The 70,972-nt window shown below is 48.6% G+C and overlaps 1 protein-coding gene across 3 annotated transcripts; it reads right to left on the minus strand.

The window, feature by feature from the left end:
- Positions 1–10,936: 10,936 nt before the first annotated feature.
- CXCL12 (C-X-C motif chemokine ligand 12) lies at positions 10,937–40,458 on the minus strand. 3 transcript variants are annotated; one of them, XM_036461242.2, is made up of 4 exons: positions 40,300–40,458; positions 36,218–36,335; positions 35,440–35,526; positions 10,937–10,958 (listed from the first exon to the last, which is right to left on the minus strand). In XM_036461242.2, the coding sequence occupies exons 1-4, from the start codon at positions 40,358–40,360 to the stop codon at positions 10,952–10,954; spliced, it is 273 nt and encodes a 90-aa protein (XP_036317135.1). In that variant the 5' UTR covers positions 40,361–40,458; the 3' UTR covers positions 10,937–10,951. The 3 variants fall into 3 exon arrangements, with proteins under 3 accessions (XP_036317135.1, XP_036317134.1, XP_036317132.1); XM_036461241.2 differs by lacking the exon at positions 10,937–10,958 and adding an exon at positions 27,763–30,689; XM_036461239.2 differs by lacking the exon at positions 10,937–10,958 and adding an exon at positions 32,123–32,881.
- Positions 40,459–70,972: the final 30,514 nt, after the last annotated feature.

Genomic DNA, 70,972 nt, shown 5'->3' on the forward strand with positions numbered 1-70,972 from the left:
AGCAGCCAAAAAGAAGGGGACATCAATCCAGAAACACTGCCACCCAGGGGCTGGAGTACAAACTGACTGTGTTTATTACTAGTTTTATTTGATCAAAAACCAAGAAACTAAGGAATCGCCACTGAGGTGCAGCAGAATGCAGGGAACTGCAATACTGTCTGCCCTGAGAAACAGGTGTGCCAAACAGAATAATAGAAGAAGTGAATGGCCTTCACAACTGCACACTTTTTTTGCTAAATTTTTTTATTTATTTTATTTTATTTTCATTTTTTGCATCTTTTACTTAAACATTTTTTTTCCTTTTTTCCTCACTTGATTTTAACTTTTTAATTATTACATTTTTAGGTTCAATAAGCATTATTACTACCGCTATTTTAATTTTTAAGTGCCATTTTATTTTCTCTTTATTTTACATTGAAATTAGTGTTCTTCATTTTATTTTCATTTCTCCTTTAACATTGTTTAACCCAATCTCAACACGACTTTTACACCATCACTCTCTTTCTAACCTTCCCCCATTTGCTATCCTATTTATCTTAACCCTTTCCTGCTTTAGATTTTCCTTACTCTTTCTTATCCCCCCTGCTAAAATTTCTACCCTACTTATATATCTAATTTTCAATCCCCTGTGCCAAGTGCATACACACACCTCTCTAAGCTGTATTAACTAGCAAAAAAAAAAAAAATTGTTTTCCTCACTGTCCTTTTGATGCTGTTTGGGGGAATGTTGATTATATTGTATTTTTATGCTTTTTAGTGAGAGTATTTTGCTTATTCTTTTTGTTGTTGCTGTTGCTTAGTATTTTCTTATTTGATTTTTTTCTTCTGTTTTCCCTTCCTTTGCTGGAAATTAGGGGATATTGTACATTGTATTATTCTCCAGGTACTGCTGCCAGCATTTGCTGGGGTTAGTGGTTGTTCTATTGAAATTCTCTCCCCATATATATAATTTATTCCCCATTTATCTCTAAGTCTCTTTCTTCTCTCTTCCTCTCTCTCTCTCTCTCTCTCTCTCTCTCTCTCTCTTTCTCTTTTTCTTCTCCCTGTTTCCCAATTTCATTTTGACACACACACACACACACACACACACATATATATATATTATATATATATATATATAACATATATATATATATATATATATATATATATATATATACTTTTTTCCCCCCATATCTTTTTCATTTGCTCTCTCCCTCTTCTCTTTTTACTCTTCCTCTTTCTCTCCTATCCCCTAATTTGCCTTTCCCTAGTGGTCACCTTTATTGGAGATTATTAATATCGCAAATACATTTCTGTTCAGTGCCTTGTGTGTTGTAACTGGTTGTGTTGTATTTTATGCCTTTAAATCAATGCAGGAGAGAGAGATCTACATAACCAGACATCCTGAAAAGAGAGACCATGGGGATACAAAGAAATAGCCCACAAATGAAAGAAAAGCAGGCATCACCAGAAAAGGAAGTAAAGGAGTTAGAGGCAAGCAACCTACCAGAGCAAGAATTCAGAGTAATGATCATAAGATGGCTAAAAAGAATGGAAGACAAATTTGACAATATGAGTAAGAACCAAGAGGAAATGAAGAAGAATCAAGAAGAAATGAAAAATGACATCGCTACTATGAAGAATTCAATAGAAAGCATCAGAGCAGACTAGAAGAAGCAGACGACTGCATCAGTGAGCTAGAAGACAAGATGGAAAAAAATACCCAATTAGAGTAGCTTCTGGAAAAAAAATTAAAAAGCAGGAGGAGAGCCTAAGGGAATTTTGGGACAATACAAAACAAAACAATATTAGAATAATAGGGGTTCCAGAAGGAAAGGAAACTGGGAAAGACATGGAAAACATATTTTAAGAAATAATGACAGAAAATTTTCCTGAGATAGAGAAGAAAAAACCCACACAAATCCAAGATGCTCACAGAGTCCCAAGCAAAATGAACCCCAGAAGACCGACCTCAAGGCACATTATAATTAAACTGCCAAACACCAACAACAAAATAAGAATCTTAAAAGAAGCCAGAGAGAGACAGAAAGTTACATATAAAGGAACCTCCATCAGACTAGCAACTGATTTATCCACAGAAACTCATCAGGCTAGAAGGTAATGGGATGAAATATACAAAGTCATGCAAAGGAAGGGTCTGAATCCAAGAATATTGTACCCAGCAAGGCTATCAATCAAAATTGAAGGTGAAATCAGGAGCTTTACAGACAAAAAAAAAAAAGACTGAAGGAATTTATCTCCACCAAACCAGCAATGAAAGAAATGCTAAAGAGTCTACTGTAAAAATAAATAGAAAGCAAAGAAGGAACACAGGGGTATAGAATAAAAATGGCGTCAAGTAAATACCTATCAATAATAACTGTAAATGTAAATGGATTAAATGCTCCAATCAAAAGACATAGGGTAACAGATTAGATAAGAAAACAAGACCCATATATCTGTTGTCTACAAGAAACCCACTTCAGAAAAAAAAGACTCACACAGACTGAGGGTGAAGGGATGAAAAAGAAAAAAAAAAAAAGATGGGGTAGCAATACTTACATCTGACAAATTAGAACTCAAAGTGAAGGACATAACAAGAGAAAATGAAGGCCACTTCATAATACTAAAGGAAGCAATCCAACAAGAAGAAATAACCCTGGTAAACATATATGCACCTAATACAGGAGCACCTAAATACATAAAAAAAACAAAAACAAAAACAAACAAACAAACAAAAAAAACTGCTGGAGGACATTAAGGGAGAGATTAATAGCAATACAATCATAGTAGGAGATTTTAATACCCCACGGTCACCTTTGGACAAATCATCTAAACAAAAAATCAGAAAAAAAATATCAATCCTAAATGATGCACTAGACCAGATGGAATTAATCAACATCTTCAGAACATTCCACCCCAAAGCCACAGAGTATACATTCTTCTCAAGTGCACATGGGACATTCTCAAAGATAGACCACATGTTGGGACATAGGCAAAGTCTCTTCAAATTCAAGAAGATAGAAGTCATATCAAGCATCTTCTAAGATCATAGTGGCATAAAACTGGAAATTAATTACAATAAAAATAATCCAAAGAAATCAAACACATGGAGATTAACAGCATGCTGTTAAACAAGGATTGGGTTACCAGAGAAATCAGGGAAGAAATTAAAAACATCCTGGCAACAAATGACAATAAAAACACAACAATCCAAAATCTATGGGACACGGCAAAAGCAGTTTTGAGACGGAAGTTCATATCTCCACAAGCCTATTGCAAAAAAACAAAAACAAACAAAAAAATGGTAACAAATTATCTAACTCTACAACTGAAAGAGTTAGAAAAAGATCAACAAGAAAAGCCCAGTGTAAGCAGAAGGAAGGAAATAATAAAAATTAGAGCAGAGATAAACGACATAGAGACCAAAGAAACAATACATAAGATCAACAAAACCAAGAGCTGGTTCTTTGAAAGAATAAACAAGGTTGATGAACCTGTAGCCAGGCTAACCAAGAAACAAAGAGAGAGGGCCCAAATAAACAAAATCAGAAATGAAAGAGGTGAAATAACAACAGATCCCTCCAAAATACAAAGGATTGTAACAAAATACTACGAACAACTCTGGACAACCTGGAGGAAATGGAAATTTTCCTAGAAAAATACAACCTTCCAAAACTCAATCAGGAAGAATCTAAAAACCTCAATAGAACAGTGACTTGGGAAGAAATTGAAACAGTCATCAAAAAGCTTCTAGCAAACAAAAGCCCAGGGCCAGATGGCTTCATAGGAGAGTTTTACCAAACATTCAAGGAAGAACTAAAACCTATCCTCCTCAGTCTATTCCAAAAAATTCAAGAGGAAGGAACACTTCCAAACTCCTTCTATAAAACCAGCATCAACCTAATACCAAAACCAGATAAAGACAACTCAATGAAAGAGAATTACAGATCAGTATCCCTCATGAACTTAGATGCCAAAATCTTCAACAAAATTCTAGCAAATTGGCTCCAGAAGAACATCACAAAGATCATAAACCACGACCAAGGAGGATTTATTCTGGGAATGCAAGGATGGTACAATATCTGCAAGTCAATAAACGTGATACATCACATAAACAAATTGAAAGATAAAAATCATATAGTCATATCAATTGATGCAGAAAAAGCATTTGATAAAATCCAACACCCTTTCCTGATAAAAACTCTCAACAAGGTGGGAGTACAAGGATCATGCCTCAATATAATAAAAGCTATATATGATAAACCCACAGCCAACATCATACTCAATGGGCAAAAACTAAAACTATTCCCTCTAAGAACAGGAACAACACAGGGATGCCCTCTCTCACCACTCCTGTTTGACATAGTACTGGAAGTACTAGCCATTGCAATTATACAAGAAGAGGAAATAAAAGGCATCCAAACTGGAAAAGAAGAAGTAAAGTTATCCTTATTTGCAGATGCCATGATATTGTACATAAAAAAAAAACAAAAGACTCCATCAAAAAACTAATAGACTTAATAAATGAATTTGGCAATGTAGCAGGATACAAAGTTAATGGCAAGAAATCTATTGCATTTCTATACACCAATAGTGAACTTGCAGAAACAGACTAAAAAGGCAATCCCATTTACCATTGCACCAAAAAAATTAAGATACCTAGGAGTAAACTTAACTAAGGAGGTAAAAGACTTATACGTGGAAAACTACAAGACACCGAAAAAAGAGAGAGAGGAAGATGTAAACAGGTGGAAGAACATACCATGTTCATGGACTGGTAGAATCAACATCATTAAAATGTCCATACTTCCCAAAGCAATTTATAGGTTCAATGCACTCCTCATTAAAATACCAACAGCATATTTCACTGATCTAGAAAGAACTCTCCAAAAGTTCATTTGGAACAATAAAAGACCCTGAATAGCCACAGCAATTCTGAGAAAGAAGAGTAAAGTAGGAGGGACCTTAATACCAGATTTCAAGCTGTATTACAAAGTCACTGTTCTCAAAACAGCCCGGTACTGGCACAAGAACAGACATATAGATCAATGGAATCGAATTGAGAACCCAGATATCAACCCAAATCACTATGCTCAATTAATATTTGACAAAGGAGGCACGAAAATACAATGGAGTCAAGACAGTCTCTTCAATAAATGGTGTTGGGAAAATTGGACAGACACATGCAAAAGAATGAAACTAAATCACCAACTTACACCATACACAAAAATAAACTCAAAATGTATATAGGACTTAAACATAAGATGGGAAACCATAAAAATACTAGAGGCATCCACAGGCAGCAAAATCTCAGACATATGCCAAAAGAACTTCTTCACTGATACTGCCCCTAGGGCAATGGAAGCTAAAGAGAAAATAAACAAATGGAACTACATCAAAATAAAAAGCTTTTTTACAGCAAAAGAAACCATCAACAAAACAACAAGAAAGCCCACTGTATGGGAGAACATATTTGCAAATGTTATCACTGATAAAGGTCTAATCTCCAACACCTACAGATAGCTTATTCAACTTAATAAAAGGAAGATAAATGACCCAATTAAAAAATGGGCAATGGACCTAAATAGAATATTTTCAAAAGAAGACAGAAGGAAGGCCAAAAGGCACATGAAAACATGCTCAAAGTCACTAATTGTCCGAGAGATGCAAATCAAAACAACAATGCGGTACCATCTCACACCTGTCAGAATGGCCAACATCAACAAATCAACAAATGACAAGAGTTGGCGAGGTTGTGGAGAAAAAGGAACACTCGTGCACTGCTGGTGGGAATGTAGACTGGTACAGCCACTGTGGAGAACAGTGTGGAGCTTCCTCAAAAAACTGAAAATGGAACTCCCATTTGACCCAGTAATCCCACTCCTAGGAATATATCCCAAGAAGCTAGAAACACCAATCAGAAAGGATATATGCACCCTTATGTTCATAGCAGCACAATTTACAATAGCTAGGATTTGGAAACAGCCTAGATGCCCATCAGCAGATGATTGGATCCACAAACAATTGTACATCTACATAATGGAATATTATGCTGTCATAAAAAAGAAGGAATTCTCATCATTTGCAGCAACCTGGATGGAATTGGAGAACATCATGCTGAGTGAAATAAGCCAGTCAATGAAAGAGAAACACCACATGACCTCACTCATTTATGGATGATAAAGAACATTATAAACTGAAGAACCAAAAGATAGATATAGAGACAGTAAAGCAACAAGCAGACTGTCAAATTACAGCAGGGAGGGTAGGGAGATCTGGGGGAGATAAGAGATCAACCGAAAGACTTGTATACATGCATATAAGTACAACCAATGGACACAAAACTCTGGGGAAGGAGGGCATGTATGGGAGCGGGGGGAGGCAATGGTATATGTACAAAGATAATAATTTAATAAAAAGTAAAAATAAAAAAATAAAGTTAATAAATTCAGTTATGTGTAGGCTATTAAATCTTTACTTTTAAACACTTAGCTGAGGCTACATTGAGAATTAATCTTTTAGCCAAAAAGCAAGAAATGCCACAATTGCAGAGTCAGTGAGTGATTCTTCCATCTGCAGGGCTCTTGCGAACCTTGGGGCCAGCCCTGAGCGCCCCACAGCCACCTGCAGGGAAGGACACAGGGGGCTTGCACAGATAGGGGTGCTGTGGAGACTGCATTCTTTAGGAAGGAAGAGTAAGGATAGGCTATTTGTGTCTGGTCTCCATGGGACTGGGGAGAAAGCCACGCCCACTTTGCTGAAGGCTCTGAGCTCCTCTGGGCCCTTCCCTTTTTTCTGGGAAAGAATGTTTGGAAAACTTTCTTTTGAACACACCTCTAATACTTGAAAACATGGATGGAATTAGAAAATGCAGCAGGCACAGTGCTGGTGCTTTTCACATTGGGCATGCATGAGCAACCCTCTAGCTGAGAGAAGCAGGGGCAGCTGTCCTGTGGATTGGATGAAGGGGAGCCCCAGCTCTGACTCTCCCTCTGGGGGCTCTCAGCCTGGTCTAAACTTAGCCCTGAGGGGTGGCGGACTGCTCTGTGGCCCACAGCCCAGCTCGCAGCTGGCTTTGCCTGGGACTGAGCGAGACCCATGGGAAGGGTTTCCTTTACCCCCAGTCTCAGGAGCCCTAAACCACCCACCCTGGCAGGACACACACACACTTCCTGGTTTGGCAGCCACCAAAGTCATTTTATTACTTCTTTTAATGAAATATTTTTTCTTAATTTTTAAACAAACATGCTTATATGTTAAGCAGCTATATTCCCAGGCCTATACACTGGTTGGCTTAGAAGTGTCTGTTAGCATTCACAGTAGAAGTCATACAGGAGTCAGGAACCAACCAGAGACGTGTGTCCTCCATTGCCACCCCCTCTCCCATGCAGGCCACGGGGACATTCACAGCGTGTGCGTTAGACTCCAGATGGAAAAAGCGGCGGAGAATTAAACTCAGAGCAAGAAAAGGCAGAACAAGGACCACAATTGCCTCAGGGGTCCATCCGGGAGTCCCTCCTGCCAGAAGGAATCATCCTGCCATGTTCTCTGTACTTGAGGTTATCCCTTCCATGGGGCAGCCCACATCCCAGCAGAGTTTTAAGCCCACCGTGTGGCCCCAGCGGTGATTCAACAAATGCCACAGCCCTGTTCACTTTCCATCCTCTTCTCATAGAACCTTCAGTCTCTGCAAACCTCTGAGTCTTTTGGTGGGATGTTGATTCAGCCAGAACAATGTAGCTTAGCTATCACTCCTGCCCTCCCCCAAGAGCTGGGGGCATTAGGAGTGCTGCTAGGATCTGGGACATCACTCAGGCACCTGCCGAGCCCCATGGCCTGGGAACAGGGCTCTGCTGAAGGGAGAGAAGGTCACAGACCCAGACACAGGGCCTCTGAGCCTGAGGGGAGGGGTTCTGTAAGCCTGGCTGTGTGGCCAATACCCCACCACCTGGACACTTCACCTGAGGGGTCTTCATTGCTGCCAGGTAAGTGCCAGCCCCAAACTCACCCAAGGAAGAAGGTCCTGGGCTATTTGCTTGATCCATGGCAAGTGTGACCAACATCCCTAATGGGACTTCTGAAAAGGGAAATTTTGGTTCATCAACATGCCTTTCAGAGTGAAGCAGGTATGATAACAGGTAAGAATTTACTCAGCAAATGAGTGGGAAAAGCATCCCTTTCCTTTATTGTTTACACATAATTCTGGTCTCACACTTCTTAACAGGGAAGACAAGACCCCCCAGAGTCAGTCAGCCTCAGGGCTCAGCCTGCAGAGGTCACAGGCCTAACCTCTGTCCCTTTGCTGCTGGGTCCTGTGAGAATGGGGCCACCCTCTCTGAGCGCCTCAGGACCCATGCAGTCCTCTCTGCTCCTCTCCAGCCAAGCGTTCTCTTGTCTTCATTCTCCCGGCCAAGAAGGCAAGACCCAGGAAACGAAGGCTCCACTGCTCTCAGAAACCAGCCAGGACCTTGAGTGAGAACTGAGCAAACACTCTCCTTTCTGGCTCCACGTGATGTGTGCCATTATTTTTCTTCACAGCACTTATCCCCTCCTGACATTATACTCTATGTCACTCTTCTCTGCCCTCACTACTTAAATGCAGGCTCCAGGATATTTGGTGACCTTCATTGGATTTGTTCCCTGCTGTATCCCAGTGCCCAGAACAGGCCTCAGGTACGGTTTGTGGAGCGAATGGTGTCAATCTGCTAGAGAAGCTATAACAGCATACATAGACTGGGGGCTCACACAACAGAAATCTATGTGCTTGCAGTCTGGAGGCTGGGAAATCCTAGAGCCAGACCTCGTTCATGTCTGGTGAGAGCTCTTCTCTTGGGTAGCAGACCACCACCTTCTCACCATGTTCTCAATGACATTGGTGCATCCTGCCCCTTCTCACTGTGTCCGCAATGACATGGTGCACACTGCCACCTTCTCACCGTGTCCTCAATGACATTGGTACATCCTGCCATGTTCTCACCATGACCTCAATGACATTGGCACACATTGCTACCTTCTCACTGTCTTCAATGACATTGGCACACACTGGCACCTTCTCACTGTCTTCAATGACACTGGCACACACTGCCACCTTCTCACTGTCTTCAATGACACTGGCACACACTGGCACCTTCTCACTGTCCTCAATGACATTGGCACACACTGCCACCTTCTCACTGTCCTCAATGACATTGGCACACACTGCCACCTTCTCACTGTCCTCAATGACATTGCCACCTAAGAGTGAGCTCTCTTAGGTGAGTAATCTGTTGGGTCAGAAACCTGTCCTTATGACCTCATTTAATCTTAATTGTTTTCTGGGCATCCTGTCTCCATAGTCACATTGGGAGCTAGAGTTTCAGCACATGTTGTTTTTTGGGGGGAGGGAGGGAAGAGAAGACACAAACCTTCAGTCCATATCAAATTGGTATGGAATATTATGTCCAAAGCAAGCTCATAATACAGGCAAGGGACAATGGCCACCTACATCCGGAATATAAAAATCAAACAACAAGCAACAAGAAAAGTACAAAATTAAATCCTGAAGGAAACAGAACATTCTGGAAAGAGACCATAAAAGAACAAAAATCTTCATTTAGTAGAGTCAAAGGTTTAAGAACATATCCATAAAAAAAAGTCCAAGTAATGCTAAAAAGAAACCTTTTTATAATAAGAAATAGCTTTTAAATATTAAAAATATAATCACTAAAATAGAAGAGTGGAAGAAAGATGAAGGCTGACAAAATAGGGTCAAGAAAATATCTTTAAATACAGATGTTTATGACAAAGAGAATAAAAAATATGAGAGAATATCTTAAACCATTATTGAACATCAAGTCAAAAAGTTTAATATCCAATTATCAGAAAGAGAAGAAAATTAAAAATAGAGGGGATAAAATTTGAACAAAGAAGAAATTTCCCCAAAACTGAAGTAGATCTTGAGTCTTTATGCTGCAAGAATACATCAAGTATCCAGCCAGTAAATAAAAACAGGTCATACCTAGATCCAACCTGGCTGCATATGCCAACTAATGATCATTGGTGCCAATTCAATGCCAACAGCGACCCTCGATTTGGACTGTAGTTTAGAAGAAAACCTTTTCATTGCCAATGGCTCAATTGTCCTTCAGCACAACTGTTATAGCAGCAGGGCTGTGGGACAGTTCAATTGTGCTACAGTCCAATCATGAAGCAACACAGCTTCTCGCACTGCCCTCCTCAGCATCAAATGGCCCCGCGTTGGGAGGTTGCTCCACAGCATGAGGGTTGTATAAGACACTGAACTCTTACAGATTCCCATGGCACTCATTGCACTCTTCTTGCTCATTTTCACATCTGTTTTCTTCCCACTCTCCAAGGTCCTCAAAGTCAAGGACGTATCTTATTATTATTGTGAGGCAACTTCATGTGGTGGTTATGAGCAAAAGCTTGGCAATCATAAGATGCTAGTGGAGTCCCCAGTAATGGCTGAATGGCTTTTGGACTCGACTCAACCTGGAAGAACCTCAGGTTCTCTGTCTGCAAAATGAGAAAACATCCATCACACAGGATAGTGGGAAGATTAAAGGAGATAGACATGAAAACCGAGTGGTTAGTCATCAGCTGCTATTGCTACTCATCTCAGAGCCCTGCACACAGCGCAGGCCCTGCATGTAGCAAAGACCTCATTTATGAAGTTCAACTGATTAGTCTTGAAAACCCAGGAGATTCCTCTTTGATATGGGCTGGGCACCTAGAAAGTCTGTCAGACTTTTCCCATATGCAGGAAGCACAGAGGTATTTTGGGGTCCACTAGGCATGTGATCATACCCACCTGCTTGCATGGATGCTTCACATAAGGCAGATGCATGTCACCTACAGGCAACTCTGCTGTCTGATCCCCTGTGGGCACAGCATGCTCTGCTTATGGATATTTGCCCTTGTCTTGTTCCTTCTGAGCTTTGACAATGACCTTGAGAGGTCGATATTCTCATTCTCTGTTTTTCAGATGAAGAAATCCAGGTTGAAAATGCTGAGGGACTTACTGAGGGTCACTCAGCTACCCACTAGCATGTGGTCTCAGCTCCCAAAGGTGCTTCTCTCCGCCCTCCACACGGCCTTCTGTGCTTGGAGAACAGGCTGCCGGACTGTATACATCCCAGTGTGACCAGCCCTGAGGTGGCCCTGGTGTGGCAGAGACTCCTCACCTGGTGTTGGTTCCCAGGAGTGAGATCTGGCCATGCCCCTGGGGAGGAGAGCACAGGCCAGAACACAGGATTTCTGGTGAGACCCATTTCTTGAAGGAAAGTATTTCTGTTTCACATGTTTTACAACCAGGGAGCTCACAGAGTTCCAGTCGAGAGACGTCCCACGTTGGTCCCTTCAGCTTCCCAATGCTCCACTTCATTTCGCTGGTTTACTTTAGAGAAATTACATAATCCCTCAGCTCTTTCCTTCCCTCTTCCATGTGTCTCACCCTCTCCCTCCCTTTCCCCTTGTTATTTCCTTTCCTTTCTCACCCCTTTTTCTGTCCTGTATTCAGATTCCCTCTCTCTCTTAATTCCTCTCTCCCTCTATCTCTCCTCTCCACTCCTTCCCCCAACATGGTGATGCAGTCAGGAAGGAGGAAGGAGAAAAGTGTGGAATTCGTTTTCCTACATCAGAGCTGTGGCTTTAAATCAATAGCGAAACTGTTTGGGAAAAGAAACCTACAAGGATTTAGCACTTATCAAAGGCACATCAGAGACTGGGCAGGGGACATCCTGTTTATATAACTCCTTCTCCAAGGAGGCTCAGCTGAGCCTGGCCAGCTGCAGCCTGGATAGCTGCTGAATGCCAAAGCCCAGGAGCCCACTAGCTGGTGTCACGCCCAGGCCTCCTCCTCCTCTTGCTCCACTGAGCCCCCAGTGCCCGTGCCTGCCCCCAGCTCTCCACACCTGAATGGCAGCTTCTGCATGCAGCCCCTGCATGCCCCCAGTCTGCCTTCGCCAGGGCACCGTGGGCCTGTCCTTCCCAGGAGGGAGGTGCGGCGTTTCCTGCCTCCATCACCCGCTGTGTGCGGCAGGTCCACAGGCGCCTGGCCCGCAGCCCCTCAGCAGGATTCCCATCTCTGCCCGGGAAAGGCTCCTGGGAGATCGTTCACCATCCAGTGCTCACATCTGACCACACACTCACTGTGTCCTCTGCCTTCGTCAAGGGCTGGGGACACAGGTGGGAAAGACTCCTCCGTTCACAGAAGATGGTGTGGGCTGTCAGAGGGGAACAGAGGCAGAGGGTGAGGGGGGCGGGGGTCACTGGGTGCAGCCAGGGGATGCTCCTCAGAGGGGGTTTCTTTAGGTTGGGGGCGAAGAGGGCAGCATGGTGATGTGAGGGGCAGAGCTCCAGGGGAGCAGTCAGTGCCAGTGTCCGGAGGGCCTGCTGAGGGATAAGGGAGAAGTGGCCGGGAGGTGATGGCAGGAGGCCTGCAGGGTGGGATTCTGAGCACCAGAAGGAACGGGGAAGAGAGAAAAAAAAAGTCAATGTGAAAGTGAAGCATCATACTGCTGTCTTAGGCAGGTCCCCTACCAGAAATGGAACCGGAAACCTTTGAGCCACACTGGCCGGGGTGGATAATGCAGCTTTACCACCAGGTTTGCTGAGACCATTGAGCAGAAGGTATGGCTAACCAAACTGAGCTCCGTTCAAGGGAGGACTTCACAGCAACCAAGTCTGGGAGAAATGTTCTGGACCCCCTGGGAGAAGGGAGCTCCCTATACCAGAGTGAAGGAGAGCATGTGGAGGGTGACTGAGGATTAGGGTCCCTCTCCAGAGGCTTTGCCACTTCCACTCCTGAGCTCTGGGCTTCTCTTACCTCATGTCCTTGGGACAGCACAAGCTCAGTGTCTGCATACCATGCAAAGCCTTCAACGAGGCCGAATGCCTGAGGCCGAGCACAGGCTCTCTCTTGCCCTGCAGTCCTGGACTGAGCACCTGTTAGCCAGGCACTGTGCAGGTCTCACCCAGACCTGCTCAGCCAGAAGCCCCTGGGGAGCAGCCAAGAAGTCTGTGTCCTGAGAAGCCCTTGGACAATTCTGATCATCTCTCAAGTTTGAAAACCATTGGTCCAGAGAAGTGACTTCCCGCAGTGAGATTAGCTGCAGAACAAAAAAATGCTGCCAATGGATGCCACCCCAGACCCTGATTTCATCAGCGACAGCCTGGAGATCGGACCCTGGAGAGCAGCTCAGGCTAAGAAACCGCCCAGGCCCCACCAGGAGCACCGTGCCTCTGGATTGGCCTTCACCCCTCTGCTTTTCTGCGTTTCTTTCCCTAAATCCACTTTTTAGATTTGCTTTCTTCTCTTTCCTTTTATCTGCTCATTGAAAAGAGTTAGAGCAATAATCTCCTTTCTAAACTTTCGCAGAAAAAAATGCTCAACAGGATAGGTACTTGTGAACAAGTCCTTTGTGGGTTTTCCCCACATAATTTAAAATAGTACATTTCATTTTTCTTAATGCTTCCATCTGTAGTCCCGGGAAGTTATGGTGTTCTGTATTAAACTTGCTAAACAACATTGTTTTTATTTTTTAAACATATTTTTTATTGATTTCAGAGAGGAAGGGAAAGAGAGAAACGTCAATGATGAGAGGGAGTCTTTGATCGGCTGCCTCCTGCACACCCCACAGTGGGGATTGAGCCCACAACCTGAGCATGTGCCCTTGACTGGAATCAAACCCAGAACTCACTCTGCAGGCTGATGCTCTAGCCACTGAGCCAAACCAGTTAGGGCAAGAACATTGTTTTTAATAAAATCAATATGTTAGTTTATGTAAATATAACATATTAACATATATTGCAAATGTAACCGCATGGAAGTGCTTAGAGAAATATTAGTTTTCCTTATTATTTGAATTATGATCCTTTGACCAAGGCAAAATCCTCAGGGCATATGGCAACAGCGGCAAAAACCAGACACTGCTTTGTGAGTAATTAGCATGTGTCAGGCTTGCTGCCTTCCGTCTTGGGATGGTAAGTCAGGCTTTGACCAAAGAGAAGGCAGTCAAACTTGGACTTGACTGTGTGATTGGAGGGACTTCCCAAAAGGGGAGGCTGAAGATTGGCCGGCTGTGCTCAGAGGGCATCCTGTCGGGAGCAGCTGGCATGTGGAGGGATGAAACTGTCTGCTCTTGGGGCTCGAAGCCAGTGGGAGGACGGGCCACAGACACAGCAAAGGAACGAAGATGGCGCAGAGGACTGCTCCTGAAGGAGGTGGGAGGAGCAGGAAGGTGACCAGAGAGGCGTCTTGGTGGATAGGAGGGTGCAGCAGAAAGGGAAGAGGAGTCCCGGGCAGAGGTCTAGGAAGAGGCCTTGGGCAAAGGGGAGGGCATTTGAGGACCCTGGGGGAGGCAGAAGGCAAACAGTATGACTGATGATGGAGAGGGGAAGTGGGACGGAGGGGGGCGCCATGGGAAGTCCTTAGAGGGTTTCAAATAAAGGAGTGGTGTGATCTACACAGAACCTTTTTACTGAGCGCCTGCCGTGACCATACTTTTTTGGGCAGGAGAGGGAGCAAGAAGCAGGGTGAGGCTGGTCTTTCTGCTCCAGAGTCTCAGTCCTTGCTATCTCCTTTTAATTTTCTAAGAGGAAAGAAATTGATAGCATCCAATATTCCAAATAATTCTAGACCATTAAAGACTCTCCTCACATTGTTTAAAATGGAATGTTTGGTATTAGTTTGTAAATTCTATTGTCCACCCATTTCAACCTAGCTTGTTTTTCCCTCTAGAGCTCCTCACATCTCTGCACATGGCTTCTCACCCAGATGCAGGATGCAGGTGACCTCTGCTGGCCACGCCCTCAGGGTCAGGGAGAGTCTGTGTTCTGTCTCTGGAGCTGGGAGGGCAAGGGGCTGGGAACCGCCTCTCATTTCTCGAGGCATCAGGACATGACCAGCCAATGGCAGGTCAAGGCCGGAGTCGCCCCCAAAGACTGGTGGCAGCGGCCTCCGGCTCATCCAGTGTTTGGGTTTGTCTGGGTCTCCGACATGGAGTTTCTCGTAAGTGTCATCAGTTCCGGTCACGGCGCCTGTCACAAAGCCCTCACTTGCTGAGATGCCTTTTGCTGTATTGTGCACTGTGACACTGAGCAGTGTGAACATGTAAACAAAACAAGGGGGGAGGAGCATTGCAGTGCCGGGCCTCAGGAGTTTGTTCCATTTTGGCGGACTGTGTGAAGCGCTCACGGTGTCCTGGGGAAGAGGAGAGGGAAGTCATATTTCTAAGCTGCATAAACATTTGGGCATTGCCCTCTAAGCAACCTCTAGAGGAGCCTCCTAAAGGTTGGGGGAGCCCTGGTGAGGACTCTGTCTGTCTTATTTTACTTGAGAATGGCTTGTTTTGTTTGTTTGTTTTTTGGGGGGAGAACATCTCTGGCTGATCGGAGAAGACTCTGTCTTGGCTGCACTGGGGACCCTGGCAGCTCAGCGGTGGGATGAACTTGCTGAAACTGGAACAATTAGGGGTGAAAGATGAAAGTCGGGAATTTAAACTCCCAAGAACACTATGTTCAACACTGTGGGGATCTGTAGTTTGTGAATCATCAGCAAAATTAAAAAATGGTGAAACCCAGATGAAAGATTTTCAGTTCACAGATAAGGGAGAAAAATGAATTTCAAACCACGTTCTTGGCAGCCGACTTGCGATTGTGTGCGCTGTGCCAGACCTCACAGGGATGGTGGCTCTGAGGAGGGCTAGGGCGAGGGGCAGGGGGCAGGGGGCCCAGCCCTTCCCAAGCTGCAGGGCAGGCAGCGCAGTGGGCAGCGGTTACGTAACCGCGGGCGTTTGTTTAAACATTCGGTTCAGCGAGTAATTAGATGTTCTCACAATAAGTTAGTGGTGGCCCAGGATGGAGACTTAGGAGATGGAATCTGGCAGAGCTGGCGACTCGCACTGACAGACCCAGGGCCAAGGGGAACAAGGCCAGATGCATTAAGACAACGTGATGGCAAATGAAGGACATGGAGGCAGCGCTGAGAACGGAGAGGCAGACCTGCAGGTTTTGAGGGGCTCCGCCACTTGGAGATCCCGGCTTAGCACTGCCCTCTCTGGTGCTAGATCAGCTTTCCAACCACACCCCGAGGAGGGAGGCGGGAGGACTGATCCCCATGGCCTGGGAAGCCCCTGGCTTCCTCCCTGCTGTGCCGGGTGATGAAGGTCTGTATCCAGAGCAGCCAGCCCCGAGTCTGCACCTAACCAGTGCTTGGACCTGAGCTGGCACCATTTTTATCTGTCTTCCCCCCATTCCTCCATGAGCCTCTGCTCTGGCTCCCGCCTCCCTGCTGACTGGTCAGGGCAGTGTCTGAGCCTCCCTTCTGTCAGCTCCAGAATGCATTTCCTTCACCCCGCCGGCCGCCGGAGCCCCTGCTGCCCATGACGGGTGTGTCTGTCTGCACTGTCTGCACATGCAGGGACACTTCCACTTGGCTCCTGTGTGCCTGACCCTGGAGCATGAGTCCTGTCACTCTGTCCAGGGCAGGCCCCAGAAGATGGACACGTGTCCAGTGCCCTTCAGGCTCCAGTCCTTCCCCCAGGTGATCACAGCCTCGCCCTCCCCAACGGCCCTCCTGCGTCTCCGCATGGCTCCCCATGGCTCCACCGAGCCGCACAGGAAGGAGGACTGCCTGCTGACACAGGGGCTCAGTGACACACAGGGACGCAGGGGCCGCCCCTTGTCCGTGCATGGTTTTGGAATGGGCTGTACCATGACTGTCCTCTCATCAGTACAACAGGAACGCCAGCTCCCTGCAGGGAGCACAGGGCATCGGCTGGTGTAGCAGTACCTGGCTATGGGAGAATGCCCTGAACTTGCATGGTATTCTTACCTGCACCAAGCACAGCCCTGCCCCCACTTTGGGGCCATCCAGGGCCACCCCATCTCCCACTTTTTGACTCCAGCTGAGGAACCGCAGACAAGGAGACTAGGGCGTAAGAGGCTCGGAAGAACCCCCTCCCCCACCAGGTCTCAGGTGTGGTCTGTGACAGGGTGGTCATGCACAGGCCCAGGGATTCTTCACAAACTGGGGGTTCTGGGTTTTCCATTGTCTGAGCTGGGTTCCTGGGCTCATATCTGATAAAATGGAGAACCCAGGGCCAGGCTGGAGACTCGGCCCCAGGTGCCGGCGGAGACAGGCAGTGGGGGCCAGGGAAGAAGGGGGACGTGGACCTGAGGTGGAGGCTCAGGATGTCCTAGAGGGAGAGGAGGGGGCAGAGCAGGAAAAGGGTGGGAAAAGGCAGAATCCTTTGCCATTTTTTTAAAAAAAATTAAAAATATATATATTATATTGATTTATTTTTACCGAGAGGAAGGGAGAGGGATAGAGATTTAGGAAACATCAATGAGAGAGAAACATTGATCAGCTGCCTCCTGCACACCTCCTACTGGGGATGTGCCTGCAACCAAGGAACATGCCCTTGGTCGGAATCGAACCTGGGACCTTTCAGTCCGCAGGCCGACACTCTATCCACTGAGCCAAACCAGTTTTGGCATTTTAACTATGCTCTGCATACCTCAGAAATCCACTTATTTTTTGATCAGGTGGCCATTGAATTTATCATTCCAACTGGGGCATTCAGAGAGAGAAAGGGCCTCGTGGTCATTTTCCTGGGAACACAGGCTGACACTGGGACTGTCCTGCTCCTCGGGATGTGTGGTTGCTGAGTTCTTTAAGGACTTTGACAAGGTATCTGATATGCCTGCTTGCCCAGGGGCCGAGGCCCTAAGAAGGGAATCTTGGGGTTCAAGTCCTCCGCTTTCTGGGACCTCTGACCCCAAGCCCTTGCCCTTTGCACCTTCCTGGGTGCACACCCAGCACCCAGGCCAGGAGGACCAGGCGCGTTGGGGTCAGCAGGGCCCCTGAAGAAGCACGGTGGTGGGGCCTGACCCTGGCCTGCTGCCAGCGGGGAGCACAGGCCTGGCAGCTACACAGAAAGCATCTTGAGAGTGAGCTCTGTTTTATTTTTCTGGAAAACCACAGGCTTTTCCAGAGAGCGCACAGATGAGCCTCAGGGGCAGCCCTGGTGCATTCCACAGCCGCAGCTGCGCGGCCTGGGTGCTCCCTGCCTTTCCAGCCGCTGGTCCCCGCCTGCGCCCGGTCAGGGGCGTCTTTCTAACGCAGGTTGTCAGAGGCTCTCCTCTGAGGGACTGAGCTCAATACACTCACATCAGAGCTCCGGGCGGGAGGCCAAACAGGGGAGCAATGGGAGCCACGGGGTTTTCGTTCTGAAATCTCATCGGTGAATCTGAAGGCCTGTAGCGCTTTAAGAATGGACAAACAGCCATCAGAGGAGTGTAGTGGGTGTAAATGTATCCTGATTAGAGCGTTACTTAAACTCCCGGATGTCTGGTGTTGTACTCCAACTTCCTCCCTGCTCAGGGAGGGGTCACAGTCATCCCGGTGTTACACCACACAGCTCGCTGTTTCCACCGCGAGAGACAGTAAACCTTGCACTTAACATTGAATACACACACACATGAAAATTGTTATTCCTCTTAGTAGGTGTGACATATGCACGTTTTCCATACTATTCTCTACCCTTTTTTCTCTTTTCTACCCGACTTCTACTTCATTCTTTAAAGTTGCTGCCTCTGACAGGCTATGTGATTTCACAGCCTGAGTTTGCCCACCGTTTTCTCCAGATGGACTCTCACCTAAACTCCAGAAATACCCTGGCCATACGGGGCACACTCGGAGCTTAGCCCACTCCTGCCTGGGCCACCGCTTTGCTAAGAGTCACTGGAGTCAAGCAGCCCAGGGTCAGCTCCAGCCCTCAGACCTCCTGGCTCGGAGGCTAGGAGGCCCCACAGCACCTTGGGTCCACTCTCTGTTCTGTCACCCAGGAGAGGGCTGGGCTCTGGCAGAATGAGGCAACCATGCTGGGGCCTTTGGTAGGCCTGGCAGTCCCAGGCTGTGCTGGAGACACCCCTGGATGCAGAGTGCCTGGCCAAGGTGTTTGTTTCCCTCCTGGGAGCTCTGTCCACTGGCTAAGGAAGACACAGGGAATGCAGGAGCCTCTTGTTCCCCTGCCTGAGCCACACCAGCCCGCGGGCCCCTGGCAGGTGCTCCTGGAGGAAGAACTGCAGGACGGTGTCCAGGGCAGCCTCACTCCTGGCGCCCAGGCCTGGGACCTGCGGAGTGGCAGGAGGGCTGCCTCCCCACCTGAGGAGTGTCCAGAACAGTTGCTTCCTCATGGCCAGCAAGCCCATGTGACCTGGGCTGATGGTCCCACGTTCAGGAAAATGTCTGTGAGGAGGCCAGGACCAGTGGCGCTGGGCTGCACCTGGGCCTTCTGGTTGACCAGGAGGGATCACTGCTTTTCCTCAGCAGCCTCCCGGCGGCCCTGCAGAGAGGGGCACAGCCAGCTTGCGACAGGCCTTCCTGAAATGCCCTTCCCCTCACTTCCCAGGGGGTTGGCCATCCCGCCCGGGGCTGGTGGTCTGCAGCAGCTGATGGACCGAGGCCTTCATCTGGGCAGGACCCTGAGAAAAGTGTGGGGAGCCAGGCGGGACCCTGTGTGGAGCAAGCCTGAGCTGCAGTCCCTGCTCTGTCACTTCCCGTGAGTCATTTGTGGAAGGCACAGCCTTGGTTCCAGGAGCGGGTCCCGTTAACCGCTCTGTTATACTTGGCAGCGTCCCTGGCTGGCTTTCTGCTCCTCTAGGGTCCAGGCTGTGTCCCCTGCCCCAGAGGCCTGAGAGGACAGCAGAGCTCTCACCTGGGCAGCTGCACTGGCTGTGGCTGTCCCCCCTCCACCCCAGCCCAGCACTGACCACCCTGAAGGACGTGCAGGTCCTTACAGGGAGGAGAACTTGGATGATCTCCTCGCAACCTCACCCCACCATTTATTGAGAAATACTTGATATATATCACCGTGTAAGTTTTAGACATAAAGCATGATGATTTGATTTATATATGTGTATATATATAATGAAATTACTACCATCATAGGTTCAGCTAACATCATCCTCTCATATAGACACAATAAAGAGAAAAGAAGGAAAAAAGAAAAGAAGCCCTAGCTGGTTTGGGTCAGTGGATAGAGTGTCAACCTGTGAACTGAAGGGTCCCAGGTTTGATTCCTGTCAAGGGCACATGCCTGGGTTGCAGGCTCAATCCCCAGTTGGGGGCATGCAGAAGGCAGTCGATCAAGGATTCTCTTTCATCGTTGATGATTCTGTCTCTCTCTTCCTCTATGAACCCAGTAAAAATATATATTAAAAAAGAAAAGAGGAAAAGATAAAGTTCTTGTGACTCATAGGATTACACTCCTAACAACTTTTCTCTGTGTCATCCTGCAGCGGTAGCCACAGTCATGTCCCTACATCGCTAGGACTTATTTATCTTCTACTGGAGTTTGGGCCTTTTGACCACCTTCCTCCAATCTCCCCTTCCCCCAACTTCTGCTTCTGGTGACCCTGATTCTGATCTTGTTTTCTATTAATTTGTGTGTTGTTGTTTTTTAACCAATTATAGCTCAATAACATTCCATTATACTGATAGCTATCGCAATTTCTTTATTCACCCACTCATTCATGGGTGTTCATGTTGTTTCCTTGTCTTGGCTATTGTAAACAATGCTGCTGTGAAATGAGGTGCAGATGATTTTCAAGTTAGTGTTTTCCTTTGAACATATTCCCAGAAGTGGAATTGCTGCCTCATGTGGTAGTTCCATATTTAAGTTTTAGGAACCTCTAAATAGTGTTCTGTAGTGGCCGCGCCAACAGTGCATGAGGGTTCCCTTTCCTCACCAGCACTTGTTATGGCTTGTCTTTTTGATGATAGCCATTCTAAAAGATGTGATAATAATATCTTGTGATTTTAATTAGCATTTTCCTAATGATAGTTGATGTTGAGTATCCTTTCGTGAACCTGTTGGCCTTTTGTATATTCTTCTTCTTCTTCTTCTTCTTCTTCTTCTTCTTCTTCTTCTTCTTCTGAGAAATGTCTACTTAGGTTGTCTATTTTTTAATTGGGTTATTTTTATCTATTTATTTTGCTACTGAGTTGTGTAAGTTCTTTATATATTTTGGATATATGGTTTGCAAATATGTTTTCTCATTCCATAAGTTGTCTTTTCACTTTGTTGATTTCTTTTGCTGTGCAGAAGCTTTTTAGTTTTATATAGGCCCTCTGGTTTTGTTTTGTTGTTTGTGCTTTAGGTGTCGGTGTGGCCTTGAGTATGCCAATAAATGCTCAACCTTGTGAGGTGCGTAATGGTATCTTTATTTTAGAGATGACCAAAGAAAGGTTCCAAAAAAGCATTACCAAGATCCATATCAGGGAGCTTTAGTCTTATGTTTTTTTCTAAGAATGTCATGATTTTAAGTCATAACTTTAAGTACTTAATCCATTTTGAATTAATTTTTATGAATGGTGTAAGTGATGGGTCCAGTTTCATTTTCTTACATGTGAATATCCAGTTATCCTGGCATCATTTATTGAAAAGGCTATCTTTTCACCATTGAATATTCTTGGCCTCCTTGTCAAATATTAGTTGGCTATATTTGCTTGGGTTTATTTCTGGGCCTTTAATTTCATTTCATTAATCTACTTGTCTGTTTTCATGTCGGTGGCATACTGATGTGATGACTGCAGCTTTATAGAATAGGTTGAAATCAAAAGTTTGATGTCTCCTGCTTTGTTCTTTTTTCTGAGGATTTATTTGGCTATTTGGGATCTTTTATGATTTCTTATAAATTTAGGAGAGTTTTGTCTACTTCTGTAAAAAAAATATTGAAATCTTGGTAGGGATTGCATTGACTATATAAAAAGCTCTTGGCGGCATTGACATTTTAACAGTATCCATTCTTGCAGTCCACGAACATGAGGTAGCTTTCTATTTATTTGTGTCTTCAACAATATCATAGGCTTCAGAATAGAGATCTTTTACCTCCTCAGTTAAATTTATTCCTGGTTTGATTTATTCATTCTGTTTTATTATAAATGGGACAAATGTCTTTATTAGAAAATTCTTTATTAGTATATAAAAACATTCCTGATTTCGTATCCTGCAACTTTACTGAGTAAGCCAATAAATGAATTAATTGGTTAAAACTAACAATTTTTTGGATGGAGTCTCAGGATTTTCTATATATAAAATCGTGACATTTGCAAATAGAAAACAATCTTATTTCTTCCTTTCCAATCCTGATAGTTTTATTTCTTCTGCTTGCCTAACTGCCGTAGCTGAGACTTCTAATACCATGTTGAATACGAGTAGTATGAGTAGGCTCCTTGGTCTTTCCTGATTTTAGAGGAAAAGCTGTCAGTCTTTCACCACTGAGCATGATGTGGGACGAGTGAGTTTTTAATCTTGGATCACATGAAAAGAACCATTATCCTTTGTCGTGTTCTGGAGACTCCTAGAGGATTCTAGAAAAGGGGCAGTGTGTGTGACCCCTGACATATGAACATTGGGGTAAGATGAATTTGGGTTCAAGTAATGACTTGCCAAGTGTGACCTTGAGTATGGCAATAACTGTACAGCCTTGTGAGGTGAACCTAGCTATTTTTATTTTAGAGATGAGCAAAGAAGGGTTCCAATGTGTTAACATCCTATGAATTTATTGGGAAATGATTAAAAAATATTTCTTTAGTGCCTTCCATGTGCCATCCACAAAGAGAAACCAGTGAGCAAAACAGACTAAGCCCCTTTCTTCCAGCATTTGCTATCAATCCTCTTTGTGGGGAAGCAGTTAGCAAGCAAGTAGACATGGCAGGTGTGCCAGGGAGGAGAGCAGCAGAACGGGGTAGTTAGGGCATCTCAGCACGGGGGCTGCTGTACAGGACGGGGAAGTCTACAAAGACTTTTCTAAGAAGGTGATGGTGAGTATAGACTAACGAAAGGGAGGGGGTAAACCATGGTTTCTAGGCAGAGTCCACCCAGCGCAAAAGACCTCTGGCATGGGTGGGCCTGGCCTGCTGAAGAGAGAGGAGGCCAGTGCGGCTGGCACAGAGAAGGGGTGAAGTCAGATAGGTGACAGGGGCCTGGGAGTGTACCTTGTTGGCCCCTGGAAGGTCTGAGTAGGGGTGATACTTTTGTTGCTGTGGAGAGGATATCCAAGGACATGACAACGGGCCACTCAGGGATTCAAGTGGAAAACAGCCGTGGCTTGGACCAAGATGGTAGTAGTGAGATGCGACTGGGTTCTGGATACATTTTTAAGATGACTAATTGCGTTTTCTAACAGATAGCTCAGAGCTGTGAGGGCGTAAAATAAAGATGACTATACAGTTTCAACTTGAGCAACTTGAGGGAATGGGATTGTCATTTGCAGAAACAGGGATGAGCAGTTTGGGGAAAGTGAGACATTTATTTTGCATCTGATACATTTCAGAGGAGGAGCTGCGTGTAGCAGCCTGGAGTCTAAATGAGAGATCACTCTGGATTCCTTAGTCTTTACATGGTGTTCAAGGCCAAGGGGGTGAGCGAGTCCACCTTGAGCTAGAGGAGAATGTCTGAGGACTGAGCCTGGTGCCCTCTTTTGTTTAGATGTCTGGAGGGTGAGTGGGAAAAACAAACAAACAGAAAAAGATTGTATGAAGCCAAAGGAACAGTTAGGAGCAGTGCTGAGAGCCAACAAGAAAATGTGTTTCAAGGATGGTGACCAATGATTCAAAAGATGCTGAGAGACTGAGTAAGCTGGGAACGGACAACTGACTATTGGATTTCCTCACAGAGCTTAGTGATGGCCTTGGCAATGAGCAGTTCTAGTGGAGTGAGAGGTAGGGTCAAATTCTGCTGGAGGTGGGTTCAAGAATAAGAGAGAGAGAGAGAGAGCAGGGGTCAGTGTGGGCGATTCTTTTGAGAACCTTTGTGTGAAGCAGAGAAATGCTGCAGAAGCTGTAGGGGAACTTGGAGTGGAAGGATAGAGACTAGGATTTTTTATTTTACTTTGTTTTACTTTTGGTGGGAGATATGTATGTTAGTGTGTTGATATAGAAAGTAAAAAAATAAATAATAATTCTGGTGATGAGAGAGGGGGATCAGGAGCGATGTCCTTGGGAAGGTGAGGCGTCTTGGGCTGCACTTCCCAGTGCAGGTGGCCAGGACCACGGCGCTCATGTGGTGACGGCAGAGACGGCGGATACAGATTGAGCAGACAGTGGATGAGAGGTGAAGTCCATGGAAACCCCATCCTTCTGACTCCCTTTTATTCTGACAAAGAAAGCAGACCAGGTTGGGCATCATGCCATGCACTGGGAGTTGCTGGTTCGATTCCTGGTTAGGGTATATGCCTAGGTTGGGGCTTGATCTCTGGTGGGGAGCGTGCAGGAGGCAGCTGACCAATGTTTTGTTCTCATATTGATGTTTCTCCCTCTTTCCCTCTCCCTCTCTCTCTAAATAAACAGCTGTGGCTCTGAGAGAGGGAGAGAGAGAGAAGAAAGTGTGCAATGAGCACCTAAAAGAGGAGCAAATGGGACAGGGCTATGTGATCAGATCCCGGCAGCACTGAGGATGCACTTCCAGTGAGTGTCATGAATTCAGAGACCAGACATCAGAGATGCACTTTTCCTGAGCTCCTGTCAGCTGTAGAGGTGCCGAGTAGAATGACTGAGCTAGATTTAACAGTAATGGATCACCCAGAAATGAGCAGATACTCACTTTCGCTACAATCCAGGGCTCCTCCCATTGAGCTTCCCAGTCCATAAGCACCTCTCGCCACTCCTCTCCCCCGCTCTGTTCACAAGAGAAACAGAAGGGCCAGGAGTATCAGAGGTTTCATTTAGGGGCTTCCCTCTGCTTTGTTTCTGTTTAGTTTCATGGGCCAAGAGTTTAGATGCAGATATTTGCTCTGAAGGAGATGTTAACTGCTGAAGCGACCTCCGTGAAACCTGAGAACAGCTCCAGCATCGGCAGGATGCCTCTCAGCCTGGGGAACCAGCTTGCTCCTCAAGTGCTGCCTAAACCCTCACCAAGACAAGCACTCTTCAGGGCACGGGGAACAAAGCTCCTGTCCCCAAGAGGACAGAGCTGCCCTTACAGCCTGGCAGGGGGCGCCCCAGGGATGGACGTACCTACAACTGCTTGTCAGATTTGTTTTCCTCATGGGATGCACCGCCCATGGGGCAGACCCCGTGACCCCTCCACACACCAGGAGCTGGGTGGGAGCACCCCACAGGCTGACCATGGCTGAGCCATCTCACACCTGATGTTGGGCAACTTGGGTTGGTGCTGTAGGCTCCCTTCAAGGGAACTGAATCTGTGTATCTTGGGGAGGATCTAGGGCAGTGGTTGGCAAACTCATTAGTCAACAGAGCCAAATATAAACATTACAACAATTGAAATTTCTTTTGAGAGCCAAATTTTTAAACTTAAACTTCTTCTAATGCCATTTCTTCAAAATAAACTCGCCCAGGCAGTGGTATTTTGTGGAAGAGCCACACTCAAGGGGCCAAAGAGTTGCATGTGGCTCGCGAGCCGTGGTTTGCCGACCACTGGTCTAGGGGATGCCTCTGATCATTTATCAATCCTATCAGGGCAGCAGGCATGTCTCTGAATGGTCTTTCCTTGGAGTTCAATGGAAACCAAGAGAACAGGCAAAAAGACCCTTGGGGAGGCTGGGCAGGGAAAGGGGTAAGAAGTCTGTGTGCACCAGCCCACAGCCTCCTTCTGCCCCACCGCCTTGTCCACTCTGCCCACCTACTTGCCCCTTGTGTGGTTATGTGGGTGCGATGAGCAGCAATCCTCATTTTAGCTTTTAAGCAGGAATTGTTTAGAGTATACAGACCCCAAGAGAAGGGCATACAGCTGGACCACTCAATGACCTTCCCAGCCACTTCTTTCCCCTCTGGGCAACCCCATCGCACCTCCCTCTGGCCTACTAGCCTTCACGGCCACACTTGTCTCAGGACCAGGATGCAGCTCACTGTGGCCTCCTCTCCCCTCCTCTAGTCCTCCAGTCAGTCCACTTCTCTCTCCTAACCCATTTCATCCAGTTGTGGCTCCGTCTGCTCCTCTGTCTCCATCCCCTACGCCTCCCTATCCAAGGTCCAAGCTGCAAGCAGAGAAGCCTCGGGCCCCGAAGCGATCTGAACCCCAGCTCTGTGCTCCTGGACAGAAAACTGGGCTCCAAGAAACTCCGGGTTCTCACTCAGAGCTCGGCCTCACATGGACTCTCACGGGCCGTCCCCAGGCGGTCAGGTTACCCCAAAAAGCACCTTCTCTCAGGGTTCAGCTTCAGCAGGGCTTGATGGCATCCTAGCCTCTCAGCCATCAGCCTCCCCTTAGCAGCTTTAAGAAAATGCCCCCTGAGCTGTAGGTCCGGCCCTCTGACTGCAAGGCCCATGAAGTCAGGGAGGAAGCTGTCTGCCCACTACAGTCTCCACAGCCCCTAGAACAGGCCTGGCATGGCAGCTATCAGCTGATTAATAAGAGCCAACAGTCATGCAGGCGTGAAAGACCAGGGACTTTATTTTCAACTAGAGGCCCGATGCAAGAAATTCATGCAAGAGGCTCTGCCCTCGCAGCTTTGGAAGGTCGTCCGGACACAACCTTCCAGAAGGTGGTTCTGTTGTTCAGTCTGATTAGCATATTGGCTCTTTATTATATAGCATGCTGTGTCATTGTGAAGAGTCAGCATCATTCTGAGAAGTTAGCCCAGAGATTGCTCATTCCTAGAGTTAGAACAGGGGTGGAGTGTGTGGATCAGCACGGTACAGGCTCTCAGGAACCTACAAACCCCAACCAAGAGACTTCTCCCCACCTGTCCGCTGAGCGTGAGAAGCTCACGTTGAATCGCTCATAGCTGGTTGGTGTCTGAGCTTTGCTGCAGAGGAAGTAGAGGCAGGTGTGGGCTGACTTCAGCGTGGTGAACCCTGGGGGACAGCAGGCTGAGAGAGGGGGGATGGCTGCCATACACACTGTCTAGCCTAACCCCATGTCTCCTGGTGCTACTAAGCTTAGGCCGTAGCTGGAAAGGCAAGGGGTGTGTCTCAAATCCCAGGTGAGCAGAGAGCAGGACTCCAGCACTGGCCTACTGGCCTTCACAGCCATGCTTGTCTCAGGACCAGGATGCAGCTCACTGTGGCCTCCTCTCCCCCTCCTCTAGTCCTCCAGTCAGTCCATCTGGCTGTGGTCACCCTGTACGTAGGAGGGTGGATCTGGGCTCAGTGGTGCTGCCGTCCCGTTGGGCCTGGGACAAGAGTCTGGAGGACAGAAGGACGTGGGCTCAGACATCGGTGGTGTGTGTGTGGGCCTCCCCTTTCGGCATGGCTGATGTGGGCCAGAGAGAATGCGGTAGGAAGGGAGGAAGGACTGACCTCCATGAGGACAGAGCCCAGCCGGTCAGGCTCAGCCTGCGCAGGGTTCGGGGCGGTGCTGGGTAGCACTGGAGAGCATCAGGGCCTGGCTTTCAGAGGCCCCTGTGTGGGGCAGAGAGACTCTGGGGTGGGGCCCTCAGGAACGGGCCTCTGTCTGTCTCCACCAAAGCCTGACAAGTCCAGGGTGGAGGTCTCCTTCCCACAGTCGTCAGCAGACACCTGGGCCCCCGCCCAACGCCATCCCTCCTGGAGCAGAGGGCCGTCTTGTCCTTAAGAAGGACTTCCAGCAAAGCCAAGGACACGGGGAAAGGGTGCAGCTTTCCCAGCTCAGGGTCAGTGGACTAGGAGGGCAGGTGAGCCCCCAGAGCTCAGGCTCATGCTTAGCATTACAATGGCCTGTTTTCCACTCACCACAGCGGCTAGAATTACACACCCTGGGGCCTGAGGGAGAAAAAGCAAGTCCGGAACACTCCAAACGCTAACACTAATTCTCAAGCCGGTGGGGCTGCTGCTTTTGAGTACGTGTCTTTATTAGAACAATTATAAGTGCATATACAGTACATCTTTTCATGGATATCAAAGTAGACATTGTTTCTCAGAAGGAATTGTTACTTATTAGGAAAGCACACTGCATACAGGAAGCTGCCTTCTCCTGGACCATTTTCACATTATCTGGGACATGCAATTTCAACAAAACAAGATACAGTATTTACCACATTGGACACTGAACCCATCCCTGCCCAGGGGCTGAGAGTCCAGCGAGGTTGGGGACGAAGGGCTTCCCTGTGGGGTTTTTCAATCGGCAATGTCAGGGGTCTGCTGAGAGGACATGGGTGGTTCCGGGGGCGGGTTCCCTCAGAAGAGGGCCAGAGAAGATGTGCAGAGGGGCCAGGACTCCACAATTCTCATCCAGCTGCGGAAGGGCACATTCCTGAGAAGGGCGATGAAGTCCCGGTGAGGGAGCCCTTTGGCCGCACCAGGCAGGATTCAGAAAAGGAAGGTGCGATGGAACCCCCTCTGCACTCACAGGGGCCCAGCAGCCCTTGCTACACAGGCCCCCTGCTCACACAGGCAGAGGGCCCTTCCGGGCCTCCTCCCTCGCTGGGGTCTCAGCACCTGGCCAGAGCAGGACAGAGAACAGTACAAACAACGCACGGCACAGATTCAGGTTCCAGCACACAGCACACAGGGGAGCCCCAGTCCCCGGAGCTCGGGCCACCGGATGCAGAGGCTGGAGGGAAGGGCTGCCTGGAGGTCATGCTGAGCCCAAGGGAAGGTCAGGGAGCAGCAGCCTGGGCCGGGAGGAGCAGCTGGGTGACCCTGATTGCCTGATGCAGTTGACTTGAGTTTTGGAAGCCAGAGGGCGAGCCTTTCCTTTGCAAAGGGACTGTTTGAACCATCTGTGCTTCAGCTGGGAGTCTCCTTTCAGGAGCAGATGGCAGGTACAGAAATGGTTACACAAGCAATTTTCCCTGCAGTTCCTACTCTCACCTATTTCCTCTCCTGTCAGGAGACACAGAAATGACTATATTTAACAATAGTTGAGATTTAGTGGCATATTTCCCCCGATGTCTGGGTTTAGTGGCTCTGGCTCAGGGATTCCAGGGGAAGATGCTTCCAAATTTTCCACAAGATTTTTAAAAATCCGGGAACTATTTGTAGGTACCTAGAAAATGAGCCTCCTGCTGAAAATTCAATAATTTCATGTATAATTCAGGAGCCCTGTGGTGACAGGTTAATTTTAAAAGAGGGTTCAGAAACCAGTCCCTTTGTAACTAATAAAGGCCCCACACTCTGTTCCCATAGAAGGCAGCCGCTTGGGGGATGTGAGTACTTGTTTGCTTGGTGGAATGGCTTTGCATCATGAAGAGTCACCTTTAAGAAATACCTATGGACATGCCTAACACCTACTGCTACCCAAAGGTCATTACATCTACAAACACCTACAGTTCAAAGTCATCGCCCTGTCATGTCCTTTCTGCCTGCCGTTCGCAGTGGCCTGTCAATCGATACAACCCCTTCTTTTTTCCTACTTTCTGAATTTTAAAAACTTGACTGGATCCTCAGTCAAAGGGGAAACATATTAGTGAGGCCAACTAAAAAACAAAACAAGCGAACCCCCCTCAGTGCCTCCCTTCTTAAAAAGTGAACCTTTCAATTGTTTAAGGTTAACTCCACAAAAGGCCCTCAGTACAGGGAAACATGTCAAACAGAGGGCTCTTAGCCAACTTCCCGCACGTCCCGTCCAAGGGCGAGGCCGGGGCGGGCTCCCGGATGGAGCCCGGGCCCGCGGGCAGGGAAGGCACGAGGGGCTGCCCATGGAGAAGTGCTGAGGTCAGCTTTAATCAGGAAAAAAATACCCAGGATGAAGTGTTTTATGGACTGTGATTTCAAAGCCAAGATAAGAATCTTGTCTTGTTATTTCTGTGATTCTCAAAACAATGCCTGTAGCTCTGAGCTATCCCACCTTCAGAAATGGGGAGGGCCTGCGTTCCTTGGGCGTCAGTACTGCGGCTCACTGGGTTCCCTTGGCTCCGTGCATCCTCCACGGCTTTGTGCTCAGCGGGGAAAACAAGGCCACCCCACCCACATGCTGGCAGCCCTGGCCAGGGGCCGGGGACCCGGGCAGCTCCCCTCCCTCGGCCTCTGCACGTGGGGAGCTGACAAGGCAGCAAGAGGACACGGCTTTGAACAAGAAAACAGAATCGGACGACGGACAACATGGCAAAGTGGACACGGATGCGCACAGCGTCTCCAGGACGTGGTAACAGAACGCACTTGGGTTTGCTTCTTGATGCCCAGTTTACACAAAGCTTTTGTCTTGAGAGTCCTTCCTGGGTCACGACAGTCTCAGACGCACATGGTGATGGATGAGAGAGAGGATGATGCGAGGAGCGTGATGAGATGGAGAGGAGAGCGCGGATGAGGCCCCGCCTGGCCCTGGCCTCCCTCCTGCTGCCGCCGGGAGCCCTGCCTGGCCCTCTGGGACTGCCTCTGCCCCTGGTGGCTGCCTACACTGGGGTTTGCCTGTGCAGGTGGGTCCTGACCCTCCTGGTGGCTCTGCCCCTCCACCCGAGGTCCCAGCCTGTGCGGCTCAGAGCCATACAGCTCTCAGGGACCCCAGTCAGACCAGGCTCCATGGTACAGATAGAATAATGCACATAAAATAATGGCTTCTGTCTAAGTTCCTATTTGTCACCAGTGACATTGGATAATTGAGCTAAATGGAAAAAAAAAAAAAAATCCGAATATATTTTGCTACATAATCAAATGGTGAGAGTAAGGTAAATTGTGCAAAACCAGCCCTGGGAGCACACTGGGCCCCGCCCGGCCACGCCAGGAGACCCCGGGCCCTTCCTAGCACTGGCTTCGCCCGCCTCCCCCCGGAGGCCTCCTGGGCGCTGACCCAGCCCGCGCCTCTCACATCTTGGGCCTCCTGTTAACAAGAAGAGAGGAGACACCATTAAGGCAGGTTCCCGCAGAGCTCACCGCGGCGGGGGCTCCTGACCTCCCTCCGAGGCCCCGGGGAGGGGAGGGCGGTGAGACAGCATGGCCACGGCGAAGCACAGGGTGGCGGGGAGGCGGGAGGCGGAGAGGACAGACGGGCAGAAGCATGATGGTGGCAGATGAACGAGAGCACAGAGCCAGGCTGGTGCAGAGGCCACAGGTCAGGGCAGGCACCTGCCTTCGCCCACTGCGACCTCACGCACCACTCACCTGGGGCAGACACGTGGGCACTGCCCAGTGCCAGCCCGGCTCAGCATGGAGGCCCGGCTCTTCGGCTCTTCCCCAGCCTCCCAGGACCCTTCCGCAGGGCCGGGCTAAGCCTGCTTGTCGGTCACAGTGAAGCCCAGGGCCAGTGGGGTCGTGTAATGGCCAGACGATGCTGGCCTGCAGGTCCTAACACGGGGCCAGCTCTCTTGGTCCCCGCAGCCCCCTCCGTCCCCCCTGAACACTGGTCTGTCACCTCAGGCTGGCCACAGCTTGACCTGCTGCTGAAGGGCAGCTACTCCTGTCTCACGGAGGACCTGTCGCCCCCTCCAGGCAGAGGTGGCTGCTCCCCCGTGTAAAAAGGGCAGGACAGCACGAGGCACAGGCCTGCTGTTTGGTCTGGCTGGCGCATGTGCAAATTAGGAAGAGCCCAGCCAGCCCCTGACCTTCTGCAGGAGAAACCGCAGCCCTGGGCCATCCAGGGAACATCCAGATGCCTCCAGAGGCAGGAGGGGAGTGGATGTTGCAGGATCAGCCCTCGCACATCCAGGCACAGGCCACCGCCCCAGTGCTGGCCATAGGGGAGGGGCTGGGAGCCTTCGCCAGCTAAAAGGGATGGCAATGAAACCCCTCCAGTGGCAAAAGGAAACTGTGACCACCAGGGGCACCTTTGAGCAGCAGGGGGTGCAGCCTGGGACCAGGGGAGGCTGACACACAGCCGCTCTTCTCCCGAGGTCCATGGGCTATGCCCTCCCTCCCCTGCGTCTGTCTGGATCCATGGTACACTGTGACGGGGCTGGGGTGTGGGGGCGGGGTGTGTTCTGGGAGTGGGAGAAGCATACATAGGAAAGGCATCCTTTGTCAAAGCAGTACTGACATCTCCCCCTGAACACCCTCCCCCTCCCAGTCCAAGTTAGAGAGGCTTGGCAAGAAATCTCAGACATAATTCTGTAGGGAGGGCAGGGAGCGAAGTTCTAGAATTTAAACCTTGTCTCTTTAAGCAAATATTTCCCAGGAGTGAGGACTGAGGCAGCTGTGTCCTGCAACCTAACCGCAGGTCAGGGAGACTCTTCCAGACCGGAGGAGGGGGAGCGCAGCTGGGAGCCCCAGAGCTGCCCCCGCGCCGCCGGACCCGTGTGAGGAAGGAATCTACAAATAAATACCCGGCGCACCGAGAAGCACCTCATACAGAGACCCCCTGAGCCTGGAGGGGCGGCCTCACACCGCCCGGCTGGGGAGGGGCTGGGGACATCCACCCGGGGGCAGGGGTGAGGGCCAGGCCAGGGACACGGGCAAAAGAGTCCGCTATCACCTCGAATGGAAGGGCCAGGCCGGCTCTGCCCCGAGAAAGCCTGGCTGGGCAGCACCTCTGGCAGCAAGGAGAGGGCACAGGCCAGGCCTGCGCGGGTGAGCAGACTGCGATGGATGGTGGCCAGCAGGCGCACTGGAGCAGCCTGTAGGTGTGCTGAGCCTGGAGTGCTCAGGGCCTTCTAAGGGAGGGAGTGAAGGGCAGGAGGGAGGCTCAGGAAGCCGGAGGATGATGGAGACCCAGGCCACTCTAGAGAGAGTCCTGAGCACGGTCCCCAAGCCCCGGACCCCGACCTCAGTCTCTGCACGACTACTGTCTTCAAAATTTAGCAGACCAGAGCGGTCTCAGTAAGCACAAAAGGCAGGGCCAGCGTGGCCACAGCAGCGGCGGTGGAGCACGGCTCCCCTCGGAGTGCGAGCCTGGGGGGCAGGGTCTGCTCGGAGGGGGGAGAGCCATTTACAAAGCGCCGGGAGGGAGGCACAGCGCGCACTGCAGTCCGGCTCCGGTGCAGAGACTAGTGTTTCCTCCTCTGAGCAGCCTTTCTCTTCTTCTGTCGCTTCTTTTTTCCTATCTTTTCTTTTTTCCCCACTTTTTCTTCTCTGCGCCCCCTTCGATAAAATTAGTAGAACCATTAATGACGTGGAAATAAACAAGAGTCTGCCTCACTCTGCACAGCACTTCACACTGGCCCCTGGACTGGTGCCGCTCAGTCCTCAGGCCTGGAGGCCCCTGGGCAGCCCTGTCCACCTCAGGGAAGTAAAGTGGGCATTTGCCGTGATTCACAAAACTGCGAGGCTCCCCCACACCTGCGAACTCAGTACAGCCATCGCCAGATTGCCAGCGTGGCCCTGGCTTTCCTCGCAGTTGCCTGTTGCCTGCGGCTGGCAGTGTGGAAGGAGTTCACACCTAACAGGGTGTGAAGACTAACCAGAGCCAGGCTGGGCTGCATCTTCTGTCTCCCTGCACCTGCTTCCCCAGGCCTCCTTCCTTCCCTGTGCAGAGCTGAGCTCTCCGTTTAACTTAAAAACCTCTGCATTGCACACCAGAGGCGGGAGCTGGGGCTCAGCAGGCCCCCTGGGAGGGGAGAAGGTGGCATGGTCCACCTTCTCCTTCCCGGACGCCTGTGGAGACCCCAGGGCATGGCTAAGATTGGTCAGAAGGATGAGGGAGAGAGCTGGTTAGCGGAATCTTATTAGAGCAACTGGCTCATGGCTGTCACATTAAAATGATTCAAGCTGAATGGTATTTAATGATTTATGGGATACGGCCACCTGTTTCTGGGAAAGCTTGGTATTAACCATGGGCTGGAAGGATGGGCATTTTACATGGGAAAATGTGAGAGCTGGATATTATAAGGGTTGAGTCTCTAGAGATTACGTGGGGATGTTAGGAGAACCGAGGAGAAGGAGGGGGAAGAGGAATTAGTGAGTCAAATATTATTTTCCAGAAAACTAGCACCGCTGCTTCCATTGGGTTAAAAAACAAAACAAAACAAAACAAAACAAATAAAAAAAAACGCAAAAACGTGAGTCGCAGGTCTCAGGTGCTCCTGGGTGAGGCCCGTTTGCTGGTCCTCACCCGGAACCTCGCAGGAGGGACCCACGGCACCTGACCCGCAGCCGGCGTGGCATCAGGAAGGTGGGAGACGTGTAAGAACTCCATGTCTGACAGCTAACGGTTTACCTCCGGACAATAAACTCCCACATACAGTAGGATGCTTATACCATGAAACAATTGGCATTTTATTGCTAGTGCATATAATGTCACATTTGATACAATCTTAGTACAAGTGGAAAAATACACTGTGGCCAACATTAAAAAGCTTCCATCACATTGCTACGTGTCTCTTTACAAACTGCCAGTAGTTTAAGATAATAGAGAAACGTATCTACTGACATTCTATGGCTCCACTTCAAACGTAGGAATTGTTTGAGTATAAATATATTCTGAAATACATTTGTCTTATAAAGAAATGTTTAAAAAATTGTGCACAAAAATATATATATAAAAAAAAATGCCTTGCAAAACGTTACAAACACCGCCAGGCCCGTCTGTGGATCACATTCATGGGGGGACATGTCACGTTGCCAGCATTTCCGATTGAGCTGCCGTGGCCTCAGGAGCGGGAGTTAGCGGTAAGAGGCTCACTCAGTCACTTAATTTTCACCTCAGGTTTCAGAAAACTTAGCAATTGGAGCGCCTCGGGGGACACATGCCTCAGAGGCGATCACGGAAACCAGGCTCCTCCAAGAGAGCTCTCCGATTGGAACTGCATTGGAGATTGCAGAGACGTGTCTCTCATGGGAATGGGGGACCTGGGGTCCCGCGCCCCGGGAGGCCAGCCCCGCTTTGGGGGCGGCTGGAGCAGATTCTCACAGAGGGCCTGAGCAGGAGGGAGGGCTCGGGGAGGAGGGCGCTGAGGGCCGCAGCCCCAGGTCACCCTCCTCCTCCCCGAGCGAGCGGAGGGAAATGTGAGCGGAGCGAGGGGAAAGCATGCTGTGGCGGGAGAGAGAGGCGGGGATGGCAGGAGGGGGTCTCTGAGCACAGTCCCCAGTGATGGCCTCTGTGTGGAGCCCAGGGGCCCATGCACTGCGCTTGAAAGAGGAGGCGCTGGCCGCGGTCTAGGACGGTCAGTGTCTGTGGGCTTCCCTGGGCCTCCATTCCAGGATGGGTGCACACCCCCCCCCCCCCCCCACACTCCCAGCCTCCCTCCATGCCTCCGCTTTTGGAGGAAGGCCACTACTTTTCTGAGCTCCATGCTTGGCCACCACCTGACTGTGCCCAGGGGAGAAGAGAAAAAATCCAAAGCAAACCAAACACAGATATTAGGTAATCGCTGACTTTAAAAGGGATAATGAGAATGATGATATGATGGTGATGATCACAGGGGAAGTGACTGGTGGGAAATGCTGTGGCGATAATACAATCTCTCAGAAAATCCCCGGCTGTAAAACAGCCGATGTGCAAGGGTCCGGGTGCATGACTATAAGCTGTGATGTCGTACCATAGGCTATAAATGCAGGCGTCTACATGCCGGGCAAACCTCCCGCCTGGCCCTCGCCAAGCAGGCCTTCCTCCCACACCTTTGCTCGCTCAGGACTTTCGCACAGTTTTAGCTTTCCTCCAGTGGCTCTAGTGGAAAGTCCTTTCTGGCTGTTGGGCTTACTTGTTTAAAGCTTTCTCCAGGTATTCCTGAATCCACTTCAGCCTGGGGTCGATGCACACCTGTCTGTTGTTGTTCTTCAGCTTGGCCCTGTGGAGACAGGAGAGGGGGGTGTGCACCTGTGCGTCTCACTCAGACACACACGTGGGACCACCCCCCTGAGCCAGCAGATTCCCCACAGGAGTCACTGGCTGGGGTTTGAGGGAAACGGAACACAGAGCCTGAGAAGGAAGGGCAAGCGCCAGGGCACTCAGGAAGCCTGTGGCCAGATGGAGGGGCACAGAAGTAGGCCTCTATCTGCAAGGTACGGGAGCGTGTGAGGGACACTGGAGAGAACGGCAGGTTTTTGTTTCGGTGAACCATCTTGACGGTACAAAGAAGACAGAAGTAAAAGTAAGCCTAGGGCAGAGTGGATGGGGGTTCAGATCAGGGTGCCACTGTGGACTAATGCTGTGTCTGCCAGACCTGAACGTGAGCACAACCTTTGGGGAGGCCAGTGTTTCTCTAGTCCAGAGGCACGGCCACTTCCTGTGCCGGAGGGAAGAGGCTTAGAAAGGAGAGGCAAGGGTCCCTGTGGGCACAGAGGGCAAGGAAGGACGGCTTTGGACACTCCTGCTTGTGCTGCACTCAAAGGCCTCGTGGTAGTAACAGCTGCCTCTACTCATGCCAAGTTCAAGGCTGGACACTTAGCACGTGTCATTTCTCTAGCTTCACGGAGTTTGCCCGTTTGGGGTCACCGTGCCCAAAAGATGCAGCATTCCCGGAGGATGCTCACACTTACACGATCTGAAGGGCGCAGTTCGGAGTGTTGAGGATTTTGAGATGCTTGACGTTGGCTCTTGCAACGTGGCTCTCGAAGAATCGGCAAGGGCATCTGTAGCTCAGGCTGACGGGCTTCCCTGTGAGAGGAAAGAAGCACGCGGAGGCTCGTTATTCCCCTGCCCACCAGGCCTCAGACACGCACACGTGTCTGGGTGTGCGGGAAAGGATGGCGGAAGGATGGTAGGATGGAGAGTGATAGGTGAGCCACTGGTGATCTTGGCAAAGACCTCCTCTGTGGGCAGCACAGCGAACGCTGTGGACTCGGACTCAGCTTCGCCAGGGTTAGAGGCCAGGAGGACCTGTGCAGAGATGGACCCAGGAGGAGGGAGGGTGGGAGAATGACAATGAGCAGTCCCTGCTCAGGTTTCTTAAGATAAAGGATGTTCATCACAGGAGGGAACTATTTCAGCCAGAGGCACTGAGGTCCCAGCTATTCTTGGCGAAGTAACTCTCCAGAGCCAAGTGAGAAAGTCCTCCCTACTCAGACCCAGGGCTCCTCCCTCCTCTGGCACAGACCTCATCCCAGGAGCACCACAGACTTCCTAGGATTACTGTCCTCCAGAATCCCTTCCCCCCACCCCCTTCTCGCCTCATTTACCGTAAGCCCAGCAGCCACAAAGGAATCCAGCCTGGCTCCCACCTGGGAGGACAGGACAGGAGCCTCCGCCCCAGAGGCTTGGCGACTGTCAGGGTGGAGTCATACATGGCTTTCAGGGCAAGGACCCTACAGCCTCCTGGGCTGGATTACATCTTTGTTTGCAAATTCACCAATTTGCAAAATGCCATAATTGCCGCTCATTAGTGTAAATTAGCAAAGGGCTCCTGCGGAACCCACCCTTCCCCTTTAAGTCTAGCATTGCGGGCCCTAGGGGGCGGGGGTTTGCCAGGGCTTTTCCTGCAGATTTTATCCAAGCCCCACTTAATAGCCCAAATCATTTGAATCTGTGGATCCTTTCATCAGGGCTTAAATACATGTCTGAGAAGATTCAGTCCGCGGACGCATTTTTTTAAGTGCTCTGTTTGCAGGCTCCCAGGGGCCTCTGTTGGTTCTGAAAGTGTGCACTTTGGGGCTAGAGGCTGGGGAAGCCACACAAAAGCTTGCAAAGTAGGGGCTGCTTCCATTTTTTTCCCTCCCTAAATGCTGCATGCAGTTAAGAAATGGCATGGGGAAGAGCAGGCCCCCTCCCCAACCAATCTCACTATCCTGAGAAATAGAAGGAATAGCCTGGCTCAGGGCACTTGGTGGATCCGCAGGGCAGGACAGCATGGAGCAGCCTTCCCAGGGACCCAGGTCAAACCCAGAAAGTCCCTGATGGGGCCTGGCTCTCAGCAACCGCACAGACATCTCCCTCTGTCCCGCCTGGTAACCAGCTCACCTGGAAGGCAAGCCCAGGCCGGGGGTAGGCAGCCTGGCTAAAGGAGGAACCAGGTCCCCTGCTGAGCAGCCTGCCTCCAGCTTTCCCTAGAATGCTCAGGGTCCTACTGGGCTGAGCAGGGGCTGGGGCAGTGGGGAGCCAGGACAGGTCTCAATCCTGGAGCAACAGGGAGCTGGGAGGTGCGGGGTGTGAGCGCTGTGGTGAGTGGGGGTGGGGCTGCTGCCCTTGGGTGTCCACGGAGGTGCCCTGGCTCCAAGGAGGGCAGGGCAGAGCAGGCCTAGTCTGGACTCAAAATACAGGCTCTCTCATTCACTCCTCTCCCTCTCTTCATCCTCTGGGATCATCCGTTCCTTCAAAGCAATTCCTATTCCTGCTCCCAGGACCCACTTGCCTGTCTATCAAGTGGGGAATTTCAATAGTTCATTATTATTATTATTATTATTTATTTATTTTAGAAAGAAGAAGGGAGAGAGAGGGAGATAGAGAGAGAAACATGGATTTTGTTGTTCCACTTATTTATGCATTCATTGGTTAATTCTTATATGTGCCCTGACCTGGGATTGAACCTGTAACCTTGGCGTATCAGGACGAGGTTCCAACCAATGGAGCTACCTGGCCAGGGCCTCAATAGTCTTTTAAAGTGACAGAGTCCAAGTGCACTTACGGAGGAAACTCAGGGCTGCGTCCACCCGTGTCCTCTCCTACAGCTTTCTGTCACTATCCCTAACTTTCCCAGTTCTTCTGGGTGTGACATCGTGTACAAGGAGGACACCTGATTAGCCCGGCTGTTCCTGAGGGTTGGGACCTCGGCTTTATGTCAGAGCGCTTACCAGACAACCTTCCACTTTAATGAAGAGACAGGCCCTGGGCAGATTCTCCAAGCAAGCCTGGGGACGGGGCCGCCCTGGGTGTAAGCCCTGGAAGCTGGGACATTCAGAACACCAGCTTCCCGGCCGAGTCGGCCAGGGGAGGAAGGGAGGGATCCCAAGCCTGAGCCTGCACAAGGGTCTCTGCGGAGTGCAGTTTGGAACTCAGCATTGGCCCCAGGAGTTTTTAAAAAATTCGTCCTGGCCTGGGCATGCAAGGAGAAGCAGACCTGCCCTGAGCCCAGGACCCTAGGCTTGGCTGGCAAGAGGGGCAAGCGACCAAGCCTTCCCAGGGTCAGGAGGCGCCTGTGGCTTTGCGCCCCCAGGGCAGCGATGCCCAGGATTCAAGCACTCCAGTGCTTTCTGCAACTGGGGCAGCAGCATTTCTCTGGAGAGAGAGGTGTGTGGTGGCGCCTCAGCTCTCTCAAGACCATTCAATTGTTAATTCCCAAACCAGTGCCTCCCGGGCCTGGGGAGTCAATAGGAGATCCCAGCCTAGGATACAGTTTCAGCCCAGAACCTCCTAACTGGCCTTTGATCTGGTCCCTCTGCAGCTCTGACCAGCAACTCGCTACCCTTTCAGAGGACACTTTCCAGGGGGCAGCGGAGAACCCGTTAGCCCAGGCCCTACTGCCTGGTCCAGTTGCATGCACGCTCACCTTGCCCATGCTGGCTCCCCCACCGCTGCCTGCCACCGGGCACAGGGGTCCTCCCCCCGACCCAGCTGAGCGCTCCAGGAGGGCGTCCTGCACACCTCAGCTGCACCACAGCAAGCCCGTGAGCGTCATGCGTCCCTTCACAGAGTCTGTTGTAAACTTCGCAGCCAAGAACAGAAAGGCAGCAAGGAAGGCCTTCCTGACATGGCTTTGTTTTTGTTTTGGGGGAGTTTATTTTCGTTTGCAGCGGCGGTGGTGTCCAGTGACAGGACGGGGGGATTCTCTCAGGCTTCAGAAAAGCGCTCTCGCTCTCCCGGTGAAAGGGGACACCCCGTGCACAATGGCCTGAGGCCTTGGCGAGGGAACTTTGCGGCAGAGCTCACTCTGAGGCGGCAGGTCCGGCTGCACAAAGGCGCATTCTGCAGGTGTGTTGTGGGGACACCGGCAAACGCGACTGAGAAGCCCCCAGGGCCTCTCTAGAGGGGCCCCGGGAGGAGGCCAGGAGGCCGTGGCTGGATGCGAGCTCGGGTCTGGCGCGTCGCTTCGGACCGCGGAGCTGGAGCTGCGGAGAAGCGCGGCCAGGTGGGTGGCGCGAATCCGACAGCTGCTCCGGGGGCGGCTGCAGAGTGAGAGCCTCCACCAGCGATGGCAGTCGGCTTGCAAAGAGCTCTCTCCTGCACCCACACGCGCCGACCGACCGCACCCCAGGCCCCTGAGCCCACCCGCCCCTGGAAATCTAGCGGGGCGCGGGAAGACTGGCTCCGGGGTGGAGGGGCCAGGGCCGGGCACCTCCGCCCCGTTGGCTTCCCACTATGTGTTGCTCCCCACTCTCCCCCGGGCCCGCGCAGAAAGGCGCCGCGGCGCTCACCCAGCTCTGGCGGGACCGCTCCGCGCCCGCGGGGCCCGAGCCCGGCGGCCAGGGCAGAGCGCGGGGCCTGGCACCGAGCTGCGCGCGGGACTCGACTCCGCACGGAGGAAGCGCCCCGCGGGCTGAGCCGTGGAGCTGCGTCCGCTCCGGGCGGCGGGGAAGGAGCAGCGGCCCCTTGGAGCCCCGCGTCCCGAGCCCCGAGCCCGGCGCCCGGAGCCCGTGCCCGGAGCCAGCCAGAGCCAGGTGCCTGCGGACCTCCCCGCGGGCACACTCACCGTCGCTGAGGCAGAGCGCCGCCAGCACCAGGGCCAGCACGGCGACGATCTTGGCGTCCATGGCACGGACTGTGGCTGCGGTGGCTGCGGGGACCGAGGCTAGAGGAGGAGCTGCAGCGGAGAGTGAAAGTGTGGAGCCGGGAGGCGCGCCCGGCGCTTTAGAGGCTGGAGGGGCGGGCGGGGCGGGGCGCGCGGCGAGGGGCGGGCTTGGGGCCAATTCTCTGAGGCCTCTGGGGGCTCGGACCTGCGTCCGGTCCGCAGAGCCGCTCCAACTGTCCCCTCCCTCCCTGCCCCCTCCCCTCCCTGCACCTCCCCTCCGCGCCAGGATGCCCCGGGCCGCGTGCGCCCAGGCTTGGCGGGTGTCTGGGGGCCCTCTGTGAGCCTGACTGCGGGGAGGACCCGGCCCGCGCTGAGGCCGGCCTGAGAGCTGAGTGTTGTTCCCGGGGTTCAGATGCAGACGCGAGTACAAAGACGAGGCCAGAGGAGAACCGGAGGAGAACCCTGTGGAGCTGAGGGCGGAGGGCGGCTGGGAAGGCTGTGTCAGATGCAGCAGCTAAGAGTGCCTTGTGTTTGGGTGCAGGACCTAGAGGTGACCGCCTGCCAGGCCCGCTGCGGGGCCCCAAAGCTCAGCCTCAGAGGGCAGGAGACCATCTCTGCAGTCTGAGCAACGCCTTCGCGTTCCAAGCCCAGCCTCAGTTTCCCCGACTGTAAAACTGGGGCTCCAGGTAACATGTGCCACCCAGATCGCCCGTGGCTCTTACAAAGTTCAGCCCTTTGCGCCTCAGTCTTCTCAATGAGAATGGGCCAATCACAATCCCTGGGGGAAGGCTGGGGAAATGGACGGAGAAGGCCTCTAGCAATACATGGAAGCCAGGAATTACTGTGTACCTCTCAGGGCTTCCCCCCTTCCCAGGAGTGTCCTGCAGGACCCTCTTCTTTCCCCTCTGCCCTCCCTTCACATGCCGCTGGCATGGCCCTTCTGGGGGGAGAACAGCACGGAAGTGCCCTGGCCCCTGGCTGGGCACTGAGGTATTAAGTAGCTGCAGTGGTGTGGCTGGCACCACGGGGGTCGGAGGTGTGGGGGTGGGAAGAGCGCTATGTGGGGCCTTCCTGGTGCCACAGGCGGCTCCGGCCTTATCTTCTGCCCTTTGAAACCCGCATAACCAGATAGTGGGGTGATTCTGTCCCCGCGTCCACCGAAGGAGCACGCAGTGGGGCAACCTCTGTCCCGGAGGAGACCACAGAGGAAGTGGGCATGCCAAGGGGCCGGGCTCTTCTTAGCGCGGTACCATCCCAGGGGGTCAACGGGAACCTGCAGCTTCAGGACTCTAGTCCTGGATTGGCTGTCTTTTGTCTTTTTCTCCAAAACTACTTTCCTGCCCAATTAGAGGCGCTGTGCACTCATTCTCCATTCACTCCGGGCATTGGGCCTGGACCTGGAACAGGGGGGTTCTGCCTGTGAAGAACCAACAATCCAGTGGAGAAGTCGGGCCTGGAACCCGGCTCCATCTCTTTGTGGGAGAGCTGGAGCAGGTCGTCTCCCAGCTGGGAGCCCCGGCCTGCAGCCATCAGCACTGAGCAGCGGCGCCCTCTGGTGGTGAAGTCTCCCCGTCGTCCCCTAGATCGCTCCCACTGCCTCCCGTCTGTGGGAACGGGGCGGGGTTCTTAGAGAATCAAGCTCTTCCCCACATTCTTGTGTTGCCCAATAAACTCGCCAGGCCAAGACTTAGGGGTACACCAGGAGTCCAGAACCTGGTGTAAGCTGCGGGGTGCCTCGCCTGCCAGTCTGACCAAATCAAAAGTCAAAGCCTCAGGCTTGCTTCCTTCTTGCCCCTAAATCAGTGTGGGAGAGGCTGCGTGGCAGGGGCGGAGGGGAGCCAGGGCCTCCTGGCTGGCAGTGCCTGAAACCCCAGAACCCACCACCTCCACTGTTCATTTGCTGAAACACTTACTGAGCACATACTAGTGCCAGACACATGGCTTTAATACTGAGATATCTCAGTAAAGGAAGCATAAAACCCCTGTCCTCAAGGAGCTTACATGGTGGGGGCAGGGAGGGGGGTGGCAGTAAACCTAAGCAGTTAAGCGCAGAGTTTACAGAAGTTCAAAGGTCATTAAGTGCTATGGAAACAAGGAGCTGAGGAGAGGGGACTTATCTTAAATAGGAAAGCCAAGGATCTGTGTTTTAGATAAAAATCTCCACAACTTTTCAGTTGGCAAGAGATTTAAATTTAAAACTGTGCAGGCCAATGCTCTGGGGCCACCCGCCAGCAGACTCTGCCTTTTAACCTGGGCTCAGCCCCAGGGGCACTCCCAAATGCAGGGCAGTGCCCCTGGCCTTTCTCCTGTCCTTTGGGTATGCCACCCACTACCTCTGCTTGAAAGACCTCAATTCACCTTTTTCTCTTTCTCTGCCAGGAGCAATGCCCACTCCCCTGTGAGACCCCGATCTCCCCACTCAGCGTTGAGCAGCTGCCCCTCAGGACACCTGTCCTGTGGGCTGGAGAAGGGAGGGAGGCAGGAGTCTGCCGGTTGAGTTAAAAGATAAGTGCAGGCTTGAGTGTATTATGATCTTTAAGCCCCAGGTACCTGCCCACGGCACTCGGCCTGGGCTGTGCCATCTTTGAGGGTCGATGGGTGGACTTCTGAGGAGGAAACAGTGTAAAGTTTAAGGTTTGCACCTAATCATTGGTTTCCAACAAGATGACTTTAGGTAGTACTTGGAAAACATTATTTTCAAAAATATAGATTTATGGATTTATTTATGCTTGTTTCTATTTATTTGAACAGTAATAAGAAAAAAAACATGTCTGGTACATTAAAGCAGACACTTAGGATTGATTTCTTTTTAAAAAAATATCTAAGTTTTAAAAGTAACTAGATTTGAACTGCCATAGCATGAAATAATGTAGATGGTTGATGATATATACAATATTAGTAATAAAGACCTGAAGTTTGAAAATCATGCTCAAAGAACATTGTTTTTGTATTAGCTGACATTTTCTACCCCCCCTTTTATTTTTTTCACTTCTATATTTTTATTTTATTTTTTAAATCCTCAACAAAGGATATGTTTTTATTGATTTCTAGAGAGAAAGAAAGAGAGGGAGGGAGGGTGGAGAGGAGAGAGGTCGAGAAGTAGAGAGAAAGAGAATGGTTGTTTCCCTCTGATATGGGTCCCAACCTGGGATGGAACCTGAAACCTGTGCCCATGCTTGGAATCTAATGCACAACCTTTGGGTATATGGGACGATGTCCAACCGAATGAGCACCTGGCCTAGGCTTTTCCCCTTTTTAATCAAACCGCTTGGGCTCAGAGTAGTACAATGAGGGAGGTATGGCTTCTTCTTTACCCCTGTCTTCCAGGTGAGATGAGAGACACCTCGCTAAGGAGAGCTTAAGGTCCTAGGAAGAGTGTGAGGACTCGTGAGCTCTCAGCCCCGGTCCTGGGTACCATGTCCCTTCCACCCCAACTGTGAGTCCTTCTCCCAGGTCTGAGTGTGGCCCGGCGGGGCACAGCAGGAGACAGCTACATGAGCTGCATCCTACCCACCCACCTCTGTCTCCGACCTTTAACATCTCCCATTGGAATTCACGAGTAGGTAGATGTCCTGCCTGAGAACCAGGAGGCCCCGGGACGAAGGGGACAAATCCTCAGAACCTGAAGGCTGCTGTCTGTGGGATGGGCATACTATTGTAGCTCTCAGAGTGGGTACTGGGATACACTAAGTATGAAGCCCCTTGGCACAGAGAACCACCATGGGAAGATATTGACATAGTACTGTAGCTTGCCTTCTCTGAATTTGTCACTTTGCTACTTTGCCTAATATCTCAGCTTTGAAGTCAAGGTGTCCCAGGAAGACCCTGGCCAGCAGGGCGGAGCTTCCCGGGGCAATGGCACAGCTCTTTGGGACCAGCGTCCTTGGACTCTGGAACATCAGCAAGGCCTTGGGAGCTTGTGCAGGGACACAGTTCACTCCCATGACAGAGGTCTACAGTGCTTCTTGGAGTCCTGTTCCCCTGCCAGGGCTCAGTGGCTGTGGGCTGGCCATGCAATCCCGAATGGACCTCTGGAGCAAGGTCTGCGAGCCCCAGTCCATCACCAAGGGAAGGACCAGGGAGGCGGAGCCGGGGATCCTGAGTGCAGGGCTCTATGCTGGTCCCTGCTCACTGGGAGCACAGCTCCCCTAGCTGAATGGGCACATCCTGCAAGTGCATCTGTCTAAGGTGGCTGTGCCCAAAGGCCTTGCCTTGACTGACATCCCGAAAACAGGGGTGGTGCTTTCTGGGACCTTCTTCAAAAGCATGGACAACCAGGGCTAATGTTCTAGGGCAGTGGTAGGCAAACTGAGGCTCACAAGCCACATGTGGCTCTTTGGCTCCTTGAGTGTGGCTCTTCCACAAAATACCGTGGCCTGGGCAAGTCTATTTTGAAGAAGTGGCATTAGAAGAAGTTTCAGTTTAAAAAAATTTGGCTCTCAAAGGAAATTTTAATAGTTGTCCTGTTGATATTTGGCTCTGTTGACTAATGAGTTTGCCGACCACTATTCTAGGGCAAATGAGACCCAAGGGCCCCGAGGGTTCAGGGCTGTGACTTCAGCCCCCGCACTAGCTTTCACACTCTGCCTGCACCCCATCACAAAAACAGTGAGCCAGGTCCAGGTTTGCCCTGTGGTTCTTAACCCCACCCCTCTCACCTGCTCCTCCGCCTCTGGGCAGACTGATGCCAGCATCTGAAGCTCCATGAAAGGTTCTAGAATTTCAGCAAGCATCAGCCCCTGCAGTACACCCCGGTGATGGGAACTGTGAGTCCTGGGAGGGTAGGCAGCATTTCCACAGGAGTAACTCGGACTTAGACACCTTCCGCCTCCTTTCTCCCCGCATCCACCCAGAGGTGGACTTAGGGTTAGCCTGCTCCTTATATTTGGTAGCTCAAGTCACACTGCTGTCCTTCCACAGAGTCAGGATGGCATCAGCACAGCCTGGCTCAGAGGCAGACGCCTCCTGGTGAAGGACCGAAGGGTAGGTTTGTCATATAAGACACAGTGTGCCCAGTTAAATGTGACTTTCAGATAAAGGACCCTTTTTTATTTTTTAGTGTAAATGTGTTCCAAATATTGCATGGGGCATACTTATACTAAAAGGAATCATTCTTTGTTCATCTGGAATTCAAGTTTATCCAGGTGTCTAGGATTTTTATTTGCTGAGTCTGGCAACCCTCCTCCAAATCTATGCTCTTCCCAACGCAGTGGTCCCCCTTGGCGGGCTTTCTGCCTGGGACCTCAGTACTGGGCCGAAGGTGGGAAGAGTCTGGGAAGGCATTTTGGAGTTGCCCACTTGCTCAGCAGGGGTTTCTTACACTGGGTAACAGCTCTGTTATGTTGGAAAACCATGCAGCAAAGCAGCATGGGAAAGATCTCATTTTACTCAGCCTCTGCTATCAGCATTTTAACCCCAACCGTGATCTTCACGCCTGAAGCCAGAAGAGGTGCCCTCAAGTAGCACCAGCTCTCGTCTCTCTGGATGGGGAACATGGATGTGAAGCCCAGCCCCTGGCGCTTCTGTTGTAGGCAGCACACATGTCAAGCATAGGAAAGGAGAAGCCATCATCCCCACAATGAGTCAAATGTGAAGACTGGTCATACGGGCAGTCTGGCCCAGGCATGTAAGTGGGAGGTGGACTCGGGTAGGAAGCATTGCTCAGCATCTGTAAGGCACCCATTTCCCCACCTCCAAGCTCCAAAGGAGATGGGGAGGTTAAAGAAATTAATGTTAAGATGTTTTTGTTTGAGATATTTGAAAATTAAGCTTGCTTTTCCTTCCTTCCTTCCTTCCTTCCTTCCTTCCTTCCTTCCTTCCTTCCTTCCTTCCTTCCCCCTTCCTTCCTTCCTTCCTTCCTTCCTTCCTTCCTTCCTTCCTTTCTTCCTCCCTCCCTCCCTCCCTCCCTCCCTCCCTCCCTCCCTTCCTTCCTTCCTTCCTTCCTCCCTCCCTCCCTCCCTCCCTCCCTTTCTCCCTTCCTCCCTTCCTCCCTTCCTCCTTTCCTCTCTCCTTCTCTACTCCCTCTCTCATTTCCTTTCCTTTCCTTTCCCTTCCTTCCTTCCTTCCTTCCTTCCTTCCTTCCTTCCTTCCTTCCTTCCTTCCTTCCTTCCCTCCTTTCCTCCTGCCTTCCTTGCTCTTTCTTTCTTTTTAGATGATGCCATCCAGGATGCTGACTGGGAATTTGGGTCTCACTCATGCAGCCTAATTGGTTTCCAGCTTCCAGCAACCATTCTCTTCATAGATTCCCAGGATGACGTTTTTGAGTTCCCAGCCAGGCTGACTGCTGCTTCTCCCTTTGTCTTTCTAACATATTAAGTTTTGCCTCAGTGCTTCAGAGCCCTAGACTGTGCCACCACGTGCTACACTTGCTTCATAAATCTCCAGTCTAACCTTCTATCCATTCACCCACCCTTTCACTCATCCATTCATCCATTTATCCATTCTTCTATTGAACCACCATCCATTCATCCAACCGTTTATCTGTCTATCCATCTACCCATCCATCCATCCATCCATCCACCCATCCATCCATCCATCCATCCACCTACCCACCCACCCACTCACCAATCCACTTGGCTCTCCCCTCTGACCACTTCACAGCAATCACCTCTAGATGCTCCAGCCCTGAGCCTTATTTCCACCAGGGACAGAAAGACATGCCTCCTATTTTCTGGACCACAAGGGAAGAACAATCGAGCATTAAGGGGCCAAAACGTGCAGCTCACCCAGCTTGACACAGACTGAAACCTTTGCCCTGGTCCTCGCTGAAGGTATAGCCTCTCTGAAGGGCAGGAAGAGCCTCCTGAGGTGCCCTCCCAGGCTAGAGCCAGGAGAACATCTGAGCACTCTTTACTCTCTAGTGCCCAACCCATGATTTTCTTTCATAAATTTCAAAAAAGAAAAAGAAAAAAAAGGAAATAAAAAAGACTTTGTTTCTCTGTTTACCTCTTGCATTTAATAAGCAGTTGTTAACATGACTGAAACCATCGGATGATTTTTGCCAATGGAAAAATCTCCCTACAGGGGCAATAAAACAAATATTCAGGATGGAGAGAGGCAGTCATAAAAGTCATTACCCGGCTGTAAACAGAGGCGGGTGGTGGTGATGTATTACCCCTGTCTCGGCAGCTTTCAACAAACTTCTGAGATTCCAGGAGGGAATCTGACCCGAGGCAATATTTACTTCTGCGGCTTCTTCAGCAGGTCAGTGTGGGTATAATTCTGTCTACCAGTTGACTGGAGTTGAGATTTTGAGCAGGAAGCACAACCCCCAGGGCTCATAACTCAGGAGGAGTCAGGCACCCCTGCCCAAAGCATGCCAAGAAAAGCACATTGCACTGTCGTGGCCGGAAGGAGTGAGGGTCTTTGCACACCAGGCCATTATCAACCAGATGGATGGCTTTGGTTTGCACCTGGTTCAGCAGCACCATGGGTTGGTGCAGTGCTCGGCCTGTTGTGTCCCAGAGCTCTCCGAAGTCCCATCTCTTTGATATACCACCATGCAGAGCGAATAGTCATAGCTGCATGGCCACCTCATGTAACCTCAGCAGACAAAGCCCATTAGAGCTGGCAAAGAACTTACTACTAAAGTCTGAAGGGAAATCAAAGCTTAAAATTATGCCTCTCCCCAGGGACCAAGCATCAGGCTGCTTCTCAAGGCAGCCACAGCTAGCCTGTGGGTCCTGTGAGCAGTGACCACTGCAATATTCAGCTTGGCCAAATGCCAGACAGGTTCAGTCATTGCACAGACAGGACACAGCAGCAGCCATCCTGGCTCCCAGCAGCATCATAGGATCAGGTGCTCACCTCCCTCTTCAGAGGCAGAAGCCCAGGCTCGAAGCCAGAAGGGACTTCTTCATGAAGTGAACTGGCAGTGCAAACTAGACTCAGACCAAGGCTCATGGTATGGCCTGTGTGTTGTATCACATTTACATATTATACAGGGTAGGGCAAAAGTAGGTTTACTGTTGTTGGTGAAAAATAATATAATAGCTAATAGGTAATAATGCAAGAACAAACTTGTGTATACACAACTGTAAACCTACTTTTGCCCATCACATATATATTTATAACACATTTAAGTGGTGTCTGGGCATATTTGATTTTTAATTTTATTTTTTAAATATATTTTATTGATTTTTTGCAGAGATGAAGGGAGAGGGATAGAGAGCTAGAAACATCGATGAGAGAGAAACATCGACCAGCTGCCTCCTGCACACCCCCCACCGGGGATATGCCCGCAACCAAGGTACATGCCCTTGACCGGAATCTAACCTTGGACCTTTCAGTTCCCAGATTGATGCTCTATCCACTGAGCCAAACTGGTTTTGGCCATATTTGATTTTTTAAATTAAATGTTTTGGGGTGACATTGGTTAATAAAATTGTAGACTTCCAACATACAATTCTATGATACATTATCTGTATATTGCATTGCATTTACCACCCAAAGTCAATCTTCCATCACCACATATCTGACCCCTTTTACTCTTTACTAACCCCACATCCCTTTCCACCATACTGATGTCTATGAGTTTTTGTTTGTCTTGTTCTTCATTTGTTGCTTTCCATTGTATATCCCACCTATGAGTGAAATCACATAGTTCTTAACTTTTACTGTTTGACTTATTTCACTTAGCATAATATTCTCAGGATCAATCCAAGTTGTCCCAAATGCAGTATTTCATCTTTTCTTATGGCTGAGTGGTATTTCATTGTGGAGGTTCCTGAAAAAAAGTCAGAATAGAATTGCCACATTTCTCTTCTGGATATCTACCTGAAAAATTTGAAAACATTTATTTGCAAAGACATATGTACTTTTATGTTCATTGTAGCTTTATTCAGGTTACCCAAGGCATGGAAACAAGCAAAGTGTGCTTCAATAGATGATCAGGTAAGGAAGATGTGGCACGTATTATTATATATTTTTGAAATGTGTGCCTTATTCTCAATTACAGCTCTTGTTGGTTTCCCAGGCAGCAATCATGTGCATTTCTCTCTCTTACTAAACTGAAGTGAGGCGGAGTTCTCATCCCATTTTGCCCCTGAGAAATCCAAGGCTCAAAGATCCAGGAGGTTGCCCAGGTGGGGATGCAGGCTCCGCGGGTTGTCACACCCTCAGCTGCATGATGTCTACAGGCTGATGCAGATGTTGAGTGGACTGCCATGAGGAAGGAGCAGTTCATTCAGCATTAGATTTGACCTTAGCAAGACCCTGGAAAAACAAGACTCTCTCAACTGCCACTGCCTGGCTCCTGCAGGCTCCCTGTGGTTCTGGAGCCACCTTAGGCTCAGCATGGACTTTTTCAGGCAGGTGTCTGCACACACCTGGTCTCCAACCTGCTGTCAAGGGAAACAGATTCTGAGCCTCCACTGCTCATCCTTACTTACCCCCTTGCTGCTTTCAGCTTGGCCCCCTCAACAGGTTCTTAAATGGGAGTTTGTTTTCTGTAAGCCACAGCCTCTGGAATTTGGGTAATCATGGCTTCAGAGAGAACCAGCATGTCTGCAGGCCACAAATCCAAGATGGGAGTGAAGATAAATTGGTCTCTTTACCCAGGACCCCTCTCTATTAGCACTGGGGGAGGGGGAGGGAAAGGTCCAAAGAAACCCTAGAAAGGGTAAAGCCGAGAGGAGGACCAGGGAGGAAATGTTTTCCAGGAATTTTATCTCCTGAATGCCATTGATGGGATGAATAGATGGGAAGAGAGTGTCAGCCCACTTGCTGGAACAAGTCTCTGATTCCAGGACCCCAGGGAGAGCAGTGAGGGCAAGGGCAGGTGTGGGGGCTGCCACCAGCCACCAGCTCCTCCCTCTCCTGAACAAGTGCAGCCATCTCCCACCAGGCCCTTCTCTTCCCTCCCCCACTCAGCCAGTTCAGGTGTGTGCCTTCTCTTGCTCCAGAGTAAGTATATCTGGGTCCAGGAGTAGCCCAGGCTGTGAGCAGCTGGATTGATTCTGGGAATGACATGGACCAAGAAAAGAAAAGAAAAAGAAGAAGAAGAAGAAGAAGAAGAAGAAGAAGAAGAAGAAGAAGAAGAAGAAGAAGAAAAGAAATGTATTTATTCAGAATGGCATAGTGCTCTTTATGTGCAATGTTGACCTCTATCTCAACATTTGACCTCTACCAGTTACCAGATGGTAGGTGTGCTTAGTTTGCAGATAAGAAAAAGGAAGATAAATTTGCAAAGACATATGTACTCCTATATTCATTGCACTGGACAGAGAGCCACCTGCCAGGCTTCCCTGTGGCCTGCTCCCCATTTCAGGCTCAGTAGGACATGTGGGGTGCGTGTTTGGAGAGGAGATGGCACCCGTGTGCTCCAGGGAAGAGCCTTGGCCTCCCTGGCCTGGCCACTCCATCCCCCCAACAGGCCTGAGACCCATGCCCACTGTATGACCCAGTGAACTGCTGAGCTGATGGGAAGTTCAGCTCAGCAAAAGCCAAAGAGAAAAGAGACACTCTCAGTAGCCAGCCACAGTCTACACCCAACACCCAGCCCTGGGACAGGACCCACTTGGCTTCTGTGGCTGCAGATTTGGGGTGCTTTGGAGCCCAGCATGGGGGTGAGCCCCACACTTTTTGCCTTGAGAAGTTGTCTCAAGGAGAGTGGCTTGATGGCGAGAAAGGCCAGCCAGCAGCCATGAGAGGCTCTGTGATCTTCCCCTTAAATCCTCTTCCTTCTGGGACCTATCTGGGGAAGGCCCAGGAGAGGCACCTCCTTCCCTGTCTTTGGGTGCTCAAAAGCCTCCCTGACCTTCTCTCTCCACCCTCCATGTATCTGCTTTCCCTGAGCGACCACACAAACCAAGTCATCTTGGTGTTGCCATATCTCCAGTCCCAGCAACCACATCTGAGCCCTAGATAGGCCCTGCTGGATCCCAGTGCATCCTGGGTGCCCTGCGGTGGTGAGGGCACACTTCCTCCCAGAGATCTCCCGGGCTCTCCCTCCTTTCCTGTAAGCCACAGTCTCTGGAATCTGCTTTCCCTGAGCGACCACACAAACCAAGTCATCTTGGTGTTGCCATATCTCCAGTCCCAGCAACCACATCTGAGCCCTAGATAGGCCCTGGTGGCTGAGATCCTGGTGGGAGCTGACCCCTAAAGCTATGGTTTCCATGCAGAAGTCAAAATGAACAACCCAACTCTCCATGCTGCCTGGAGGACAGTCCTTGGAGCACAGCTGTTGCCTGTGTATAGTTGCACATCCCTGTCATAGCTAAGGAGACAGGGGCCCAGGGAGTTTGTCACCAGTAAGTGGAATGGGTGGGATTTGAACTCACACTCAAATATTGTACAAACCCTAGGCTCTCCCTTCCCTTCAATCTGTACAAATTCTTCTCCACATGCGGGGAGGGGCCTTCTCAGTGTACTGGGCCTGGGGTCTTGAGTTTCAATAAGAACACACATGTGCCCCAGGAGAGGAGCAGGGGGGATGGAGGAGGGCAGTGGAGAGGCAAACTCAAGGGCACTCTGAACAGTTGGATGAAGAAGGGTGTTAACCAATGGCCATTGACACTACTTCAATGCCAACAGGAATCCCAGTTTGGGATGTGGTGAAGAACACTTTAACCAGCATGGCTGTGAGGCAGCACTGGAGCTAGGGGCTGGGTCAGGCCCCTCTCCAGGTAGACAGCTTGGCTCCTTGTGCTCCACTCTGCTCCGATGAGACCTCTGTGGGCTCCAGCTCAGCCAGAGAGATGCAGTCTCCAGGCTTAGGAGGAAAGGGAAGTTGCAGAGAAGGCAGGGAGCTGGTTTATATGGACAGAAGTTTCCTTCCCTGGGTTTTGATTGGCCTGTCCTCCTGCAAACGAGGACCTCAAACCCTCAGTTTGATTGGCCCAACAGGCGCTGTCCTGGTTAGTCAGAATGGAATCTCCCCGTTGATAGAGGTACACAGCTCTGATTGGATGGGGAAAGCATCAGGTCTACTGGTTGTTGTAAGTCCAGGAACTCCTTTATACGGGCTGGCTCATAGGGCAGGAGCAGTGCAGACAGGCAGTGCAGGTCTCTCCCTGAAATGCAGCTTGCATGAGAGACCCCTGTGTAGACATGGCTGCTAGGCTGATTTTTTGTTTGTTTGTTTGTTTTGTTTGTTTTTAAATTTATTATTACCTTTTTAAAATTTGAGTCCAGTTAGCCACCAGGAGTCCTCCTTTTTTTTTTTTTTCTTTTAATATATATATTATTGACTTCAGAGAGAGAGAAAGAAACATCAGTGATGAGAATCATGGATCAGCTGCTTCCTACACATCCCTAAAATCCAGGCATGTGCCCTTGACCAGAATCTAACCTGGGACCCTTCAGTCTGCAGGCCAACACTCTATTCACTGAGCCAAACCAGAGAGGGCCAGGAGCCCTTCTTAAGAGATGTCTTCTTTCTCAGGGTTCACAAGGGCATATTCTAGCCAAATGTCAAACACTGAAAAGGTCTAAAGACTGGAGAGGAAGGGCTGGGAGATGGGGAGGGGGGGGGGAGGGGCGGGCAGAGGACAGAGTGAGCACAGTGGGAGGCATGCCTGGGGCAGCAGGGAGCATGATTTAGTCAGGACCTACAGCCAGAAGGAGACAACCAGGTCTCCACACTAGTTTGGGCACATCATGCTCTGCGCATTATCACTGCTGAGCAAAGAAAACACCATGGTGTTTGGTGATAGCTCCCGGTTTAGACCCCAGTTCTGCCTCATAACTACTGTGGGAGCTTTGACGAATCACTGCATTCAGCCTCAGTTTCTCAGCTATAAAACGGGGAGAGTAGTGGCTACTCACCAGTAGTTAAAGAGGGTCTAATGAGATAACATAGCACCTCATGTTAAAGGCATGGACATGTCCTGGCTCAGTGGTCGGCAAACCGAGACTTGTGAGCCACATGTGGCTTATGAGCCGCGGTTTGCCCCTCTGTTGACTAATGAGTTTGCTGATCACTGCCCTAGCTGGTTTGGCTCAGTGGATAGAGCGTCGGCCTGTGGACTAATGTGTCCCAGGTTCGATCCTGGCCAAGGGCACATGCTGGGGTTGCCAGTAGGGGGCATGCAGGAGGCAGCCAGTCAATGGTTCTCTCTCATCATTGATGTTTCTATTTGTTTTCTCTCTCCCTTCCTCTCTGAAATCAATAAAAAAAAAATATATTAAAAGAAATAAAAAAGGCATGGACATGTTAAAAGTATCTAACACAGCCCCTGGCATGCTGTACTTACATTTATTAATATCTTTGGACTTTGGCTTCTGTCTGAGTTGAAAGCAAATGCTTTGATCCAAGTGTCCCCTCGAAATTTATGTTGAAACAACCCCAGGGTGATAGTGTTTGGAGGTGGGGCCTTTGGGAAGTGATTAGGTCATGAGAGTGGAGCCCTCATGAATGGGATCAATGCCCTTACAAAAGAGACCCCAGAGCCCTGGCTGGCTTGCTCAGTGGTTATAGCGTTGGTGAGATGATTGAAGGGTCTCCACTTCCATTCCCTGCCAAGGATGTATACCTCAATTGCAGGCTCCATCTCAGCCCCAGTTGGGCATGTGTGGGAGGCAACTAATCGGTATCTCTTTCTCACATTGATATTTCTATTTCTCTCTCTCCCCCACCCTCTCCCCTGCTTCTCCCTCCCCTCACTCTCTCTAAACACACACACACACACACACACACACACACACACACACACCACACAACCCCAGAGAGCTCTCTGGCCCCTCCCACTACAGGAGGACAACAAGAAGTCATTGATGAACTGGGAAGCGGGTCCTCCTCAGATAGAGAGCCAGACTATGCTGGCACTCTGATCTGGGACGTTCAGACTCCAGAACTGTGAGAAACCAAGTTCTGTTGTCTAGAAGCCACCCAATTGCTGGCACCTTGTTACAGCAGTCTGAAGGGCCGAGAGCAAGGATCACATCTTTTCTGAGGAGGAGGTTCACTGAAAATACCTAGCAGGCCCCAGTGGCTACTTTCTCCCTTCTAGGACCTTCTGCAGGCCTCTCCCCCAGGAACCTAGTTCCCCTGTGTGTCCCCTGCCCAGAGGTTCCATACCCAGCTCTGCTTCTTGCAGTTCTCTTTTCCAGATAGCTTCCTCCTGGCTCCTCAGGCTGGCTGTTCTACTAGAAAGGAGTCTGGTAAATTAATTCCAGCTGGGCCAAAATGACAGGTAATGTTTAAAAGTGCTACGCAGCCGAAGCCGGTTTGGCTCAGTGGTAGAGCATCGGTCTGTGGACTGAAGGGGCCCAGGTTTGATTCCAGTCAAGGGCATGTATGTTGGTTTCGGGCACATCCCCGGTGGGGGGTTGCAAGAGGCAGCTGGTCGATGTTTCTCTCTCATCGACATTTCTAGCTCTCTACTTCTCTCCCTTCCTCTCTGTAAAATATAAAAAATAAAAAATAAAAAAAATAAAAGTGCTACCGCAGTGGCATTTTCATAGAGGTCTGGTGGAGAGGCAAGGTTTAAAGTAGAGGGTCATTTTGCTCTTGGTGAAAATCCCAGCCCAGTGGTAGGTTGGGGGGGGGGCGGGGGATATTTTGGGGCCAAAGGGCCTTCCCAGAGCCTGGGAATCATCCAACAGGTTGTTGCTGCCTCAGCCTTGGCATAGGACAGGCCCATGCCCTTCACAAAGGGCACCGGGGAGTAACTTGCTGGTGATGAAGATGTCTCCATTGAATAGCGGGCAGCAGCATCCATGTGCACATCTGTCCCTCATTTGGTCCAGGGGCCTTGAAGATGGGGAGGGCCACCACAGTCACAGGTAAAGGACTGGTGCAGCTGTTCACCAGAAGCCAGCCAACCTGGAACGCTCAGCTATCCAGCACTTGACTGCGGGTTGCTTTCTCTAGCCAGAGGGGAAGCCCAGAAAAAGCTATCAATTTCTAGTCAAGTTCTGTTGGAAACTGACTTAAAAATAAACAGCCAGCTTATATGTTAATGCCATGCCTGGTTCAGCCTAGAATTGTTGTTGTTGCTGTGTATGTGTGCATATATATATTCCAAAATGAAAAGTGTGTATATATATATATATAAATAAACTTTTCATTTTGGAATCATTTGACTTACAAAAAAATTGCTATGATACTACAGAGTTGTACACCCTTCCCAGAGATTCCCCTAATGTTATATTCTAGACTTTTGGAGCCATGCTTTCTGCTCCAGAGAGGAAAATTGTTTATTTATCCAATATAAACCTACTGTTTTCCAGGTACTATAGGAGGCACTAGGGATAGAACAACGAAGACAGACCTGGCCCTGATTTCATGGGTCTTCTGGTCTAGCTTAGTGGTTTTTTAAGTGTGGTCTCTGGACCATCAGCATCCTATGGGAACTTATTGGAAACGCAAATTCACAGGCCCCATGCCATACTAGCAGCAGCAGCTCTAGGGAAGGGGCCAGTGATCTGTATTTTAACAGACCTTCCCAGGGGTTCTGGTGCCTGGTCAAGTTGGAGAACCCCTGTCTAGTGCGGAAGAACTAATACTAAATGGATAATTACAAATATGTCCCGATTTCACCCCGGGAGGCAGGGAGCTGAGGAAGCTTGCCTTGTGGAGAGGGTTGGAAAAGCCTGGCTGAGGAAGGGGTGGGTAACCTGCCATCTGCAGGATGAGGAGGAATGACCCGCTGGAGAGGTGGCAATGTGTTCTGGGCTGAGGCGCTGCCTGGAACCAGGGTAAGAGAGGCTTGGGTGTGTTATGTCTGGACTCTCGGCCACTGTACTACTGTGAGTCAGAAAGAGTAGTCTTGGGTCTTACTTAGAAAATCTCACTAGTTCTCTGCATTTCCTCAGCACTTAAAATCTGCATTTCCTCAGTATTTAAGAAAAATCGAATCGATGTTGCATGTAGAGGATTCTCTGAAACAGGAAGAGCTCTGCCTTCAGGGATGAGAAGCCCATTGTGGAGCTGACTCTGCTTGCAGGGGCTCTGATGGTCTGCTATGCGCACTCGACTTTGCTGACTTCAGTCCTTACCTGTAGAACACATGTGTCAAACACAAGGCCCGCGGGCCAAATTCGTCCCGCCAGGCCTTGCAATGTGGCCTGCACCGCGCTGTCATCACTGCATTCCGCTGCGTTTCCATCACAATGACAGTTTATGACTGTTCAGTAAACCATTCGGCCCACAATTTAGGCTGGATTTTAGATTTTGGCCCCTTCTTGATTGAGTTCGACACCCCTAATTTAGTGGAATAGCAGGTGCGGGAGCGGTGGGGCAGCTTGTGACCAGGTCAGAGACCTTGAGAGTCTGAGCAGAGTATGGAAACATTTTCAGGCCTTGGAGCCCCTCTCTCCCAGCCAGTGGGCACCATGGATTGGCATTTGCAAGAAATGGAAACTCTCCTCCCTTCACTGAAACCCCCACCTCACAATGCCCCTGCTCCTGAGGGCATCTGAGGAGCCCCAGATGTCCAGCTCTACCCCTCACTCCTGTCCCTGACTCTTAGTTGTTCAAAGATGTGCTGCTGGGGCAGCCCCAAAGTTGCCATCAGTGGCCTGGGCTGAGCTCCACCCCTCCCGACTTGCCCACTTTCTAGTTGCCAAGGCAGAAGCTTTGCTCTTCCCTGTGCAGCATGGGGTGGGCCTCACTTCCTCACCTGTACCGCCAGGGGGACATGCACCAAGTGCTCCCTCTTTGATAGACTCAAATACATGTTGAAGGGCCTGCCCAGACCAGAATGCCCCCTGCAGCCCTCCCACCCCTCCACCTACGGCTTAATGTCTCTTTGCTCCTTTCTCCGGACGCCCTCAGCCAGCGATTTTAGCCCGTCCAGCTCAGCAGGACCTCTCCACTGTGACTTGAACCCCCATGGTTGGCCCACAGCTAGGAATGCTCTGAGTTGTGGAGGCGACAGAGAGCCCGGGAGGGTAATCGGGACCTTAGCAATTGGGAAACAGAGACTATGTCTTATCATGTATTTTTGTAAGGAAAGGAGTTAGGATGGGCAGAGGGAGAAGTTAACTGTTATTCAGCCTTAAAGGGGCCCATTCAATCGCCTAGGAGCAGGGCCCTCCTGGTTCTGGTGGGTGGGCTTCTGGATGCCACTGCTCTGGGAAGGGGCATGGCCATGAGCAAGGCTGCTCTCTCCAGAGGAGCTCAGCTTCTGACAGGGTGGCTGCCAGGGGGCCATCAGCCAGTGGCACTTGGTGCTTGGAAAACAAAGCCTCAGGCTGGAAGGGAACCTGTGGCCCCTCACATCATCCATCTCAGTGAGGCCCTTGCCTCGCCCAGCTGTGTCTCAGGAAGGCCTTTCAATTAGGAGGGGACCGGGCCAGGGGAGGTGCGGATCATGGACTGGGAGAAGGCCGCTCACTGCAGGGCCCCTGCTGGTGGCCAGCTTGGACAGGCTGGGTGGGTGGGACCTCTGTGAACTCTCAGGGTGGCCAGTGCCGTTTTACAGGAGATCTTTCAGACTAGTGGTTTGGCCTGGTGTTAGAGGAAATGTAATTTTAAGAAACGTTCATAATGGAAACAGCAAGAATATAAAAATTCCACCAGCTTGTTAGAGCAGCATGACTACAAACCTTTTGCTAGGATTTTTGTGTTAGTCAATTTTTACAATCACAAGTGACTGAAACTGAACAGAATTAGTGCAAGCTAGGGCTGGGGAATTTACTAGTTCCTGTAAATAGTCCCAGGCGAGAAGGATAGACTGGGCTCAAAAAAGGCTGGGTCTCCCTGTTCCCGCTCTCCCCTTCCCCGTATTTGAAGTGAGGGAGAGCAGTCACTTCCCAGAGAGTGGAGCAGCCTGTGGGAGAGAGGATGGCTGGGAGCTCTTTCTGGGTTAAAGCTGCCCTAACGCCCCCAGGAGCCTGGCTCCAGATGCCCACCAGGGTCCAGGCCCCTGTCACTGTGGTAACAGCAGTTCAGTCAGGGTTGCAGTGCATCTGGGTTGCTTGGCTGCTGTCCTTATCCCGCTGGAAGGCACTCCCACCTCCATTCAGACTCAGCTGCTGGGATACAGTCAAGGCCCAGGTCCGGAGAGGAACTAGCACATGAAGAGCAGGGAGCTGGCAAATCTAGAATTGGCTCTCACAGCTGGCCTTTTCCCTCCCCACTCCTCACTGCTGGATTTTTCTTTTTCTTTAATCCAGTAGGCTATTCAGGATGTCTGATCAGGGGCAATAAGGCCCTTCTGTTGGGTCATATGACTTAGAAGGCCCAGCATGGATGAAGAATGACACTGGGGGGACCCACATGACTGCTTTGTGGGTTTTGGAATTCCAGGCCCACACAGTACCCTTCATCCTGAGCACATAGTAGACAGTGCCAGACAAGGAGGGCATGGATGACACCTGCCACCACATGACCCCAGAGCCAAGGTCTGAGTGTCTCCAGCAAGAACTCAAGGTGCCCATTCTCTTCTGGCTACTACTGCTTTAATATCAGCAGGATACATCAGTGTATGAGACACAGCAGTAGAAAGAAATGGAGAGTTGAGCTTGGGTGTACTAAGCATGTACTATGCATTATCTGGGAAATGGGCATGCATTGCCTACTTTAATTGACAAATGAACTCTATGAAGTAAGCAATTTTATTGCTATTTGTTAACCTAAGAGAGAAATGGGCTTAGGAATGTCTACTGATTGTCACTGGTGCCAACTCAATGCCAAAAGGAATCCCCACTTGGTTCAGTGCAGAGGAAACTTTATTTAGTGCAAACAGCTCAGTGGTAATACAGCATGGCTGCAAAACCAGCACAGCACTGTGGCTGCCTCGGTCTGCGGTCTGCCCCCCTTAGCTAGGCAGCTCAGCTCCTCTCAGGGAAGTCTCTGGTGTCTCAGCACTTGGTGGAAAGTGTGCCCCCATAGCTAGAGGGAAGTGGTTTATGTAGACAGAAGTCCCCACCCCTGGTTCCTGATTGGTCTGACCACATGCAAATGAGAATGGTGAATCCTCACAGTTTGGTGCAAAGGCACTGCTTTGATTGGTCAAAAGAGAGCCATTCTGATTGGTCATGGGGATGGGAAAATCTCATTCTATTGGTTGAGAATGGATTCCAGGAACTCTTTTGTAAAGGTTGGCTCACCAGGCAGAAACAGTGCACTTTAGCTCAGACCCTTAGCTTGCCAAGCAGAGGCAGACAGTCTAGCACCGTGTTCGGCAAACTGCGGCTCTTTGGCCCCTTGAGTGTGGCTCTTCCATAAAATACCACGGCCTGGGCAAGTCTATTTTGAAGAAGTAGTAACAGAAGAAATTTAAAAAATTTGGCTCTCCAAAGAAATTTCAGTCGTTGTACTGTTGATATTTGGCTCTGTTGACTAATGAGTTTGCCGACCACTGGTCTAGCACAAAGGATTCTCAGTGAAGCACCATTTGCTGAGAGGCCCCTGTGTAGAGATAGCTGCTAGGGTCTATTTTTTTTTCTTCTTTTTTTCTCTTTTCAGGTTTCACAGGAGACATTATTAACTTGCCCAACCCTAAAGCTGGTGAGTGGCTAGGATGGGAATCGGCTGTCTGAGCATGTGAGGGCCATACTGCCTGTCTCTTGGCCAGCAGCTCCACCTGTTGTGGTCCAGGGCATCACTGAGCAGTCCTGATGCCAGGGTCCGTGCCAGGGTCCTCACTTACAAACAGCATGAACCAAAGCCTCTGCTGTAAAGAGCGAGTGTATGTACAATAAGCTGTGTGAACTGTGAGGCGACAGGCACGTTGCACATTGCACAATTCTTACTCATTTCTGGATGGGGCAATGCGGACCACTGGCCTCTCCTCCCACAATGCAGTGAGTGTTCACCTGCAAGCGGGTGCCTTTGCAGAGGAAGGTGAGGCTCAGAGCTTCACTGGGCCTCACAACCACTGTGGCACAGCCTCTGCCCTTCTACTCTTCATGCCCTGATGCCAGAGGATGCCAAGCATGGAGGATACTGCTGTAAGGCCACTCCAAAAAGAGCTTGTGAATTGGACTGGGAGAGAGGGCGGTGGCCTGTCCAGAGTTGGTGAGCCTGAGGAGTGGATCTGATCTAGGCCCCCCAGGGTCCAGTGGTGTGACCAGGACAGGGATTAACATGGGAGCTGATTCCCAAGCCCCCTGGCCTCTTGTCAGTTCTGGTGGGTCCAACAGTGTACAGACCTGAGCAGAGAAATCCCGCCCCTTCTCCCAGCTCACATGCACCCTGAACTGGAGACCTTACAGGTGCCAGTGGCGTCTCCTCCCCAGTGGGCCTGGGAAGCCCCCGCCCGTGGATTTACTTCTCTTTAAAGGAGCCCAGAGCACTTGGAGGTACATATTTCTGTGTTTTCTCCCCAAGAAAAGCACAAAAGGCGCCTCGGCATTCCACGCCCTCTTTTCAAGGCCCATTAATAAGGAGCCTGCCTGTGGCCAAATCATAAACATGGCAAACTCTAACCGCCGCGGCCAGCGGAGCGAGGGCCGCATTAAGGGGGGATTTCAGCGAGAGCTGCGCGGTTCCTAAATTCATACCAGATGAGTTCCAGAGGATTAAAGTTATTACAGTGAAGCCCCGGGGAATCAATCATGCTCTGCCTGTAACCTCGGTTTACCTCGTCATTCACACAGACCGCTTGCTCCAGGGCCAGGAGGAGGCTGCAGAATCCAGGGCGTGAAATGTAGCAAATGACAGAGGGATGAGGAAGAGAAGGACAACATCACAGCCACAGCCTGGGTGGGTTCAGACAACCCAGGGGCAGCCCCGAGCCCCATGGGGATGCTTTTGGCTGGAAAGCCCCAACAGGAGACATGCTACCCGGAGGGTGGCAGGGGTAGGGCATACGGGCATATGGCTTATTTTGTGACTTGTCATTTTGGGGGTTGGTAGCATAGGAGAGGAGGGTTCCTCCCTACCTTCCCAGCCTGCCTGGGACATGTCCCTGGCGGTGGGCATCATCGAGCTTGATAAGAAACAGGCCAAGAGCTGCAGAGAGGCTGGCTAGGTTGTGAAACACAGCACAGCTCTTTGTCTTTTCATGCTACTTTGATGTTTTCACTCTTTACACTTTTTTATTTTTTTCTTGAAGTGCCTTCCAGCTGTCTAAGATAAATCTCCTGAGTGCTCCAGGCTCCTGACTCCCTGAGGGCCCTGTCCCTCCTCAGAGGAGAGGTCTCTTTTTCGTGGCCACTGTAGTCACCCCATTGACCTGCACCTCTGTCCACTGCACCCCTTAGAGCAGAGAACATCTCGTGCCTCCACTCACAAGAGTCCCAGACAATTCAGAGTAGTTTCCAGCCTCCCAGAGCCAGAGCTGCCTGGAGTCTAGGATGGGCACCGCATCTTGTTCCAGCCCCTCCTCCAGCTTGGCCAAATCTGGGTGTTCAAGCCCTGGGTCCTGGCACCTGTCCTGAGGACTCATCTTGCTCATGACATTGACAGAGATCTTCCCGTTCCTTCAGATAAAACCTCACTCTCAGTCTCAGAAATGGAGTTGGACACACTGACCAAGCAAGATACTCAGAGAATAAGCTGACATGGGTGCAGTGCCCCATTTGTCTTTCTTGCATTAAGCTAATTATTATTATTAAATTATTCTTATTAAATATATAAATTATGATTATTAAACTAGTGCCCGGGTGCACAGATTCATGCACATTGAAAGGAAATTAATTAGAAGGTAGCTGGTGGTGTGGGACTGGGTGAGATGGACCAGACATGCCCTGGAGCCAACCTCCCGTGGCTCCTCCTCAGCCAGCAGAACCTGGGGCAGCACCATCTCTTGATGGGCATCTGCAGAGTGAGGTGTCCCTCTGGCAGGTGGGGTCCCTTGGCCTGGCCTGAGTGGATCGGGCTGAAACTGGCTCTCCAACATCCACTAAGGCATTGTTTCTAAACCTTCGTAATGCCGAGACTCTTTAAATATAGTTCCTCATGTTGTGGTGACCCCCAACCATAAAATTATTTTTGTTGCTACTTCATAATTGTAATTTTGCTCTGTTATGAATTGTAATGTAAATATCTATGTTTTCCTGCTGGGTCCCCTAAGACTATTGGCATTAGAAAGGTTGAGAACCACTATCCTAAGGGGTCTTGGATTGCGAGAGGGTGGTTCTCAGGTGATGCACCCCAGAATTGGGCTCCCTCCTCTCTGGTTCTGGAGTGCATCACCCAAGAACTGCAGCTGCCAAGTCATTGCAGCTCAGTAGCTCCTGTATTGAGTGTCTGCCCCCTGGTGCTCTGTGCACATCATAGCCACCAGTCAGATGGTCATATAGTTGCCTAGCCTTTTATATATATCTTATATAATAAAGAGCTAATATGAAAATGGCCCTCACATGGTAACAACTGATCAGCAGGAGGCTGCTTGCACAGCAGGCATGGGTGGGTGGGGATGCATGCACAGTGAGGCCAGGGGAAGTAAGGCTGTTATTGTTTATTTATTAATAAATTTATATATTATTTTCATATACATTTTATTAATTTTCTTTCATATCTGACACTTCTATTATAGAGAAAGGGCAAATAGAAATATTAAAATATTTCCTTTAATTCCTTTTTAATGTGCACAAATTTTGTGCACCAGGCCACTAGTAGATAGATATTAAGCTAATATTTAATATTGCACTTAATGCTTCAATATTTAGGATAATTACCTGTAGTTTTGTTTTTCTGTGCTATCACTTTCAGATTTTGATATAGAAATTATATTTGCTTTTAAAAAATAATTGTGATAAGATTTTTCCCCCCTATTTCTATGCCTAGGATCAGTTTAAATTCAGTGTTTGTAAAAGTTCATCCAGAAAAGTGTGAACTATTTAGTTTACAGGGTGTGGTCTTTGATGACTGTTTAGTTTGGTCTTCAGGCTTTCTTATCTCTTCCTGAATCCATGTTAATTATTGTGCTTCTTAGGAAAGATACTCAAGAGTCATTAATATGTACCAGAGGTTCAGTGCACAAAATTTGTGCATGGGTAGGGTCCTTAGGAGCTGCCAGCTGCCAGCTGGGGCCTTCCTTAATTATGCACCACCCTCTGGTGGTCAGCACACATCATAGCGATTGATCAAACTTTCAGCCAGTGGAACTCCTGAGGGGACATTTTACATATTAAGCTTTTATATATATAGATAGTTCTGCTCTTTCTTCTTCTTTATACCCACATTTGGATGTTTGTGCTTGCTCTTACTCTAATTTTTCCTTCTTCCTTCCTTTTCCTTTTTCTTTTATTTATTTTTGTTTTCCTTTAATAGACTAATTAATTTTCTATTATATTGTATTATATCCTATCCTATTCTCCAAAGAAATACCTTTTTGTCAAAATCAATTGTATGCTGTTTTTTGGTCTTAGGTTCTTAATTCAGTTATGATTCTATGTTTAATATTTTTAGTGACTTTAATTTTTAAAAATTTATTGAGTAAATTTCTTAGTTCTCTTGTCTTCATCTTTTATTTTTATTACTAAAATGTTAATGAATAAGCATTTTTCTATCATTGCAGCTATAACAATATTACAAAGATTTTGATAAGGAGTGTTGTTTTAAGGAAGTTCCACAAGCTGTCTTAAGGTTTTCTGTGTCCAAAGTATTATTTAGGAAAGAACTTTTATAATTACCAAACTGTTCCCTGTTGTTATTGGCAATGACTAACCTTTTGTTACATATTTCTAGTTTGACTCTTGATGCTAGAAAAAGTGGATTCTGCTATTTTCATTGTATTTTGTTTTTTAGTTTGAGTTTGAGATTTTCTTTGTCATATAAGAAAGTGAACAATAAAAATGAATGTAAACTTTCTATTTGGAAGGCATGGGGATATATTCATAAATAAACATGTGTTTATATAAATATAGGTGAGAAATCTAATTAATGATATTGCTTGGAGTCTCTGTATTTTATCATCCTTAATTTCTTGATGTACAGGACTGAATGAGAGAGCTAAATTACAATGTGCATAATCAATGTGCGTAATAGAAATCTGGGTATTTCAGCCTAATGTCCCACAGTCTCCTAATGATTTTGTGTTTTTTCAAATTTATTTTTTTATTTAACTTGGCTTTTACTTTATTTAGTTAGAGGCTGTTTTACAGATTCATACACAGGTGGGATCCCTGGCACCGGTGCACTATTGGGGCCAGAGAAGAACCAAGGGAGGGCTCCAGGGCATGTCCAGCCCATCTAACTCAATCCCGATTGGCCAGATCCCAGCAGCAAGCTAACCTACCTGTCAGAATGTTCTCCCCCTAGTGGTCAGTGCACATCATAGCAACTGGTCAAATGGTCGAACAAATGGTTGGACACTTAGCATATTAAGTTTTTATTATATAGGATGCTATGCAGTTTAATAAATCAAAGTTCTTGACTGATATATCTTTACCGTATTGCTCACTAAAAACTGAACAAAATATTATACAATATTTTATATCTTTATATTGAATACATATGTTGAGTACAATATTTTTACATTGAATACAATTAAACATTATTATGGCATAATCCTATTTTTGGCCCTGAATGTAATGATGTATGATAGTAATACCCAGATTTCTATTACGCACATTGAACTGGAATATTTTTGCTCTCCTTTTTACTTTCAACCTTCTTAAGTTCCTTTATTTTAATTGCATATTTCTATAAAGTGCATGTGATTTGGTTTTGCATTATTATTATTATTATTATTATTTTGGTTCTGACTGATAGCCTTTCTTTTATGAGTTAGGCTTATACATGAATATTTGTTATATTAGATATATGCTGTAAGACATAGTTTTGCTAATGCTTCTGTACTGTTTTTAATTTTTTTCTATCTTCTGAACTATGGTCTGTGTTTTTCCACTTCAAAAAGCCATCACCAGAGACTTGAAGGAACAATAGTAATTGACTTTTAGTGTTAATTATTTTATAACTTAAAATAATAAAATTGGGCATATTACTATGTCATAAGATTTGAAACATTGGTGCAAAGTGAGATTAGAAAAAAACCTGTGGTTCAATAACTGTCTGTGATTTGGCTTCAGCATTTTTTTGGTCTCTATTAGAATCACCTGTAATCTATTGGTGCAGTCAGATGTCCCTTGACCTCACCCCTCCTGTCTGTGAAACCTATTTGGTATCAAGTCCCTCTGCCTATGCTGATCGGCACAGGGTGGGTACAGCTAAAATGGGGTTTTCTTCTCTAGTTTCATAGGGTCACCAGCCTCTGGCTTTCACCCCTCCATGCTGGGGGGCACTGGGGACACAGAATTCTTTCCATCCTCCAGACACCACTGTCTGGAGTGGCTTGTTTTGTGAAGACTTCTGTCCCTGAGCAAAGGCCACCTGCGGTCTATGTGAAGGCTGGTCGACAGAGCTGTGGGATGAGGTGAGCCTTGCTGTGTCGATGATTACTTTTCTTTTTTCAAGCTTGAGGTATTGGGGTTCATTTGAGAAATTACTAGGCAGAAGGCTTGGCAGCATTTGCTTGAAAGGCCATTATTTTTATTATTATACTTCCAAATCCGCCTGTCTTCTCCAGGATGTGATCTGCAGCAGGAGTGTCTTTGGCAGGTTGGGGTTCTGGCTTCAGCCTAGTGTTCCACAGGCCCAGGCTCAGATTGTGGCTGCAGAGCTGCACCTCAGCCCTGCAGGAGGAACCACTGAGTGGGAGTGTCTGGTCTGCAGCCCCAAAACCAATGGCCAGACTCTGAATTCCTGTCATGGCTGCTACCAGCCAGGCCATATGTACTGTCTTTGTTATAAATACCCAATTCAGACACCGAGACCCTTTGTCTAACTTTAATCATTATTTAGTGCTATTTGAGATAAGGGCCTGGAGGTTGCTATGTTATGTGAAATAAGCCAGACACAGAAAGACAAATGCCGCATCATCTCACTTATATGTGGAATATTTTTAAAGAGTTGAAATTCATAGAAATAGAGAGTAGAATGGTATTGTCAGGAGCTAGAGAGGTGGGGGGAATGAGGAGTCATTGGTCAAAAAGTAAAAAATGTCAGCCATCTAGGATGATTAAGTCCTAGAGATGCAATGCACGCACGGTGACTACGGTAATAATCCGAATTGTATACTTGAAATTGGCTAAGAGTAGACCCCAGGTGTTCCTCACACAGAAGCCCACACCATCATAACTACCTGAGGAAGCTGGATATGTTAGTTACCTTGACTTATAGAGGTATATCAAAACATCATGTTATACACCTTAAGTATATACAGTTTTTATTAAAAAATAAGTAAAAATTAAATATACCTCACTATAAAAAAGCTTTATTTGCAACAGAAAAGATTTACTTCTTTGAAGCAAGCATTTATAAACATTTAGAGTATATTTTCTTGTGATCTTGATTTTTATTATGAAAAAGTCCAGAAATTTCTGGGATAAAATAATTAATGACCAATATTCAGGATGGAAAGTTTGATTTTCATTGAAGACGAAGCATTTTAAGTTCACGTAGACAGTAAATTGGCCTCTGGAGCAATGGCACTGTCCTCAGGAGCCTCGACCATCTGGAGAAGCAATTTCCACTTGAAGTTCCTGTCGCATGATTGCGTCTTAGTGTTTTTGGTTTAGTTTCTCATGAGAATTTTTCTTCTTTTGGTGAAGTTTAAATTTTGATACAGTTTGCATGGTGACCAGCTTTCCAAATTTTCATTGTGAGAGAGTTGATGCTTTGCCTATACTAGTATGTAGATGGTTCCTCCTGTTGATGAAATTTAATCTCCGGAAAATGAAAATCTATTTTTTTCTAAAATAAATTGCTGTTCTAAATTTTAAGGACTATTTCTAAATTCTAATTTAATAACCTTGACAAATGCTGGTATAAAATTCACTTTTGTTTTTCCTTCTCTTCTTCTCTCTCTTTTATAGGCATGAGTGATTAGGGGATTAATGAGTTTAAATAATTTACTCTTTCATCAGTGTGATTATTTTGTACAAGATTATTTCCTTATTTGGTAATTTTTCATTGTTTAAATAGAAGCAAAAGATGGATTAAGAAGGTTAAAGTCACTTCTCTAATACACAATATTTGGAACAGTGTAACTTGTTATTAATCAATAGCCCACATCTTATAGGTTTTGCTTTGATCAACCAAGTTTTATCAACTATCTCTGGCATTTTTGTGGTAATACTGAGCCACTCTTCAGTTGAAAGACTAGACATAGATGAATGAAATTATTCAGAAATTTCATTCTTTGAATGAACAACTTCTAGAGTAAAAGAAGGAAGTGCTGATTTTTGCCTAAGTTAAGGAAAAAAGGCAGCTTTGGACACTGTCCCCAAGAGCTCACTTGCTACTTTTTACCAAGTGGTCCCCTTCCTTCTAGCCCCTCTTCCCTCCATGCCTGCTTAGACTAAGCTGAAAGAAATCTCTTCCTAGACTGTTTTTCTATTTTTTATATATTCCATTGAAATAAGCATTTAAAATAAAATATCTTAAAGAATCTTTTAATGCTTTCATTAGAGTTTACAATATTCATTTTAAAAATAATGTGAGTTCACTTAAAATAATATTAACCACTTCAAATGTTGTATTAGGATCTTTATTCTGAATATTTCTTTCTATTATTGTCATATATTTACTTTTACATAAGCTGTAAATACATACTACATTGTTACTTTTATTGCTTTAAATTTTCAGTTATCGTTTAGAAGAATTAAAAAGAAGAAAATAAATTTTATTTTACTTTCATTTATTCCATTTCCAATGCTCTTAATTTCTTTGTAAAGATCCCAATTTTCTAAACTATATCATATTTTACTTCTACCTGGAGAAATTATTTTAATATTTCTCCTGAAGGGGGTCTGCTAGGACGAATTATCTCAATTGTTTGTCTAAGAAAGTATTTAATTTTCTTTCATTTTTGGAAGATATTTTTACTAGCTATCAAATTCTGCATTGACAGCATTATTCATCTGTGTTATTGTGTTTTTCATTTCTAGCATTCTACTGGATTCTCACTTAGAATTTATACTGAAATTACCTATCTGTTCTTGCTTATATTTTTAAATATATTTTATATTAGAACCTTTAACATAATTTTAAATTGATTGTCTGAGAGTTTCAACTCTTTGTCATATCTAGCTCTGGTTCTGATACTTGCTTTGTCTCTTCCAGTATGTTTTATTGCTTTTTCATATGCTTCCTATTTTTGTTGTTGTTAGTGTGTGTGTGTGTGTGTGTGTGTGTGTGTGTGAGCACACATACACTTGGATATGAGCTTGTCTTTTGTCTTTCTTTGGGTAGACCTTTAGAATGCCCATTTGGATTAATGTAGTCAGGAGTTGGGTTGGGCTTAACATTTTTTTGTTGTTGCTCTGGTTACCACAGTGCACCAGAGACTTCAGATGCCCCTAGTAATGCATTATATTTAGGAAATGGGCTAATCTTTTGTATGTACCCTACTTGGTTTGAGATTTAGGTGTTTGGTACTGGGTCTTCGTGGCTCCCCAGAGAAAATCTGTTTGTTGTCACTCTCCCAGATATAGCTCACTGTTACTTTTACTCAGTGTTTATTAGTATGGTGATGTGGAAAGCAAAAATGGGTGAGCTCCAATGTTCTGGCATAGCCTTAGTCTCCGGTAGGCACAGTATAAGTGTTCCTTTACCTGCTTCACCTATAATGCTGGATCCAGCCTATTTTCCTTGCCTTCTCTAAGAATAGAGATTTACTTCTGCTGTTCCATTCTCCCATCTGCCATGGGTATTGCTCTTTCTCTGAAGATTAAGGCTGCCGTTACCCTTCTCTATCCAGCATGGTGAGTGAGACTATCTCAGGATTCTCTGAATCACCCCTGCACCTGATGGGATTCATGGAGGAAAAGCCAGCAAAAAGCTAGATCTCCATTCGCTTCCCCTTCCCGGGGGTGATCACTTTTTATGCTAGCTCAGATGTGGTATTTATTAATTCATTAAAACATTTGAGTTAAGTCTTCTTGCCAGGTCATCTGGCACCTGGTGGTGCCTGCACACATCTGTTTCTCCCTAGAATGTGAGCTGGTTGTTTGACCTATGCCCTCAGCTCTCGGAGGGTGTTAGTTCAAGAAATGTCATTAATTTTTATTTGTCCAGCTGTCATCTTATTGTGAAGCTGATATTTTCTCAGCCCTGCACATCTCTTGAGCTGAAACTGAAGCCCTTTCCTCCCATCTAAATATAGAGCGTGCAGCACTTTCTCAGCGATCTGCCACAACTGCTGCTGTCCTCTTCTTCCTGGAGAGAAGGCCTATGTGAGCAGGCTGGGGAGGCCCTCCCTTGTTTTGAAAATCACATCTGCACATATTTCTGTTTGCCAGAAACTTCAAGTTGCTCAGCGGTCTCCTGAGCACTATAGTCTTCTCTTTTTTGGAAAAACTTGGGAAAATAAGAATGAAGATTGAGTTGTGCTTTAACCAGAGCTTATGTATTCCGACATGAGGATGCTGGCTGGAAGAATCATTATGGATGGAGTGGGACCAATGCAGAAACCACTCTGGGCCACTGGGATGGTCAAGGTGAGGCCGGGAGCGCTTTTTATTGCCCTGGTGCTGGAGCATGGAGTCCCAGTTCCTTAGAGAAGTTCTTGTGATAGTGCCTTGAGAGAGGAAGTAAAAGCTTCCTCTTTTTAGAAAGCTGTGCCATAAACTCCGTCAGCAAAGTTGTTTGTTCATAAACTCCGTCAGCAAAGTTGTTTGTAGGAAATGGTAGAACAAATATTATTTAAGCAACAGCATGGAGAGACGACTCTGTGCAGCCAAATAATTTAATTTCACCCGAGGGAAATGAATTTGTTCAGTTGTGAACAAAGTTAAATACATCAGCTCAGGGGAGGGACCTGACACTGTTTGGCACACCTCACCTAGGGAATGATGGGAAGTGCCTTCCCATAGAACTAGGGGGGTAAGAAGTGGGGACTCAGAGGAGAGCAATGTGGAGACCATCTTATGCACTTTGGTATTTGTTTGCTGTGGCTGCAGTAACAAAGTACCTCAGGCAGGCAGCCTAAACAACTGAAATGTATTGTCTCACAGGTTTGAAGCTAGAAGTATGTATGACATTGAGGGGTCAGCAGGATGTTTCCTCTGAGATTTGTGAGGGGAGGATCTGTCCCTTGGCTTTTGCAAGCTTTTCCTCCATGAATCCCATCAGGTGCAGAGGTGATTCAGAGAATCCTGAGATAGTCTCACTCACCATGCTGGATAGAGAAGGCTAACAGCAGCCTTAATCTTCAGAGAAAGAGCAATACATATGTCGAGTTGGGCCCTGGTAGAAATCCATGGCAGATGGGAGAATAGCAAAGCAAAAGTAAATCTCTATTCCTAGAGAAGGCCAGGAAAATAGGCTGGATCCAGCATTATAGCTGAAGCAGGCAAAGAAACACTTATTAAGATCTGAGATTTGTGAGGGAAGGATCTGTCCCTGGGCTTGAAGAAGGCTATCTTCTCCTTGTGCCTTCACATCATCTCCCTTAGATGCCTATCTTAGGTCCAGCTTTCTTCATTTTATAAGGACATGAGTCAATGAGTAGAGTCTGTTCTACTCCAGTATGACCTCATGCTCACCAACTAACTGCATCTGCAAAAACTCTATTTCCAAATGTGATAAACATATTTAGATGCTGGGAGTAAGACCTCAACATTTGAATTTTTAAGAAGCACATTTCAAACCATAGCACACCTCATTTTAGAACCAGGCTGTTGAGATTCAGGAGAGTGAGGATGGCGGGGAGTATTCAACACAGATATTTATTAAGACTCAACCATGTGGTCCCATCTGGGGCTAGCACCATGATGACATCTGCTGTCATTT

Source organism: Pipistrellus kuhlii, unplaced genomic scaffold (assembly GCF_014108245.1).
Source record: "Pipistrellus kuhlii isolate mPipKuh1 unplaced genomic scaffold, mPipKuh1.p scaffold_m20_p_35, whole genome shotgun sequence".
NCBI classification, from domain to species: Eukaryota; Metazoa; Chordata; class Mammalia; order Chiroptera; family Vespertilionidae; genus Pipistrellus; species Pipistrellus kuhlii.

What these genes read in the sequence shown, in the direction of transcription:
- CXCL12 (XM_036461239.2), bottom strand. Translation starts at nt 40,360, where the DNA reads ATGGACGCCAAGATCGTCGCCGTGCTGGCCCTGGTGCTGGCGGCGCTC. An exon ending in GGCGCTCTGCCTCAGCGACG is followed by an intron (nt 36,336 to 40,299) that starts GTGAGTGTGCCC and finishes TTCCTCTCACAG; the next exon opens with GGAAGCCCGTCAGCCTGAGC. An exon ending in CTGGAGAAAGCTTTAAACAA is followed by an intron (nt 32,882 to 35,439) that starts GTAAGCCCAACA and finishes ATTTTATCGAAG; the next exon opens with GGGGCGCAGAGAAGAAAAAG.